This window comes from Centruroides vittatus, unplaced genomic scaffold (genome assembly GCF_030686945.1).
Source record: "Centruroides vittatus isolate TY-2023 unplaced genomic scaffold, ASM3068694v2 scaffold_2520, whole genome shotgun sequence".
NCBI classification, from domain to species: domain Eukaryota; kingdom Metazoa; phylum Arthropoda; class Arachnida; order Scorpiones; family Buthidae; genus Centruroides; species Centruroides vittatus.
Window position 1 is genome coordinate 364,024 of NW_027122689.1, and position 67,500 is coordinate 431,523.

The following is a 67,500-nucleotide window of genomic DNA, read 5'->3' on the forward strand; positions in this document are numbered from 1 at the left end:
TGATATTAATACTAAAGCAAAAATGTGCATTTCTACATTTAAACTGCTATAATCTGATAGTCACCATTGCCAGTTCTAAAAGAAAATTATTTTTGATATGCAATAATAATAATATATTGCCATTTCTAGCAATTAACCAGCCAATTTAAGAAATTTTTTGCCATATAAAATTGCTAACGAAGGAAATTCCTCATTTTGTGATAATTATGACGACACGGTAAAATGGAAACATCAATAAAGTGGGACATCAGTTACGCATTGATGACAAAGATAAATAATTATTAATTTAATAATGACGTAATGGGACGTCATTCGGTGGAAACAAACACCAGAGACCAAAGATACCGTTCTGGTCTTAACGTTTTCCATTTAAATTTTCTTAGCTATGCATAATTTGGGGGAGGAATCTAAAACGTTCATCCTGTAAAGACGTTCCTATTTTATATCACAGTAGAATCTCGATTAACCTAGGGTAAACGAAGGCAGTTTTTGTCTTAACTCTAAAGAAGTTCTTAAAGAAAGTTTAAAACAACATACTGTATATTACAAAATTATTTCTTTTGCTATGTTTTATCATTTGAACAACAATTTGACAAACCATTCATATTAAAATGTAACTACCAATCACATATAGGCCATACCAGTCCCGTAACTAGGCAGGTGCATCCGCACTGGGCCCACTCGAAAGGGGGGCCCAAAATGCCGTTCAAAAGAAATTACATTTTTAAATTTTTCCGCATTTCTACAGCGCGGTCTGGCGATCAGATTTTGCCTTACACCCTAGATGTCTGCTCACCAATACGAACATTCGAATGAATGGCAGAACCGACTGATCGACGTGCCTATGTTAACTTGGCTAACTTAGGTTACAGTGTGAATACAGCAACGTAATCACCATACGGGACTATGCGATAGATTTTCTCAATATGATGCAAGTCTTCGAAATGACGCCCCTTAAATGCTGCTTATGCCACACCCCCTTAAGGCGCCACCCGATGCATCCACCTCTCTGTATCATGGCACGGCCTGACGTCACCATACTTGTGTTTTTCCGTATATGTGTTTGTGAAAACAAGTAAGAATGCAAATAATAGGATTATTTGGCTGCAATATTTCGAGGATTTGTATTTATTTTATTATTTTCCCAAACCTAATTAATTAAGGGGCCTAAATGCAAGTTCTTGCACAGGGCACAGGAATGTCTAGTTACGGTACTGGGCCATACATACTGCATGTTTATTCCTAAAACTATTGTTCGTATTAGCCATATAATAAACGTCGTAAAAAAGTTAATGTTCTTACGATTAGTCACTAAGATATAAGCGGGGAGCCCTTACTGCCCACAGAGGCCCACTCGTTCCCAATATAATTTAATCATAAGCGTTTCAACGAATCGCAATATCTTCGTTCGTCTTATTTCGAGTGAGGATTCCGTAATGCAGGCCAAACTAAGTTCGGATCCTTTCGGAAATGCACCTGCACACACTAACCAGAAAAGCAGATCTTATTCAAATTACATTTTACAAACTTCTGGGTTTTCTGTAACGAAATCGAACGTAGAATGACGTTCAAATTCCAAAGCAAAAATCCTTTTCAGATAATTTTGAACTCCCACAGAAAAGCGTTCCAATTATTCCAGTGTTTTCCAATCTGTGGGGTGCGAGACTATTGCAAGGGCACGTGCAGCTTTTACCAAATTATCATTTTTTAATACAAACAAACAAAAAAAAAGTCAAACCGATGTCGAAAAAATGAATCGGCAAAACGGTTGTGTCTAATTCACAACCCTGGTCGGAACGACTCAAGTAGGAATGCTAAAAATCCATCCACACTATTGCCAAAACGTCTGGACCAGGCGAACAATATACTTTATTTAATAAGGTAAGTTTTGTAGGTCATTAAAAAAATTATAAAGGACAGTAGTTATGAAATTAGATTAGATAGAAAATTGAGGGGGCGCAGCAATTTTTTCTGAAAAAAGAGGGGACGAAGGTACAGAAAGTTTGGAAACCACCGAATTACACGATTAGGTGCTCGTTCTCAATATTCGTGACGATTCGACCAACTCGCACTTGCTTCGCTTTCCTGGTTTCGCTCCCACTTTGCCCCGACTCACGCCAGGTGAGTGACCCAACCCGCTCATTTTCTGGCTTCACCCCACCCCATCGTTCGGCTAACGCCTACTCCACTCAGAGGTGGATAGTTCCGGTGGGAATTACTAACGCGTTTTTCATTACGGTTTATTACGAAACGGTGAATTTTTTTGTCGATTTGAACTCGAACTAATAAAAATGTTCCACGGGTTTTCAGGAATAATCAAATTAGTTTAGAGTATTTGGATTTACAAAGATATTTAAAAAATAGGTAGAAGTTTACTTAGGTAGTCCCTATGGCGGAACTTCCGGAATCTCGACAACACGCGTGCTTTTGAAGTAATCTAGGTGTCCCTGTCTTTAGTTTACGAGATTTCTAACGTCATTTCAGTACTAGAATAAATTCCTTGACATTTTATAACTGTTAAGAGTAATTTAATTATTAAGATTCAAAAATGTATTGTGTGAATTATTTTTGTTCGAAGTTTATAATTCAGAGTTTGTCGTTTATTGTAATGACGCAGCTTGGAAAACATCAACAATTTATTGACAAAAGTGTACTTGGAGGAATTTTTCATTTTTCAGTATCGGAATGTCTGCCATAAAGTTTGGTACGCAACCTGCAGATGCAGATTGTTCGAAATGTGTGGTCGTGGTAAATTAAATTATCGAAATTCTGTTTCTTTTCGATGTCATAAACGCAAGACGAACAGTTCGTCGTTTAAAGTAATTTTTCAACGTAGATTTGGGAAAATTTCTTGAACTACTTTTTCGTTTACTTGGCATCTAATTTGCATAGAATGTACAGTACGTCGAGTTTGGCTGTGGTCGTGAGTAGTCGAACAGCTGTCGACTGGGCGAATTTCATACGATACTTTATGATTGTTTCGTAGTCTAATTTTTCCGCAACGAAAATTGGATGGACCTGGGAAGGTTGTCGAAATCGACGGAATTGTTGTGAGCAAAATGAAAAAACTAGGAGAACGGTTCGACCTGCTTGTTCGGCGTACGAGTAAGTTTTATCCAGGAGCGGGACGTGTTTTAGTTTGGAAAGAGCCAGATATAGTACAGTACCTCCAGTCCCGAAAGTAAGTGCCAAATAAATCCGAAAATCGTAAGAGGAAGAACGTAGACGTGTGTGTTAAGAATGCGGAAAAATTTTCTACCATGGAAAAGGATAGAATCGTCCGAATAAATCGGAGAAAAGGAATTAGAAATACGTCAACGGTAAGTGAAAAATTTTTTTCCTTTAAATGCCGGTGTTGTAAGTAGATGAGCCGGTCGCCATCCACAAACAAGGTGGCGGCCGGAAGTGTCGCCTTGGGACTACCTAAGTAAAACTTTTACCAAAAAATGTATATTTTATTAGCGTTCGTAATGGTTTGTGAGTTAATAAGGGGGGTGAAATCAGGGGAGAGATACAGTCCATGTTTCGTGATATATATTTTCCTCGGAGTTCCAGAGAATAAGTGTGAAAAATTTGGTGAGGATCGAAAAAAATGTTTAAAAGATAAAGTAAAGGGGTGTCCAGGTTTTGTGATAGTCTATATTTTCCTCAGATTCCGAGTTAAACAAGAATAATTTGGAGCAGATCAACCAAAAAACAATAGAGAGATATTTTGTGACCGCAGGGTCGGCACCTCTGATGACCACCACGTCAGGACCGACACCACTGTGCAGCAATGGACACAGAAATCGCTATGACTGTTTAGATCTTTTTTTTGCGAGCGGTTGTGTGTGGGAGTGCTCGGACTCAGGATGGAGAATGTTGACAGAGAGCAGGAGGAAGAAGTGCACTCAATTACGAATTTAACATAAAACAATACCCGTTTATTTACATTGCAATTTACTGTACATTTCTGGGGTGTACTATAGATTACCACCTATGGAATTTTAGGACTTTGAATATGTATTTGAACTCAGGGGACTGAGACGAGTTCAACGGTATCCTATTTTTGGACCGGAGACGAAAAATAAAAAAGTTATCATACTTTTTAAGTTACGATACTTTTTTAATGCTCTCGTGCAGACGGCACCGTAGTTGCTAGTACTGCCATCTTACGGTAAAGTCTGCAAACCACGACGTCGGACTACGGTCATCTCCAGTAGGGTTAAACACGCGATACGAGAGCGGAGAGAGCGACACGACTTCCGATCATCGCGCGATCGCCATTTCGGTTAATGTTACTTATGGCAGCGAACGTGGCAGCCGTTCCCACTGTTCGTGCTCCCGACTGACCTCCCGGAGGGGAGCCGCCGGCAGGCCGCCATGCGCTAAACGTCACTAGTTATTCATTCACGGTAGTTCTTGAACAAAGTAAAAAAAGGGGGGGGAAACGTCTACTAAAGGCAATTTTAACGGCAAGCGACGCGACTCCCGATCGCGATAGCGAGGCCGACTTAGCAGAGAGAGCGACGCGACTCCCTATCATCGCGCGATCGCTGGAAAAAAAGTATGATAACTTTATTCTTTTTCGTCTCCGGTCCAAAAGTAGGGTATCGTTGAACTCGTCTCGGTCTCCTGAGTTCAGATATATACCCAAAGACCCGAAATTCCATAGGTGGTAATCTATAGTATCCCTCATTTCTGTACATAAGTTATATAAGGATGCTAATTTTATAGGGATCTCTAGAAAGTAGCTATTATCATTAATATCACGGGTCCCTGACCGCAAGAGTGTATTCACAATAGACCGCGAGTCGCTAAATACCTTAGTTAAATCGATTTTGGTTCCTTTCGGAAACGGAGGATCGGCGAATCGGTGAACTTCTAGTTCGCCAGGTGGTTCATAGAATCGTCGACGAGTCGAAAAAGTAGCGAGTATTTTGATGTTTTGAGACAAGTAGATGGTGGGCGACGGCTTAAGCGGGATCCAAAAAGATCGGGCGGGAACACTAGTTCAAAGATGACGACGACGTGTGACTATCGATGAGATGACGAACGGTGATCGTCATCGCCTCTTCTTTTTATTAGGGGGTCCTTCCAGTTTCTTCTTTTGCCCTTATTAGGAATCGTTATAAATGGTTGAATTTCGAGCATAGGTTCCGGGTGACACGTTAGGGAGTTGTGTTACCTTTGAAAGAAAGTGAATCCGGAGAAAGATGCGATCATATCCTTCCAGTTTTTTATTGTGTTGGAAAAAAATAGAATTTTTTCACATTGTTTAAGCATTATTTTTTATAAAACGAATGTGAAAATGTTTTATAGCCAAATAAAGTTTACTAAATCCGGGCTCTCACAATTTATATCATAAAACGTACGAGGAATTATCAAGTCCAACGGTTCCGCACTGGGGTCAGTTTCAGCAGCGGAACTGGATCTCCCATTCTACCACTCGTTCAAAAATTTCGTGACGAATCGTTGATTCTCGGCGCCGCCGTTTCTATTCCCCCGTGACGGAAAAAGTGTCACAACAATTTTAATCTTATTTTATACAGAGTAGATTTGTAACTTTTAATCCGAAATTACCTCGGCCCAGTGGCGTAGCGTAGTGGGGGCGGCAGGGGCGGCCCGCCCCGGGCGGCACTTTTAGGAGGCGGCAAAATTTCACAATAAATAATAATAATATCTTGTAAAAATTTTTGTAATAAATACAGTAGAGAACCGAAAATCGGAATCAATTGGGGACTGGGGTTGTTCAGATTAGGGATTTGTTCCGATTACGGTCTATGTACGAAAAAATATATTAACCTGTCCGATGTTCAAATTTTTCTCCGTTGCGTGTCGCTTCGCGTTGAATTTTTCTCCTTTGCGTGTCGCTTCGTGTTGAATTTTCGTTGATTTTAAGCCTAACGAAAATTTTTATAATAATAATCGAGGCTATCGTATCGTTAAAAATTATTTCTTCATTTTGTACAAACAAAATAAATATATTGAAGAATATAAAAACATGAAAATTATACTTTAGAAGTAAATCTAGTATCAAAAACGTTCGATTCAGCACGATACAGTCCGACTGAAAATCGTGCCGAATACCGGCGATTCCGATTACCGGGGTGCCGATTTACGACTCTCTACTGTATGATTATTATATTGTAAAACATATATACATGACTTTTTTATTTGTAACCTGTACAATACACAATAATAATGATTGTTCTTGCCGAAAAGTCCTTTAGAATTACTGTATATTTTAGTCTTTTAAATTGAGATACTTAAATAAGGGGGCGGCGAAATTTTCCTCCGCCCCGGGCGGCTGACACCCACGCTACGCCACTGCCTCGGCCATCCGTAATATCCGAATTTTCGGTCATCAGAGGTACAGTGGATGCACACATGCACAACCAGACAAGAGGCAACCCGCTTAGATTTCGGCGCATGCGTACAGTATGACGAACGATACGGACACTGCTCTTACTCACGTGTTTACAACTTTTGTTTTGTACGGCTTGCTTCAATTAGCTAGATTTTGGATTAGAGATGTTTTCTTGGATTGAGAAAGAACGTGTATAAAAAACGCTTATTCCTCGGTAAAGAATACTATTTCGAGTAATATTCGTTTGTTTATTTCTTTTGAATTAAATTATATATGATTATTTGTATAGAATTTGTTAAATTTATTATCTTTTCCTCTTTGTTCTAATGTCAGTTATCTCGGCTGACAGCGTCAAACTTTTCTCCATTAAAGCTCCACGCGATTGTATTTTCCCACGTGACTACCAGACGAACTGTTATTGGCTGATAGAAACGCGTCTTGGCGGCGCACAGTGGGGCCAAATCCCAAAAAGCTGGCCAAAAGTCAAAAGCGTTATAAATTTGGCTGAAATTGTCAGTACTCGGGGGGTTTTCGAGGTCGCTGATTACGAATTCGAAGTCAAAATTTGAAAAAAAACAAAATGGCGGATTTAACACGAACCACTTTTATAGAAAAAGTACAAAATACATCTATATATTGTATAATAGGATAAAACATACAATCGGTTTATTAAAAGTTCATGCATCGTCATCCGAAGAATAATTTGATTCACAATCAGATGATTCAACTTTGAAATCGCTGAAACCCTTCTGTATATTCGTTTTTCGAATTCTTATTTGTTCCTTTTCTTTATCACTACGCGCTTGCCACTTTTTGATTTCAAGCTTTTTTTTTTTTTTTTTTTTAACTCTTTCCGCCCTGTGGGCACTAAGAGGGCCTCTTTTAGTAGGCCCATTATGGGTTCGGCCAGGCCCACAATGGGTGCGACCGGGTGGTGAGGGACGGGGCCCGACATATCCGAACGGACCACCCCCCCGAAAAATTCCTGGGGATTATTCGACCCGTTCGGATTCGATCCCGGGTCCCCCAGAGCGGTAGGCTGCCACCTTTACCGCTCGGCCATCCGGCCGTCTGATTTCAAGCTTATATGTTACATGCAAACAACATTCAAAACACCGTATCCATGCGTACAAAGTTGATAATCTAAACTGTAATTGATCTTCAGAGACTTCCTTTTCTAGAATTGCATCGATATTGTTAAAGTCTTTTGAAGTTGCTTTGCATAAATAGCATCGTTGAGTAGACATATTATGCGTGATAGCCAGTGGCGTAGCGTGGGTGTCAGCCGCCCGGGGCGGAGGAAAATTTCGCCCCCCTCTTAAGTAAAATACGGGGAATCCCTACAGGTCAGTACAGACGGTGTTGTCAGTCGCTACAATGAGCAAGATGTCATTATTATACATTCATTTAAAGAAAGGGGGTCCCCAGTTTCGTCACAGAATAAGGAATGAAAAATTCCGTGCTCATTTCAATCGGTATCGTAGGTGCAATAAAAATATGAAATGAAATGGTTCAAATTTTTACAAGATATTATTATTATTTATTGTGAAAAAATGTCGCTCCCTAAAAGTGCCGCCCTCACTATGCTACGCCACTGGTGATAGCGTAACAAACTTTACCGTCTATCATGGTGAAAGCAAATCGGAAAGAAACTCTTATTTCTTTTCTATCTATGATTTTTTCGAAAGGGACAAGATTGTTCTCTTGCTGTTTAATGTACTCCATTTCATCGCGAGTGGCTTCAGGACTCTCGTGAGAAAATTGGATCCTAATTTGTCTACAAAAACGAGATGACGGCCTTGGATTTCTCCATGCAACAAGTCTAGCGTTTGTTTTTTGGTCGTCTGACCGCAGACAAATTCAAGAAAAAGAGCAAAACATTCCGCCTCGTTAATGTACAAAATTCAGAAAGCTATGTTATACATTGCAATGACTCGCACCAATGACACAATTGCAGCTAGTTGCGGCTAGTTTTAATTTTTTTTCATTCAATAATAGTTCCATTCACAACATGCGATCTGTCCAGTCGCAGAACTATACAGAATTTATGAACTTTTCTCTACGTTTTTAAAATTTTCCGTTGTAATCTTCCGTTCATTTTCGTACAAATCATCCGTTTACTGTTATCACATAAACTATTATTATTAATTCTGTGTTACATAATGATATTCTACTTACTTGCAGCTGCCGATTCCATTTTTTAAATTTAAAATCGATTGATTTTAGAGATTTGGCGCCCTCTTGAATATAGCGTAGAAATCTTTGCTTACTGCACGACGCGTCTAGCTCGATTGAGGGTCCACTTTCAACTGAACTACAATAGTAGGTATAAGGGATAGAAGGCGATAAAGTTCGACCTTCGGACTCTTACCCAACCTAACCCACGACTAGAAATTACCGGAACTTAAACTCTTATTTTTCGATTTTTGGCCAGCTTTTTGAGAATCGGCCCCACTGTGCGGCGGTCGCCGCAAAAGATAGTATTCAACTTTTGCGGTACGAAATCGACTTCTGCGACGAGAAAAAATGACGTCATTCTGCTGCGCCGCATCCTTTAAGGCAGTGGTTCTCAATCCGTGTTCCGCGAAAAAACAAATATAGAATTAAAAATTGTTGCAAAAGAAAAATCAATACAATGTAAAATAATTTTTGTATGGGGATGTAATTAGCAAACATCAATGTCGTCGTCTACCAGACCGAGTGCGCTTGATTTCAGAAAGGTTTGCCACCCCTTCTTTAAAGCTGATGTATTGTAATTGTTCGGCGGAAAACAATGTGAAAGTTTAGTGCTCCCCGACTTCAAAAAGATTGAGAACCATTGCTTTAAGCTGCCGAAGGCAGAGCGAATGGAAAAAAATCAAAATCCGGAAAAGTGGCAGTGGAATGGATGAATTAATTGTTCGGAATGTTTTCCGAAACCGTTTAAATTTTAAGCAAATTCAATAGAGAAATAAATATGCTTACCCGTGTCAAAAATCGCAGCGTTAAGACGAGTTTTTCCGTCGGCTTTATAGAATTGGTCTGGCCTACGAGTATCTTTTTAATAAAATGGCCAATTTTTCCTAGCAAAATCTCGATATCCGACGCAATCGTGTACGAATGAAATGGAAAAACTGTCGAGAGTCTTCTATTTGCAGTTGTGTAACTGAATTGTCGAAACGACCGAATTCCGGTCTCTTCGAAATTCCCTGTTGGACCCAAATGGACTTTTTTATTTAACAATAATGTTCGTGTTGCATACTTGCCAACCTTTAGAATGGGGAATGGCTGGGACGTTGGTAGAAAACGTCGACAGATAAAAAGCGGAAAAATTCTTTATTGGGCAGCAATTTGACAAAATGGTAGACCTATAAATTCCCACTGTCTTTCCTTAATTAATCTCGAGAACGGAGTTAAATGAATGAAATCCGGGACCAGATATGGAAACCTTAGAGGCAAGAGGCCCCGCTTAACTATATACGAACTTCCGATGCACACCGGAAGCCACGTTATTTGAATTTAAAACTTCCCCGAAAAGTTAATAGATGATTGGTACGACTCTGTCGTTAAAGGAAAAGTATGACGTACGGGGGCAAGACACTACAATACTAATTTGATGCAGAGAGCATATATTTTAAATGAAATGAATTAAAAATATGATTAAAAATTGCAGCCCGGCATTCTGACCACGTCACAATAAATTATTGCTACTGCACCAGGCTTATATTAAATACCGTTAATAAACATAATTTATCTCTGCATATGATATTTTATAAAGCTATTGCATAAACTCCGTCGAGAGTATGCCGAAAGCTTTGTACTCTTTGACATTACAACTTTAAAAAGGTCAAGGTTGATATATTACGTGTCTCGATATATTCTTGCACGACGAGTGCTTCCTGCTACGTGCGTTTGTGCTATGGTTAGTGTTAGTGTACTCGTAACAATTGCTGTCGGCTGTTTATCGATTTTCGTTACAATTATTGCGGACAATGATTTTTCCGGTCGTAGTTTATTTTCTATCTCAGTCTTGCATTTTCTTATCGTGCATAATCTTTTTTTCGTTTGCCACGCTCCATTGGCCTGCAATGTCGAGTGGCAAATCCATTGCCGGCCTATGTTACTAATTTTATAAAGATTGCGAATGTTTGTAAAATATCACAAATGTGAAAGAACCATTTATTTTTTTTCTCGAGAAAGTTCGTGACGTACGGCCCATATATCAAACGTTTTTCTTTTTGGGCGAAGAAACCGAAGCGCTGCTCAATAATTTGGTGTAAATGTAAAAGTAACTGGTTTCCTTCCGATGACCAGTCGGCCATAATCGATTTAACCGCCGACGCGATTGTACTAACATTGCCAAACTCGAAGATACCATTTAAAATTCTCATACCTATGGCAACATACATATACAATAATATCAATCTTGGTTCTTTCCCAAGTTTTTGAATCCGAAAACGTCGTCTGGTTCACTTAAGTCGTTAGAATAAATGCATATAAGATCGTCAGCATATACTACGAGTATATATTAATGATAAAACGAATATTCGGTTACTATTCGCTATTCGGTCGAATACCTAAAAACAGGAGTAAGAAATAACAAAAACACGGTAAATTAATCATTTTGGTATTTAGATTTAATGTTATCGGGTTAGTGTTGTTTGTTTATATTTATTTACAACTTATAACCTGCACAAAATAAAATAATATTAGTCACATGTATTCACATTTTATAATTACAAAGATCAGCACACGTACACACCTATTCGTTCGAGAATCGTCGCACATCTGAGGGTCTGACCTTTCTTTCCTTTCATTCTTTCGTTAATATGGAGGTTCTGGCCGGATCGCCTTTTCTCCGATGCGCCTGAGGGTCTGACCCTGCCTATCTTTCTTTTTAAGCGCTCGTCTTTGCTCTTCCCCTTCTCTTTCCTCTATCGCTCTTGTTTAATATGCCTATGCACACATCATAATGTGCGCGCACGATACTTTCGATTCGTCACTTTTCCGTCGTAGATTTCCCATTTTACAATTACGTGACACATAGCCTGGTGAGAACGGAGAAAAGACAGATAGGACGTCGGTATAAGTCACAGTTATGATTTCACAGATTCGAGACAGCTTGGTAGCCTGAACGGCCCAGGCTTTCGCCCGTACACGCTAAGTGACTTTCATTACAAGCATTTAGCTTTCCGAAGTCTATGAGAACAATTATTTTGCATTGACCGCCGCGAATTTAGCGCCAATAAGCTGCCAATATTGTTCGATTATGCTATCAACTCAATTTCATATTTATTTTCACATTTTCACTTCGCGGTCCTTCTGTTCTTTTTCCGTTATTTACACACGTAGGTCCTTTCATTGTTATCCACATTTGATATCATCACTTATTACATACTGCCACGACTTTCTTGTCTGTCCGCGACAACTGTCAAGGATTAACGCGATTGGCGAAACGTAGTGACAGCGGGCCAATAGAGAACAAGGTCCTTGCCATTATGCGGTTTGCGCGCCAATTTTCGTGTGTGTGTTAAACAAGCCGAATAGTTTGGCCGAATATTCGGCTATTCGGTCACGTTCCTGGCCGAATATACTATTCGTTGCAACACTAGTATTTATTGGTATTACATTGGATGAATGAAGTGTTTATGATATCAAGTTCTTTAAAATCACCGACGATTGCAAAGTAGGCTATTGTAGCGTGTACTACGTGGCTTTAACGTATAAAAGGCGAAATTTTGCTGGTTCTCGCCGTCTCAAAGTATCCCGTGTAGAACATGCGACAGTTATCGCTATCGATGTTGCAACAATTTACTCGCCAGTGTAAACGGCACTGCAAGCAACTTTTGCAAAACTTCGAGTTTTCTCGCCTGGCATCATCCAACTCCACGCACGTTACGTTCTTTTTTATAATTGATTATGACGTCGGTATCTGTGGAGGTTTTTAAATTAATCGATTTTTCACCTTAACCGTGTCTTTAAATATTTTTACATAATTTTACAATGTTCGATCCACGTATTTCCAATCGAATTACTCCTTCCCGTTCTCTCTATCTATTGTGCTCCATCTATTGTACGCAATAAATCATTGTCATTGGGCTGGAGTTTTCAAATTGCAGACCTATATGTTTCAGCTGTCCTGCATTCGTTAATCTCGATGACTAAGTTGAGTAGATAGACGAAAATGCCTGTAGAGCGGGTGGAGACCCGGATTAACTATAGACGAACTTCCGTCTGAACCGAAAGTCACGTGATTTTTTAAATTTAAAAGATAAAAATTGCAGCTCGTGACGACTTTACAATAAATTGCTCGTTCGGTACAATTGAATCTATATACAACTCCCGTACATTCAAACACATTAAATGATTTTTACTTTCCTGTCTGTTATATCTAACAGGTAAATTATGGCCATCGGGTCAAAAAATTATTCCCGCCAAGATTTTTACATTTTTGGGCTTGGGACACCTCGAAGCGTCGAGAAATGTAAAAAAAAAAAAAAATCGATTTTTTGTGTTTGAATGTTAGTGTGGTGTGTGTAGGGCACGATTTGTTAAGACGTTTATATTTTTCGAAGACAATAGAAATGTACGAAAACGAATCTTTATTGTTTTACTATTAAATCTATTAAGAAGATAATCTCTATTTCATGTTTTTAATAACCATTTAACAGATTTATATTTTAACTTCTCTCGTTCTTACATCGAATTTATTTGTAGTTCTTCTCCAGATCGTAGAAAAATGCGTAATTTAATTATTTCTTATCGACAGCGGGCAAAGTCATCTGTAATTTATTCTTTTCCACACATTAGAGTACCGGGTTTTTCATTCTTTTATATCCTTACGGATCATTCGAGTCTGGTCGTTTTAACCAAGTAATTAATTTCTTTTTCGTAATCAAATTTGATATTCGAATCTAACATATCAGCAAATTGCAGTATTTTTATTTTTCCGACTATCATATAAACCTCGTGGAGGCATTTTCCCCACGAGACTTTTACATTTTAGGACTTGGGACCCGGAAGCGTCGAGAAACGCGAAGAATTTGGGGGAAGTTGTACACAGATTTAGGGAGCGGGGATGACGATTTCGTTCAACCATTTCGAAACTCGATAACTCCCGTGCCCTGGTCGAAAATTTACGAAATTTTGCGGAAAGATCTGGATATTAGCAGAGTCAATAGATATACTGGTTCTTGCGCTACTCTCTAAAGTACAGTTAATGTGTCAGGTTGCCCATAGCTGGCGTTTGAGTCGCACTAGGGCGAGAAGTTGGTTTACCTATTTGGTTAATAATTGTTTTATCGTTTTCAAGCATTTTTGTAACTTTTTTTTTTACTGTTGTCAAAAATCTCATTCGTAATTACATTTTCTTTTTTATATACATGATATAAAATTTAAAAAATTTAATAAGATGATAATTTAAAATTAGATGATGTGGATAAATCGAAAATAAAATTATTTTTGATTTAATTTATCCAGGTTTTAAATAGATATCTGTTTAAAACTGTTATATTGCTACTTATTTGTGAATGAAAGTTTTGTAGGTAACAGTGACATGAGATAACATTTAACGATAGGAGCCCTGGACAGAATCATTGGAAGCGTTATACGATATTTTAGCGCGTAGCATCCACCAGTTAAACCGCGAGGTTGGTGCTCTGTAAAGCGCATGCGCCAATGCATATAATCTGGCTGCTTTACACAATTCAAATATTTTTGCCGTGGAAGCTGTCCCGTATTCGACAATACGGCTCTTCCATTGGGAATATGCGTGTACGAATTTATATTCGAATATACAATAGCAATCTTATCATTGTTTTCACATGTACTTTAGAAATTGGTAATAAGATGCATAATGCAGTTATAATGCTGCTATAAAAAATACGATTATTAATTTTAACTAATTCAAAGTACGTTAAAATATAAAAATAATCGCGCAGTATCTATTTATATTTTAGAAAATACAAGGGAAGCAGCGCTTCCATAGCTTCCATGGACGGCATGCCATTGGTACTGTACGGTACTGTACATAATGTTGAGTATAAAATATCTGTTCAATATATAGGTAATGGTAAAATAAGTAAATAAATTTGCATTTTTGTTTTATTTTATTGCATATGTATGACAATACGAGTATAATTAGGAAAACCATAGCTTCTGATATATTTAAATAGTCATAGAAATTTAATCCAGATAAAGACTATTTTTAAAATAATTTATTAACTTTAACACTACATAAAGTGTGCTATACAACTTTACTTGATTCAGTATAGTGAGTACGGTATTTCATCCCAAATACTATTTTTTATTCGCAAATAAGACGACCTCGCATATAGGACGAGGCATGACTTACAGTTAAAGAAGCAGGCACAATAGTGGTCTTCTCTATATTAGCAATTGTGTTAATGTATTTTTGTATTTATTTACAATTCTTCAGAGTTTAAAATATTCCAAAACAAATGTTATAAAAATCGTTAAAGTGAATTAAAAGGCTGCACTTTAAAGGTTTTGGTGTCGAGGTGTATTAGTTGATTGCAGTTAGAGAAGAGTGTATTTAACATCGTTTGCGGAAGATGGCGAACAACCGGAGGTTGTATTCAGCCTTCATACGCCTAGTCATTAAGTTCTGCTTATGTACAGTGTGACTAAACTGCATTGTTTAAAAAAATGACTAGATTGAAATTTGTAGTCTATCTTGGACAGCATGACAACAACGTTAATTACCGAATATTTCATTAAACTTTTCAGATCATAAGTATAAACACATTCCCACTTTTATTTGCTGTAAAATAAAAGCTAACACACAGGTGTAAATCAAATAAAACTAGAATGGATTGTGCAAGTTCATATTTCGAATACTATTTACGCTAACCAGTAAAGGCAGTCGAAAGATTCCATCTCAAAATTATCCCAGAGGATAAAAGACAAAACTAAAATTGATGGCGTCGACCCCTTTCCCGCACATGGACAATTGGAATTAATGGAGTCAGTGCGGCTGTCGATCTTTGTTTGCAGAGTTTAGTCACAAAATTTACTTACGATAATCATTAACATTTTCTTTTCTTACACGACATGGATGGTTTTATATGTGACTTTTATTTCGGCAAATATTCTTTGCTACACTTCATCGTCGATAACACACCACAAATCTGCAAGGGATGCCATGTACCCGTTTAATATTGTAAATGATTTTAAATAGATACTTTCCCAAATTTATAAAAATTTTATTTTCAAATTGACAACAGCAATTCTTAAACACTTTAATTAATACTCAAATTGAAAATCAAAATATGGAGGATCGAACGTGTGAATCCTAACATAACCGTCTTCGCCACCGCTGCTGTAACTGAAATAAGAAAAATAACCACAAAATTATTGAAAGGTTAAATTTTTGAATTATTTAATAACTAGCAGATAAGCCCGGAGTTGCTCGGGCAAAAAGTAGCGATAGCGAATATTAAGATTATTACATTATAGCCAACCTTACCCATTTTCACAGAATGCAATAATTAAGTCCCAGACTAATTAGATATTTTTATACCCATCTAAAAATTATGTTTGATTCCCGCAAAAATGCAAAAACTGCATCTGCACAATCTTGCACGTCGCTTTCTCTTAACACTTCCCTTATCATCATCATCAACCCATCTCAATTATATATTATAGATGATGATAATATAAACTGTCTTTACACTCAGATTGTTTTATTATTTTATGCATAACGGTATAAAATTAACCCTTGACAGTTTGAACGAGTGCTTCTTTTCGGTCGATTCTGATCTAATACCGGCACAAGAGAGCATTAATTTAAAACTGGCATTAAATCAAATCTTAATTGATCCAATTTCCAAGTGTTTTTGGGGCTATAAACAGTGTTAAAAAATATTCTGAAGTTTGTTTCTGTATTTTTAATCAATAGAATTATTAAATTACAATTTAACATCTTTAGTTTTAAGCTGATATTATCCTCAAATCCTGATGAATATGTCATCGTCCTCTACTCACTCAAAGTTCATTATGAACATTCCAATAACTAGAGTCATTTTTGGCATCTACTGCTTCTTTTGAAATTCTCGCTTGCTGGTGATTACGGGGTAAGTTATAGAGAGTTTCAAGGTCGCATGTCATGTGATAAAACACACGTTTGCTCCGCCCATTCGCCATTTTTGTGGTAGTTTTCGCTCGCTTAGCTTGCACGTAGTCTGTTATTCGACGTCTTTTTTTTAGTTTAAACGTACAAAAATACTGCAGTTCTATTATCATGGATTAAGTTAAAAAAGATTCTTTTCTTGCAAGCTATTCTAGCAGTCTAACAGGACGAGATGCAGCTCTGTACGAAGAGAAAATTTCGTTATGTCAAGGCGATCCATACGAAGCCAGTTTATCAGACTTCGTCGTATATCAAGAGTTGTGGCCGAAAGTAGAATTTGGTGACATTATAAACTATTTGGTTTTTACAACAAATTTCTACACCCTGTCACAAATGAAAGCTTATAAATCTTTAGAGGCCCATAACTATTTAACAAGTGGCTGGGTTTCTCCTGATATAAAAGTAAAAGTAATGAATAACAGCGAAGTAATATTGCTTGGAAAGATATGTTTTCTTTTGTTTGTTTAAACTCGTGTTTTTACGTATTTCTTAAGTAAGAATTTTTGTCTGAAAGTAAAAGTCTAATTAAAAACAGCCGTGGAAATTTTTTAATTCAAATTGTTCAGTACCTTTATTTTCTAGTTGAAACTAGCATATAATAAGTCTACTTGCTTTTCGTTTTAACGTGTAATGTTTATAAGTTTGCACTAGCTAAAGCCTGAAATTACGTTAGTTATTCGTTTATAAATGCACTATACCTAACTAAATTAATATAAGCAAATCAGTAAACTCTTTTAGGTTTTAAAATATAACTTAGTGTTTATTAACGTAAATATTGAAATGAAATGTTTCTGACAAACTCTTGTATTGATATTCACTTTATTCGTAACGAAATTTTTCCGGTTAATTCTCGAGAGCCATGCAGTTTGCCTTCGTCGTGAAAGCTCCTCAGTTTGAGATCCTTGATGACAAATAATGCCGGGAATTTTAAAAAATGATGTTCCTTTGTTCTTGAGTGAACTAGCATTACACCCAATTACACAACAAATCACCATAGTGATATTCGCGACGAAAAAAACAACACAAGAACTCCAGTTAAAGCGCACGTGAACACACACAAAACGTAAACAAGTCACAAACAGTCACAAAGATGGCGCTGGACAATTGCGCATGCTCATGACGTCACTCGTGATGTCGACATGAAACCTCTCTATATAGATTACTCCCGGTGGAATTTCGGGACTTTGAGTACATATCTGAATTCAGGGACAGAGACGAGTTCAATGGTACCCTACTTTTGGACTGGAGACCAAAGATAAGAAAGTTAGCAGATTAACGATTTCTTGCCTTTCACAGTGCATTCTACACCTTAGGTTAGGTTGGGTTAAAATGTACTATAGAATAGAATGAAATACAACAAAATAGAATGCACTGAAAGGCATTCTATTCTAGTTATTGTTACATACTAGTTATTGATATGTGTGTTCAAGTACTACCGTGAATCAATAACTAGTGACGTTAAACAATCGGTGACCTGCCGGCGGCTCCCCTCTGGGAGGAATCTGTCGGGAGCACGGTCATATTAAAGTTTAAAATATCTTTATTAATTTTCTCCGGACTACATTTTCTGGCGTAATGCTCTCTGTACCTTTTAAAACCTTTATTGCCATCTTCTCGAGCCTCCCTTGTCCTGTCCTTTGGGCTGTAGTACAAAAAACACAATTATTTTATACCACAGACCTGAAATTATGTAATGTAGGTGGCACGCAATACCAAGGGTATTTTTCAACGAATTATCTCTAAATTTGTGAAATTTTGCAACAATCTAGTATCTAGACACCACTATCATTATAGTGTGTATTTTTTAAATCAAATCTGTCTACTTTTGTGACTTTGGCAGAAATTTCTGCATCCTGAAAAAAATCATTTGTGCTACCAAATCCAGATTTCAAACAATCAAACTACATCGTTCTCTAAATTTGTTCTGAATTCTAGTTTTATTTTCTGATATCTTTTATCACTGCCACGAACTTGCCATTTCTCGAGTGGCAATTTATAAGCCAATCACAGAAGACACTCAAACATGCAAATCCATCCACGTAAGACAGATAATCAGAATTTCAAGTTCTCAATATTTATATTTCTCAAAATCACATTGAAGTTGTTTCTGTAAGTGCATCACACACTTTGTCATCTACCGTGGCAAAGATTAAGTAATGACCAACTTCCGGTCTCCTTTCTCGTTTTGAATTTATTTCTTCATCTGTTCTATTTTTGCCCGAAATAGATGTGTCCATAAACCCGTGGGCCGCGGAACACTGGTGCTCCGTGAAAAAAATCAAATATACAATTAAAAATTGTTACACTGTTTGGGTTTTCCGTTTGCAAGACAATTTTTGTATGGGAATGTATTCAGCCAATGGAGTCATATACTAGATCGAGTGTGCTCTTGATTTCAAAAAATTTGCCATGCCTGCTTTAAAGTTGATGTATTTAAAGTGTTCCGCAGAAAAAAATATCAAAGTTTAGTATTCCTCGACTTCAAAAATATCAAGAACCAAGGCCATAGACTCTCTCATGAATTCTATTTTTAGAGGTCTACAATATCTTTGTAAGCACAGGGCGTGGGTTTTGCCATATAATTTTTTCTCTGCAAACGAGACAAAGCGGTACTAGGCACTTAATAAAAACAGTCAAATCACTTGTTTTAGAATGATAGAATGCTTGCTTGTATGAACTGTGGCGTGAGGATCCATCAAACATAGATTCCCTGTCAAAAGTAGTCTTTTCAGAATGAAGAACTATCATTGAAACACTGTACAGTGTGGTCCGGCAATTCTGTAATGCAACAAAAGCACAAGTTCCATTTACCTTAATATCTTTAGGATAACAGAGCTGCTTTGGAGCTTGAACTGCTTTATATGGCAGAAATCTTTCTGGAGCACTTCTTATAATGTCAGATGGGTGACAAGACAGTTTGCATCCACCAAAACAACTACAGCATCTTCACTTGACATTGGCTGTTATTGTTCCAGTGTTTCATGTATGCTTTCCTATATCTGCTCTCTCATTTTGAACTTGCTGTCATTATCTCTTTCAGAATATTTGAGGCTTGTGCTTGTCACACCCTGAAATGTCAAGTAAAAAATTTTGGGTTTTTTGTGTATGGATGTTCTATTGTACTTCACCATATATAACACACACCATACAAATGTGTTTTGTGTGGTATATGTGGTACAAAGATATAAGAGTAGAAATCTCTTAAAGCTTTTGTTTGTTATCGTTTTGTTCGCTCAGAACATAATTCAGAAGAAACATCTGGGCGACCACATTTATTCTCTTGAAGTCGAAAGAAGGAAATTGATGTATTCGGCCATTCCTTGTCATCTTTCTGAAAATTTTCATAGATTCTGCATACCTTCATCCGACAAGACTTATACTTTGAGACTTAAAATGCGATAGTTTTCACTTAAAATGTAATGTTGAAAGGCATTTTAGAGATTTAGTTTGTTTCTCAATCTCTGCGATCAAAAAATTCTTTTTCTATTCTATCACGTCCAGAAGTTCTCTACCCCTGATAAACATTGTTTTATTTTAGGGACAACTTCAAATGCAAACAACATAACCGTTCTTAAAATAAAGCAAGGCATTAAACCATTCTTGCCAACCTCGTGTCACTCCCCAAATTGTTTCATTCAATGTTTACCTTCTGTTTACATGTTATGGCTAGTCACAAAAATGTGTGTGTAGTGAAGAGAGTAGCAAAAAGTAGCAGAAAAAAATAAACTTTCTGAATAAATGTTTGTTATAGCAATATAGGAAAGTGAAGAATCTACTATTTGTACTAAATGCTCTTAAATACATACTCGAGTTACTAAAATATAACTGGTATATACCTGAACTGGAAGTTTCCATTGAAAAATGTTCCAACTATTGAAAAATTACTGGTCAAACACACCAACAGAACAAATTTGAAAGATCAGAAATGGCGCATATACTTTCCTTGGCTAATTTGCTTCGATTTAGTGCTCTCCACCAAAATTTCAATGCTGTTTTGTATATGTTCAGTTTCTTTTTACATCATTTCAATAGACCACAAATATATACTGTATTTAGCATTTCATTTTTTTTTTTTTGCCAGGATGTTTTAGCTCTCTTGCCCCCCACTGTGTGTTGATGGCAGTCCTGCAGCCAGGAGCAAATCACCAGGGGAGCTAAAGGGGGGAAAATTGACTAGTATCTTTTTCCTAGACAGCATTATGCCTATTTACAGTTTAAGTGTAAAAATTAGGTTAGTTACTTATGTGATGAAAGCGAAAGCTTTTAAGGGACATCCCATTACTATAAAGCTGCCACTTTTCTATGTATTTTTCACACTATATTGGTGCATCAATACTATTACATGAAACAGTACATTGAGACATTCCATGATGACGAAACAATTATAAGGTAGAGTGTCATAAACAAGTTTTCATACAGCTGAACTTGTATCTCAAACATGTCTATCTCAGAATTTATATTTTCCATCTTTAAGTCAAATAAACTGTAGACGTTTTGGGAGAAAATTATCTCAAATTATGGATTGAGATGTCAATTATAAATTCAAAGCCAGGCAAATACATTTTGATAGCATAAATTGTAGCCAAGAAACATCTCTTGAAATACAGTACACAGTTGGAATTAATGCTGCTTTTCTCCAACTGGCTACGAATTTGGTTTGCATCTTATCCATCTGATCAGTCGGGTGTCAGAAACTATGGACAAACTATTTCTGTCATGTCATGTCAAAAATGTTTTATTTATACCTAATACGGGTATGTACTGTACTGTACTGTACTTGCTATTGCAGTGTTTCCCAGCCTTTTTGAATTAGCAACACACTATAACTTTTAAAATAAAAATGCGTAAATTTTAAAATAAAAGTTTTTTAAAGCAACTATAATTTGATAATACAATAGTTAAACTTACCACAGCAAACACTCACAATTTTACAATATACCATAAAAATAAAAACACAATTTGAATCGATATGGAAAGAGCTAGTATTGATTTTTAAGCCAATAAGCCATTTATAGAAGCTCCAAAGAGTTGATATGCCTGCATATGCATAGAGGTGTATAACTTTTGTGAGGGGGTATATGCCAATGTTGCAGCAATTGACATTTTAGTGAATATCTCCTCCCTTTGGTCGGCTAGAGGTAATAAGATGAAAAATAAGTGAAATTTTGAGAGAGAGCATATTCAAAATTCTAAAAAACTTCTTATTTTTGCAATACACTCAAGCACTCTCCCCATACACGTTTGGAAACACCATGCTAGCATATTAATAAAATACCATACCTTCAATCAAACTTATTACTGTTTACTGTCTAGGAACTTCTAAATCTTGAAACCTATCTATCTCAATTTTTTCTTGTTCCCATGAGATTTGAGATAGACAAGTTCAACTGTATTTGCCTGTCCCATAAATATATACAAGTATTTTATAAAGCAAACATTTATCACAATTATTATTTATATACTAAATATAAAATCCATTAATGATTTGGAGCAAATAGAAAAAGTTTAATCTCAATGGGACCAATGGTTGAGCATACTGTTTGCAAAGCATCAACAAGAAAAGAAGGCAACAGTCTGATGATTTGAGCCACTTTCAGCTGGAATGGAAAACACCTTTATCATTTATTGAATGTTGAATGAATGCTGCTGTTTACTGAAAGTTGCTGGAAGAATATTTATTACCCTAGGCAGAAAGTATTGTTGGGTCAACCATTTTTTAAATGAGATAATGCGCTTGTGCACAAGGCTAAGAGCACGAGTGATTCTTGACTAATGGGGAACCAATAACTGATTAGTACTCTGATCTTAATCTGATAGAAAACATACAGGCAACAGTACAGATCGGTTGAGGAGTTGAGAAACGTGAGTAAATGAAAATGGGAAGAAATACCTCAAATTTATCTTAACATTTCATTTGTATATATTAATATTTTTGTTAGATACAAATTGGTTACTAATTTGTGTAAAAGCTTTGCTACTGTCATTGTTTAGATAATTGCTTTATATTTATGGGACATGCAAATATTGAAAATGTTAAATGCTTTAAAACCTACTTACCCTACAATACTTTATCTTAAATATATCATATTAACAAAATAATATAATACATAGGTTATATTATCATAGCACTATTATAATAATAAACAAGCTTCAACAAATTACATTCAGGTTATCATCTGCGATAAAAATCCATTTGCATAAAAACATTAAAATCATTCATAACTCTAACCTTTTTCCATCAGGATGAAATGCCACGCTGTTAATCGGACCAAAGTGATCTTTTACCCTTCCAAATTCTTCTTCAAAAACCAAGTGGAAAAATCGGGCATCAAACTTCCCTGCTCTCGTGGAAGTCGTCGTGACATCCATGGCTTCTTGTCCTCCGCCCATTACCACCTAAAACAAATTATATTTTACGTATGGATATTAATTACAAAATTAATTCAGAGTACTTTGTACTTCTATTTGCATTAATTATTTCAAACTATTACATTGTATTTAATTGAAAAAATGTCACTATAAAAAATTTGACTGCTTTTTGATACAATGACATCAATAATTTATTTTTTTCTGAGTGTTTTGTGTGTAATAATGATAATTGTTAATTTTTACAATTATTGTTTAATGTGGATATGTTATCTAAGTATTTTTAATAGTTAATTACTAGGATCAGTATAAAGTGCAATCCCCAATTAAATTTTTAATTTAGTCAGATATTGGTATTGGAATAATATTAATTTTAATACCATTTAAAAAATGGTATTAAAATTTCCTTCAATTAAATATTACACAAGAAAAAAATTTTAGTATTATAATGAACATAAAAAGTTCCTACATATATTCCACAAACATGTGAAAACTTTAATTGAAATCCTACTGATAAGTGGCCATTGGCACTAATAAGAGATGTATGATCTCAATCTCAGAAAATTTAAAAATTGCCAAAATAATTCCAGACGTTTGTCCAAGTGAAAGATGAGCGATTTCAGAGCTTGGCAATGAAATAAAATCATGTATTTGTCTAGACAGAACACATTACAATATCATTTGTAGTAGAGATACTTCATTTTATAAATTAAATAAAAATCATGTCTGCATTTGTCTCCCAATCCTTAATCCTACAACCATTGATGATGATGATAAACTATAAGGCAGTTTCAGCTGTATATGTTATTTATCCAATATGTATACATAATTAAAAATCAATTAGCTATCTTTGAATTAATAGCATCGTGCACAACACACAGTAGAGCATCGATTATCCGACTCAATTGGGGACTGGGGTTGGTCGGATAACCAAAAAGTATGAAAAAATACATTATTAGTATAGTATATTAGTATATCGCTATTAACCTACTTCGCATTCAATTTTCATCGATGTTAAGCCTAACAAACGTTTTTTTTTTAAATAATAATTGTCGCTATTGTATTGTTAAAAATTATTTCATTATTTTGCACAAAATAAATACAGTACTGTACTGTTTATTGAAAAATACAGTATAAAACAAAATTATATATATATATTACAGTGGTACCTCGTATAACGTACTTAATCCGTTCCAGGTGCACGTCCGTTAAGTGAAACGTCTGTTATACGAAACGCATTTTTCCACAGAAATACATGTTAAAACATCTAATTCGTTCCGCAGCATAAAATAACCATACTGTATCATTAAAAAAAAAATGAACATGGGGTGCGTTCTTTTATTCCTCCGTGTAACTCTGCGCAAGCGACATCCGTTAAAAAATTCCTGCGTAACGCGTTCCTAAATTCTGGTGGGAGTGCACGCCGTCGAACAGCAAAAACAGCTGCTTGTAGCAGTAGTTTACATTGGAAAACAACATGGCATCCTCCATGGCTAAGATAGTTTCATTTCCGGGTCCATTATGTGGTTTTATGAATGAGAATTTAGAAATTGTGAAAGCACAAGTTAGCGCACGCGGTGATGTAAGTGTCTTTACGAATTTTTTTTCGAGGCTATTTTGAATGCTCTTTCAACAAATAATCCATTTTATGGTTAAATTGGGACCCTTCTTTTGCCTTTTAAAGCTCATGGAGGAATCTATAATTCTAAACTATCATGATACTATTGATAGTGCAGGCGCCGCCATCTTTCTTTCTTTCACCGTCGTTCCTAAATGCCTATAAACAGCAGCGCACTCCTGTAGTAGCGGAGACACAGAGCGACCGCTATTAAAGAACGCACCCGTGGAGCAGTCACCAATTATTCCGGAAAGTCCGTTGTTCGCAGCCAATCCGTTGCTCGAGTCACGTAACGGCCAAACAGAAAGTCCGTTGTTTGCAGCGTCCGTTATTCGAGGCGTATGTTATACAAGGCACCACTGTATACATATTCTGGTTACATATTTTACATAAAGTAGGCCTATACATTAGAAAAAGAAGTCCAAAATTTTCTTTTGCTTCACAGCTGACCCTCATTTTTTTGCCACTAAATCTCGCACATGTTTTAAAAACAGCAATTGGATAGCGTCATTAAATAAAATTAAGCCTCATTTAAATACTGGCCCCCCTTTCATGGTCAAGCCATGTTGCCAGCTAAAACACGCAAAAATTTAAAAATATTATTAAAGTAGCCAAGACATAGCCAAATATTGTAGCGCCACATCACTAGCGGACATTTGAATTTGCCAACTAGAACGCGGTCGGTTAATCGATGCTCTACTGTAATTGGTAAAATTAATATATCTGACCCAGCTACAGAAATCAGAAAAATATGAAATAAAATCCTCACATCGACCCCCAAAAAGTTTGTGTTACAAGCAAAAGAAGCTCTTACTATTTTAATACAATTCTTTTAATTTTACATTTTTTACATTTATTGTATACAGTCAAACCTGTTTTTATGCGGTCGATAGGGACCGCATAAAAAAAGTCTCACATAGAAAATAACTCAAAACCGTACAAAATAGAATTTATTGACAACAGATGTCAGCACTTGACTGCATCGTCTCGTCTATCGTCTGTTTTACATATTTTTGTCCAGGTGGTGTTTTGTTGACTTAAAAAATAATTTATTTCATTTTTCGCATATTCGTGCAATAATATTACTATAATAAGTTTATTTAGCTATAATAAATCGACATGAGACATGACAAATCGCACAAGACTAGTTGCCAACTATACCGCACAAATAAAAATTCGCATTAAAAAAATCGCGCATAAAAACAGGTTTGACTGTATATGTTAATAACTTTTGTAACTCGGTGAGACAGATGAGCTTGATGATCCTTTGCTAGATTAGCAACACATGGTTGAAAATTTGTAAGTTTGAGTCTTAAATCACCTCGAAGTTCCACATTCAACTTATTTCTTTGTTTGGCTAAGATGGAATTATCATGGCTGAAACCAGCTTCAACCATATATGAACTTGTAAATGCCAGAGAAAAAGGATTTATCCTATCACAAAGTTGTGTATTTTTGTGTTATATTTATTTGTCCAGAAATTGCTCAAATTAATTTTTAAAAAGCATTTTTGCTTCAAGGTCAGCTAATAATTCAATAAGTTCATCTTGCAAGTTGATGTCGACATTTTCAAGAGAATTTGAGTGGAAAACGGCACCATAATCCATTCTGGAATATTGATATTTTCTAAATCTGCAAAATGCTGTACTATCAAATTCATTGAAACAATATTCAAAAACACAATAATATGTATAGTTATACAGTAGTGAACCAAAAATCGGAATCAATTGGGGACTGGGGTTGTTCAGATTAGGGATTTGTTCCGATTACGGATTATGTACAAAAAAATATATTAATCTGTCCGATGTTCAAATTTTTCTCCGTTGCGTGTTGCTTCGTGTTAAATTTTCGTCGATTTTAAGCCTAATGAAAATTTTTATAATAATAATCGAGGCTATCGTATCGTTAAAAATTATTTCTGCATTTTGTACAAACAAAATAATATATTGAAGAATATAAAAACATGAAAATTATACTTTAGAAGTAAATTTAGTATCAAAAACATTCAATTCAACATGACATGGTCCAACTGAAAATCGTGCCGATTACCGGGGTTCCGATTTACGAGTCTCTACTGTATTTGTAATTTTCAGTTTCAATTTTTTCATCAACCCCTTTGGCGACCCCTTCATTAATCAAATAATACCTTGGTACTCAACCGAACAATCATCACCTGCTAGAACAAATATTTATATTTTTATTTTGTCAACCGCAAAAAAGTTTTCTAGGATAAAAATGAGTAACTAATTTAAAAATAAAATGAAACCTTAGAGCTGCCTACCTTCTTCAGACAAAATTACACTCAATACAGTTTGTTTTTCTCACTTGATGTATGTGGAACACAATAATCATGTCAGTCATACAAGAGTTTTTCCAAATTCATGAGTTATTTGTCAATTTTTAACAATTTCTTCCTAAAATTTCTCTTCAACATCTTTTGGGCACCCTGTATGTTTTGTATCCTTTGGTACAAAACTTTCAAAACCACATTTAATTAGTCCTACATTTTGGAGCATCTTCCCCCATACACACTAAGTATTTTTTGCTGTTTGTACAGCATTATATCCTTTACAAAACTTAAACAGTTCGAACAATATGCCTGGTATGCATTTTATCTGCAGATATTTCAATTTGATTTTATGCAAACAAAATGTGAAGTGAAATTTTAAAATAAGCTTCTAAACAAAGAATACAATATTGCATTAGCAGCAATGTGTTATATTTCAGTTACAACTATGGCAATTATACTATATATCTTTATTGGAAATTACCCTTGGCATGAAAACAGCAAATTCACCAATGCCTTATTACTTAACATAGATATGTTTTTCTTCGCAAATGACGGCTGCTAAAGCTGCTTTAATTAAAACTTCTGTCATGTTTATAAAGGGACTGTCTTGATTAATTTTGTGCATTAATCAAATCCTGCATTAAGCAAGAGATAAATGTAAATGTAATGCTTGACTACAGAACATTAAGTTTCAAAATTATGTTGAATTCTACATGACTCCATTTTGTTTCAAAAGGATGGTCAAACATATTTACATACAGTAAGCATTCTCAATTTTAACATTATTAAATATAACTTTTGCAAATTTTAATAAACCAAAATTTTGTAAGCTTACAAATCATAAAAAGCATTATTTAAATTTTAAAAGTTATATAAAAGATTGAACAAGAATGAAATTTTACATAAATTGTAAAAAAAAGAAAAACTCACATGATCTCGAATGGGAGAAATTGCTGCAGAATTAACAGGACGTTCCGTTTTATAAACTTTCATTAATTCCATCGTGGCCGTATCAAATAACTATAAAAAGAATAGAGAAATTACATTTTTTGTTTCATGTTGTTGCCATTACATTAAGTAAATATTGCTTAATTATATTTAATATTTAAATTGCTATAAAATATAGTTTTAATTTTTTTCCTATAATGTTGTTTAATGCCAAATGACAAAGTTTATTTTAGTTTGAAACAGGTGTAACATTTTAAAGTATAATTAAGTAAATCTCAAAAAAACAAACTGAATTCTTTTTACTTGGAAAAATAAGGTGTAGAATTTTGTTAACAGTTTTTATTTTCATATGCAAAACTAAACAAACAACTTTCCTTTAACCCGTTGTCACGCGCCTAGTGCCGATTCGGCACCAATCGATTTTTAATTAGTTCATGTAAAAATTCTAATTGTCCGAAAAATCTGAAAAAATTATTACCTGTCTAATTTTTCTTCAATTTTACGATGTGCAATTCATTTTTTGCTTAAAGCATTCCATTATTTTTAATTAATTATTGATGTCAAATCGGCACTATGGCGCACGTTATCTCGGATTTCAAGTTTGAAATTTCCCGCCAGTCGTTGTTACTAAAAATAGCCGCAGCGGCGGCGCGCGCGCGCTTCTTTGTTTATAATCGCATTATTTCAAAGTGAATTACTTCTAATAAACTGAAATTTGACCGGAAATAATTTAATTTCTTACAATGGTATTTTTTAATTATTTTATAAAGTTTTATGACACCATCACAACATTTCCCTGAGTGGAAGAACACAATTAGAAAGTTAACACTATATGAACGTATTCATTTTTTATATTACCTATTTTTCTGTATTTTTTTTATTTTCTGGGTTAGGCATAAGGGGTTGCTTTCACGGACTTGCAAACAGGACCTTTTGGATAGAGTATCCAACAAATGAACAATTATTGATATATATATCAATAAAAGTTGTTCATTTGTTGGATATTGCATCCAAAAGGTCCTGTCTGCTAAATCAGTGAAAGCAACTCCTTATGCCTAACCTAGAAAATAAAAAAATTAACTTTTTTGCACACTCTAATTATAATTCTTGCAATACAAGATGTACATAAAGTTTTAGCATTGTATAATGTAAAATGTATAAATGAATAATATACATTTAAATATTATTCATTTCTAAATAAATAATATATAATATAATTTTTTTTGTATTACCAATTTATGCTGTTTATCTTAATTATTATTTATATAAATCTTGTATTAAAAGTAGAATAGATGTAAAAAACATTTTGGTATTGTATAAACATTTTTTTTTCTATTATATTTTTGTTTCGTTTTTTATTTTTTAAATACAGTCAGTAATTAATATATAGCCTATTATTCCTATATAGATTTATTAATTATAATAAACATACACTATTTAATATTATATTAAAATAACACACACTAACATCTGAAACGAAGAAGTAATTGAATCGAGTCCCACCGCCGTCTTAAGTAACGCACGACAGTAATTAATTGATTCTGAGCGCATCGCGTCGCATCAATTTAAATAATTTATAAAAATTAAAATTATAAATATGTTTACAAAATAATTGACGATATCTGTTCGCAATAGTATTGTAAAACACACCGTACTTACAGTTTAGCATTTCTGATAACTTTTAATAAATATTTGAATTTTCGTATATTTTATATATAAAAATCTAAGAAAAAAACATAAATGTGTAAAACTTAATAAAAAAAATATCTGCAACTTCATAACACATATAAGTATGAGAATCCATCAAAAAAAAGATAGATAGTAATAATTAAAATCGAGAAAAAAAATAAAACTTTCAAGGTAAGGTAATTTCTGTGATAAAATGTGAGGTAAGCGATCACGTGACGCCCGTCTCCCCATCTTCTGTAACCAAAACGGACGAGGTTGAAATAAAAGCCTAATCACCAGTAGAAGTAAAAACAAACATCGGCGCGTGTCTAGAGCAATAAACTTGAACGAGAGCAAAGATGAAACACGTAATTTATGCTAATTACCTTCTAATATTAAAAAATTAAAATCATCAATAAATTATGATGAAATTAAAACTTTTTTGACTGAATTCGATTACAAACATATTAATAAACTGAATTAAAGTAAAAATATTCGTTTTTCGACGCTAAATTTTTATTAATTAATTTTTTAAATTGGTGCCGAATTGACCGAGCGCGCGTGATTTCGATTTAACTGCGCACGCGCGCGACGACGGGTTAAAACGGGTCAGCAACCTGTGAAACACTTGATGATTTTCAGTGGCACTGATCAAATAGAAATGTAGAAAAAATTATATTTTAATTATTAGTTACACATTTAAATGGAAACCATAGTTCAGTGTAAACAGTGGTACCGGTACATTAAAAACCAATCTCTTGCTTTTATATTTATATTACAACACATGCATTTATGCTCCATATCACCATCCATGTACAAGAACAATCCAATTAACAAGTTAATTTCAAAATTCTGTATTTTTGAAGTCCCCTATAACTGATCTAATTTTGATAATATATATGTTACAGTCAAAACCCATTTTTAGTTAGAACGCGTTTTAACTAGTTGAAACTAGTTTATACTGGATGTCTTTGTTAAAACCTGTTTTGTCTAGTTAAAACTAGAATTTACTGTTAGTCAAAAATGAATTTGAGTTAAAACTAGTTTTAACTAGACAAAACGGGTTTTAACAAAGACATCCAGTATAAACTAGTTTCAACTAGTTAAAACGCGTTCTAACTAAAAACGGGTTTTGACTGTAACATATATATTATCAAAATTAGATCAGTTATAGGGGTTATAGTTTTAACTCAAATTCTAGTTTTAACTAGACAAAACAGGTTTTAACAAAGACATCCAGTATAAACTAGTTTCAACTAGTTAAAACACGTTCTAACTAAAAACTGGTTTTGACTGCAACATATAGAGTGATTCGATGTAAAATGGTAAGCGGGGGAAGATGCTTAATTTTTGATATTTTCAAACGGTGACGTCAGATATTGTCATGTGTTTGTATGATGAATCGTTGGGCCAATATTGAATGCGGAAAACTGTAGCTGGCTACCATTACCTCATTTTCTACATCTGAGAAGAATAAAAGCAAGATAAGAACGAAGTTTTTGTTGTAAAATGTTTCTAGAGTCATTTTAAAACTAAAAGTTAAAGTAGAATTTATTAAAAATTGCAAAAAACAATTAATGTGTGATGTAGTTAAGGTTCTAAAGTTTCCATTGTCAGCTACCGCCAATCCCGATCGGACACACTAGAACACGTGACTCCGCTAGGCATCTTACCCCGACAAATGGGAAAGGTGCCACATTTTTCTTGGAGTAACATGCCTATTTTTTGTTAATTGAATTCCAATATGCCTATTTTAAATAAATTTTTGTTTTCTTGTTTTATTGCAGGATATGCATAGAAATTATGTAAGGACTTCTCAAAAAGGTTTTTGGACTAAAAAGCGCTTTCAAGCTAGCTATAGAGCACATTAGAATGGATGGAAATTTAACAATACTTATACTGTGCTGTTATACTTACTATGAAGTACTGTACTTTGTACTACATATGCAATAAATTAAATTTGGTTAAGATATTCGAAAATTAATTTTATGCAATTATATTTGTTATCTTACCCTAATGGCATTTGGCATCTCACCCGGATACTTGGGGTGAGATGCCTAAAATGCCAAACAGTGAAGAAGTCGTCATTGCAAACACAGTATAAAATTATTTTTCATATACTCCAAAGTTTAATTTGAAAAACATACTCAAGAATATGATATTTTCATTAGAGGCCTCCAAAATCCAAATTATCGCTATAATTTCCTTCATAAGCAAAATGTTAGGCAACTTCCCTGAATCACTACACATAACTTTATTTATTTCCCCCAAACATATTTATGTAGCTAAAATTAGTTTTAACTAATGTTAAAAGAAGACCTGCATCTGTGTCAGATCTGAAGGACAGCATTCAGTGCCATGTTCTGGATATTCCAGCAAACTCACTGCATTAAGCTGTCTTAGTATGGTTTTGCAATTAGAGCACATTGTTCAAAATGAAGGAGGACATGTTGAACAGTTTCAGTGCTACATATTCAACATTTATATGTGCGCACACATTCAGTATTTCTGTGTGCTCCAGTACTACCTAACAATGGATTTTTGTACTATTTTTTTATTTAAGGAATGTCAAGTGCATCATTTGAATTATCTGTAGTCCAAATTTTGTCTCATTTTGAGCAGTAGAACACACTCCAGAGCTCTCTAAAGTAGGAAACTTATTTCTTGCTAACCCTGTATTTTTTTTTGCTAAATTGAATATAACCCCAATAAAAGATTAAATTATTGATTTAAATATTCTAACATGTCATTAAAGATTATAGATAAATTTAATAAAGCATTGTTTTGAAAACAAAATCAATGAAAATTAAAAGGGTCATTACTAATTTAGTTTCCTTTTTAACCCTTTTGCAATCATTTGTCAATATATCGTCAAGCGAGTAATTAATGACAACAATCACTTCACGATTTATTGTCAATTTGAGAATTTACGATTTTTATAAAACATTCCATTCATAAAGGGCACTACACTACTGTACGTTATTCTGCACACGTTTTTCACATATTTACTACCAAATGGCATTTTATTTTTAAGTATTTGTAATTTTTCGAGGCAGGAAATGTTTTTGTGTCAAAAAACTGTTTGTTTTGATCAAAATGTACAGAACAAAATGGCTGTTTGTGTAGGTTTACTCACAGAAATGAATTATATAATCGAAAAATTCTATCTATAATTTTTTTTAATTAATAAAAAATTATTAATAATATTCAAACTGTCATTTTTTACATATTTTTTTTGAGAGAGATTTTTTTATGCTAGCAAAATGAAACTTTACTATTGTAAACAACGAAAAGTAACATATATACATAAATTTTTTCGTATGTGTACGATGATAGCTGGATTGTTTGCTAATTATTAAATGATATAAATGGAATGACCTTGAGTTATTAATTTTGCAATGACAGTTGTCAAACAATGAATAATGAAACATCATGAGTTTAAAAGGGTTAACACATTGCCATTTGTGTAAGCAGTTTTGTTTTCAAAAACAACTGCTTACATAAATGACATCAAGTTATCTGCTTTATAAAATGTTTTAACAAACATTACAGAAAATGCTATTATTTCATATGCTACATAAAAATGATTCCATAGAGAAAAATAAGAAAAATTTTAAAAAATATAACTAACAATTTACACAATTCACAAAAGAAAATGAAAATAAAAGTGTCTGCGGTTGTTTGCTATTTTAGAACCCAATAAAAGAATCTTTTCTATTAGAACAACTCTTAAAATAAGTTATGAATGCATTTACTCTTATAATAAAAATTAACAATTCAAAATGAGAATGTTTTATTTCTTAAAACAAGTAATAACTATATTTACTTTTAAGAATTTTAAATTTAAAACCTTACTACAATAGTAAATTTTAAAAATCTTAATTATTTACTAATTTTTTCTACATACATACAAATGAAAATTTGATAGCAACTATTTTTCAAGTATAGATAAATACAATATTTCAAAACTACAAAATAATAATTACACACGAACAGTTTATGCAACTGAAATAAAAATGATTCATTCTTCAATTTGTATTTTTATTATTTTCATTTTAAATGTCAAACAATTTTTTTATAATGTATATAAATAAGTAAACCTGTTATGTTGAGACAAATATTGCAAAATAAACAAAACAAATTCTTAAAGAAAAAATATATTTTAAAAAATCTTACAGCTACATATTCGTATAAGTAGATTCAAAATGGGAATAGATACTTGCTTGAAATACACTGCAGCCATGAATAAAATTTTCTTCCGGCTACTCCAACCAGGCACATATATTCTTTCAATTCATTTACATTTTATAATAAAATTAAATAAAAAATGAACAAACCTTTGCTGTATGATCTTTAGAAGCGGTTATGAACATTGTCTGATCTTTATTATACTGAATGTCGTTAATCGTTCCCCTGTGTTCGTACACAGATTTTATTTTACTCCGAGTCTGGAATTATTACAAACGTAAATTATAAATGTCTGTAATAAATGGAAATAATTACGCATTTAGTCATAAAAAAATCTTAGCACAGAGCATACTTTAATGTCCCACAGTGCCAGCTCTCCGTCGTCGTGACCTGTTATTAAAGTCTGGTCCAGAGGTCCCCAAAGAGCACTCGTTACTTTAGGCCCAAGAATGTTAAAACTGGTAACACAATTATTTTCTAAAACAAAAAAACCAGTTCATAATATAATCATCAGCATTTATTATTATTGTAATTTTTAAGATATGAAATAAAACATCTTCAAGAAGTTCTTAAATTAAAACTACAAGTTTTTGAGTAGTTAATTATTAAATTTTAAATAGTTATAAAATTAATATTTATAGAATAGTATAGTAATAATACATATTTCTGATTTTAGAAAATGGATCAACTTGATAAAAATAACATTAAGATCCTGGCTTAACCAAATAAATCCTTATATTCTCAGGTGGAATATAAGGATTTATTTGGTTAAGCCAGGATCTCAATGTTAATGTTAACCTGAATTGTTTTCAATTCATTTTCAAATTTATACAAGAAAACTAATTCTTAACATCAAGTTCAATGCTTTTGAAAATATGAATTTTTATAACTCCTAAATTCATTATTATTTATTTAATCTCTAATATTTTTAGAATGCCACTAAATCATTTGAGAAATATATCAGTTAGTTATTTAAATAAATTAAATAGACACCCACAATTGCCGTAAGTAACCGGTGTATATTTTGGAAATAATAATTATGAATTACAAATAAATTTGGCACCAGAAGGAAGTGTTAGAGGCCATCTCGTATTAAATTTAATAATTATCATATTTATGTATTTAATTTAGAATAAACTGAAAGAAAAGAATCGGCCAGAAGCAGGACTCGAACACGCAACTCCCGCTTACCGTGCAGACACGTTGCCAGTTACACTACCCAGACCTTCGGTCCAATCTCCTCTTCCAGTATATATAAGCCTAATGTATAACCATTGACAGTTAATACGTTGCTGACTGGAGACACACCTGCGCCCTCACAGCCAGTAACATCCACTCGTGGCACTCGGTCGGCCATTGCATACCCAGCAAGGCATAGATATACAAATACAGTAGAGCGTCGATAAGTGGAACGTCGGTAAGTGGAATGGCCGGAAAGTGGAACGATTTTCAGTCGGACTGTGTCGTGCTGAATCGAATGTTTTTGATACTAAATTTACTTCTAAAGTATAATTTTCATGTTTTTTATATTCTTTAATATATTTATTTTGTTTGTACAAAATGAAGAAATAATTTTTAACGATACGATAGCTTCGATGATTATTATAAAAATTTTCGTTAGGCTTAAAATCGACGAAAATTCAACACGAAGCGACACGCAACGGAGAAAAATTCAACAGGAAGCAATACGCAACGGAGAAAAATTTGAACATCGGACAGGTTAATGTATTTTTTTTGTACAAAGTCGGAAACTGGAACAAATCATTAACTGGAAGGACCCCAGTCCCCAATTGGTTCCACTTATCGACGCTCTACTGTACAAACATCTACCGAAACCCGATGATAATAATTATCATATTTAATTAATTAATTTAGAATAAACTGGAAGAAAAGAATCGATGGTTAATATTAACTGTTGATTCTTTATTAGGCTTATATATACTGGAAGAGGAGATTGGGCCAAAGGTCTGGGTAGTGTAACTGGCAACGTGTCTGCACGGTAAGCGGGAGTTGCAGGTTGAGTCCAGCTTCGGGCCGATTCTTTTCTTCCAGTTTATTCTAAATTAAATACATAAATATGATATTTATTAAATTTAATACGAGATGGCCCCTAACGCTTCCCTCTGGTGCCAAATTTATTTGTAATTCATAATTATTATTTCCAAAATATAGCCCAATTATTTACAGCAATTGTACGTGTCTATTTGCTAAGCGTCAGGTTTTGGTAGATGTTTGTATTTGTATATTTAAATAAATTATTGAAATTAAAATATGGACTATTGACAATTTTCTTTATCATTTAAAATTTCTAAACTTTTGAATTATTTATTTTGAAATTTAATTTAATAAGTTAAAAAAAACCAAAAACATGAATAATATCCAAAATACAGTAGAACCTCTATTATCTGGACTAATTGGGGATGAAGGTAGTCCGGATAAGGAAAAATCCGGATAATCAAAAATAATAATAATTGACAGTGCATATATTATGAATAATTTTTATTTGTCTAGATTTACATATAGCTTCAATATTAAATTATTTTTTATTAAGAAATTCAATTAACGATTTTTGTTTACCAGTAAAGCTAGCTGTTCTTTTTGAAGCTGCTAAATCGCGAATACTTTTAACACATATAAGTTGTCCCGAGTTACACTCTTCTTAGCTCTCAAACCACTTCATGGCAACATCTAAGGACCAATATCTCTTACTTTGCAAATCTCTTTGTCTTCTCGATCTCGTTCATCTGAGGCAGATATTTCTTTAATTATTTCCTGATCATTCAAAATTTGGAATCCAGGATCGTTCGCATCGCAATTTAACCACTCGGTTACATCTTCTTCGTCACATTCAGCACATATTGAAATTTGTGCTATTGTTTCCGCAATGTCTCCTATACCACTTTCTACTGTTACTGGAATTTACTAATGGTCTTTTCAAAATTTTGTTCCATGCATTCCATCACGTACAGTACGTACATAAACAGTGTCGCAATTCACCAAGGGCAAATCAGCAAATTCGTACAATTTTTGTTTATTTTTAACAATCCGGATAATCGAGGTTCTACTGTATTGTGTATCTTGCTTAGCAAATTTGTATACAAGATCTAACAGTTGGTGATTTACTCAGAATCATAGTTTATGATCATTCTGACATAAGTATTTTTAACATTATCATGCTAATTCTGTTTGTAAAAATCATCACTGTCTAAAGATCTTATACATTCTAATTCCAATGATAATATAATCTTATAATCGTTTTATTACATCATTTTAAATTTCATATGACTTACCTGAAATGTCGCTTTCATCAAAAATATCAACAATTTTAATTTCACATGGCTTTCCCATAGATTTATCTGTAGTGTACATCAATAATTTGCCACTGTAGGAAAATCCACAAGTTCTAACAGCTGTTTTTGTCACTATTTGAGCCATCTCGATTCCTGAAATGAAGAATGGGGCTCAAAAATGTTTTTAATTTTACTATTAAAACTTATTCTGGTCCAACACAGATATTGATTACATTTCTATAACTTACTTTAATCACCAAAAACATACAAAAAATTGGGGACAAAGTAGACATTAATTAAATATAAAACCATTAAAATTTTCATGCAGAATTATTCTATTACCATATTTTCACAGAATGACCGGCATGCTGCATATAAACAGGGCAGATTAGCATGCCAGAGACCTCAGGATTACTGGCATGCCAGTTAAACTGCAACTAAAATATAAAATTAATCAGATCTAACAAAACTAGTTGTTAATTGTAATTTGACTGACTTAAAATCAGGAAGCGCTTTTTTGTTTATAAAATAATAAAACAATTAATGACTTACTGGTAGTGATGATAGTGGTGGTAGTGGATAGTAGTAGTCAGTCAGTGTGGGCTATACTGACCATCTACTCTTCACTATCAAATTTCACACAAAGCTGATGTTAATTGGTGTATGCTGAGATAATTTACAGCGAGTTTCTTAAATTTAATGTGTTTATTTTTGCATTTTTGAATCAAATAACAATAATATACACACACACAAAAAAGCACTTAAGGAATTCCACAAGTATTATATGTCATTAGAAGGAAGACAAAATGAAGAAATTAAACATATAATCATAGTTTTGATTTAATGCTGACAATTTCACAGTTTTAGAATAAAAATTTGTACATTTTTTTAACATGCCCTCTAGGGAAAGATCTATAACCTCACTTAAACCAGCATGCTGGCATTCTCCGGGATAAACCGGCATGCCAGTTTTTACCATACAGAAATATCTGATTTTGCGGTCTCCTGCAGATAGACCAGCATGCCAGTCATTCCACAAAAATACAGTATGTAATTTTGGATAACACATTTCTCATTTCATTATTTTTATATAATAAAAGATCAAATGAAAAATATCAATTCACAGAGAGGAACTCAAGCACAAGAGAGATTTTTAAATTTGTCAGAAGTTAAATATAAGAAAGAAAATATATCATGTAAAACAATATACACAAAGTGTCCATAAAATACTTGTGTAGTTTAATACTGCAATATGATTATTTTTAGCTGTTGTAAAAACTAAGGATGCACCAATAAGGAAAATGGCTGATTACCGATTAATCAGCCGATTAGTGTTAATAATTTATTGTTAAAGTTAAATAATACTATGATTATTATCGTATAAAATCATTTATATTTTTATTGAGAATACAATTTCATACGATAAAAATAATTTTATAACAGTTTGTTAAAAAGCTAAATTTTAATATGAAGCTATTTTTTTTCTTTTTAAGATTCATGTATTAAATTAAAATAATAGATTATAATAAATTATTATTTTGGAAAAACTTTTTAATAGCCAAATTCAAACCCCTCTTGGCTTCCAGTATTGCTTGAAAAATTTTTTTAATAAAGATAAAAACAAGAAGTTTTCCAAATGCAATTTGTGCCAGGCTTTTATATTGAGGTGGAAAAATTGCGAAAACTTTTACCACCACAAACCTGATAAATCATCTCAATAAATATCATCATGAAAACTTTTTAAAAGAAACTGGAAAAATGAAAAAGATAAAGTTCTGAACCAAAGAAGCTAGATGTTTATCAGTAACAATGGAAACTCATATCCAAAGACAAGCTACTGGGTTGTTCGGAAAGTAATTTCGCTTTTTTATTACTAGAGGAATTAGACGTATTTTTACCAGCCAATTTTATTTTAAACCACATTTTCATTATATACTTCGACAGCTGACATTTTAAGGCTTATTTGTAAGAAATTTTGTTTGATTCCGTATAATTTTTTTTTTCAGCGACCCATCAAATATGGAAAATCGAAAGCATCATTTTCGGCATATTTTGCTTTTTTATAACTAAAAAATCAAAATGCTGTGCAAACAAGAAAAAAATTGTGGTACATGTTTGGAGAAGATGTGTTGAGAGAAAGACAGTGCCAAAACTGGTTTACAAAATTGCATTCTGGCAATTTTAATATCGAAGATACACCACATTCTGGATGGCCGTTTGAAGCCAACGACAACAAAATAAAGGTACCGATTGAAGCAATCTGCCATATAACACGTGAAATCACTACGAGATGAAATCTGTTAAATTGAACCGTTTATTATTACTTAAAACGAATTGGTTTCGTTTCAAAGCTCAATATGTTATTAAAGAGAGATGCTCTCTATGGCGGGATTTTAAAGCAATTTTTTTAGCTTTTACCAGACAATTTAACAATTGATTCAAAACGTGTACTGCCATCGAGTAAACAAATTGAGTAATATCATCAAACAAAAAAGGCCAGAATTGATCAACAAACAAAGTGTAGCATTTTACCACGATAATGCCAAATTTCACACAAGTTTGGTAACTCGTCAGAAACCATTACAGCTTAGATGGGATGTGTTATCGCACCAACCATATTCGCCAGATCAAGAGCACTCGGATTATTACTTGTTCCGGTCTATACAAATGTTTTTTTAACTGTAAGACATTTACTTGAAATGACAATGTCAAAAATCACTTGGATCAGTTTTTTGTAAACAACGATCAAAATTTTTATGAATGTGAAATCATGCTACTACCAGAAACAATGACAACAGGTATTTGACCAAAATGGTCAATACATATAATTCAATAAAATATTTATTTATTATAAGAATATTGTGTTTATTTTTCTATGGAAAAAACAAAATTACTTTCCGAACAACCCAATACTTTAACTCAATTAATAGAGAAGAAAAAATTGTGGGATATAAATGATAAATGATCCAAAGAAGTTCATTATTTAATTGGAGAAATGATAAGTGTAAATATACAGCCATACTCTGTTGTGTTGGATTTAGGATTTCAATGGTTGGTCGGTCAGTTGCTGTTTTTGGCACAAGGGCCACACAGGCCAGGCTGCACCACGACATATGGTGAATTCATATATATAAATTAAGCTAGACATATATATATCTATATTATAAAATAACAACAAAAAATATACAGCAATAAAAATGAACAAACAACAATATATATAAAACAAACATAAATAAATAGTTAAATCTCTTTGTACATATTAATGACTTTTAGAAAGTCCAGTAAGTTTTCAAGATTTGGCCTTTGGTACCAATCTTCTTTCAAAGACTAACATTAGGTAGTCAAATGCCAACACATCCATGAGATCCAAATTTAAATCAAATTTCACTACTACATGAACTGTAACAAACAAAACTCTATTATACATGATTAGAGCAACCATATTGTACATCCACTCTCTCAGGCCACACATGGACAAGACAAAGAATTTTTGTGCGCTGTAAACAAACAAAGTGTTGCCAACCAACTCCAGTTAAAAATAGTGTTGCCAATCAGTCTTCTGAATCTCTGGTGGCAGCCACACTAGGAACAATTGTGTTGAAATCAATTTACAACAAGGGCAGTGTTTTTGGATCCTTTCAACTATTGTCCAATAGCTCTATTAAATACAATTAGAAAGTTATTTTCAATGATTTTGACAAAATAGTTTAATTTGTGAATGCAAAAAAAAAAAAGGAAATTAATTTCAGATTTCAAGGTGCTTTTGTTTCTGGCAGAGGAATAAGATATATATTTTGGATTGTACTGTAGAATTAATTCTCAGTAGGAAGTGACAGAAGTTATGTGCAGCTCTGATCGATCCAACAAAAGCAGATAGATCTCGACTTACTTTGAAGGAAACTTACGTATTATGGAATACCCCCTTGTTTTATTACAGTTCTTACCTTATTATTCTCCCATAATATGTTTTATATTGAAGATTCTTTTAATAATGGTCATTTTATCAGAGTTGAGAAAGGTTTACTGTGAGATCTCGAGTCCTTATTTGTTTAGTTGTTATATTAATGATTCAGGTGATTGCTTTTCTGACACTTATCCCAGTATTTGTATAAAAGATATTTCTTCTCATAGTTTGATACATGCGAATGATGATATAATTTTTGCTGACTCTAAGTCAGCTTTACAATCTAAGTTTAATGACTTTTTGGATTATTGTAAACAAAATTATTTGTTTATCAACACTACTAAGACTAAAATCATGAGTTTTCATCATGGTAATCATTTGAAGTCTTTCAATATATTCTTTATTCAAAACCAGGAGTTACTGATATCTTCTACTGCTAAATATTTAGGCATTACATTTTCTTTTGACAAAAAATTTAGTTACCATTGTAAACATTATTATACAAGATCTACTCAGAATATCAAATAAATTAAAAAACTTTTAATCCAAGTTTATTTTATTAAATGTATTTTTAAATTAGAATGATCTGTATCTTGAGTTATACTTTACAAATTTGGAAGACCTTTATGTTGCCGTTATGTCAAATCATTATTTAATTTTTGGCTTTTCTTATTGCAACTACCCGAGAATAACTTACAATGAAAAGTTTACAATTTTCAACTTGCAAAAGTATCTAAAGCTGCAGTGCCCAATCCATAGCTCATGAGCAACGTGTTGCTCGTGTACCGTTTTAATGTGGTTCGCAGCTTGCATATTCAGATTCATCACTTTTATTACAAATAAAATAGTTTTAAAAATTATATATATATATATAACAGCAGTTTAAGAAAATCTCAAATGAAAGAATTGAAACCACATTAGTTGCCCAACAGTCTATATTTACTAAGTCCATGACTAAATCGAGAGCTGCTACAATTGCTTCATTTAAGATTGCGCATATACTTGTAATGAACGAAAAACCTTTTGACAATGACAACATAATTAAAGAAGCAATGCTTGCTGCATCAGAAACACTGTTTCAAGAATTTAAAAATAAGAAGGAAACTATATCAGCTATCGAAGATGTTCAATTATCAAGAAATTCAGTCACTCGTAGAATAGAAGCAATGTCTGAAAGTATCAAATTACGAAAAAAGATAAGATTTAGAAAAATGCATTTTTTGAAGTTTATAATGTGATGAATCAACAGACATCTGCATTACTCAAATAAATATTTTTATAAGAATGGTCTCAGTAAAATAAGATATACTCTCAGTTTTGCCACTACAAGGAAATACACGTGGAAAGGACATATACCAAGTTTATTAAAAACTACATTAAAAAAATTAATCTGACCCTTCAAAAACTTGTGTCCATAACAACCGACAGAGCATCTGCCATGATTGGTTTTAGTGTTGGCTTCATCACATTATATAAGAATGATGCCAAGTTTCCAAATTTTTTTCGTTATCACTGCATCATTCATCAACAGGCATTATGTACAATACAAAACTGTTGCATTATAAACATGTCATGAAAGTTGTTCTAAAATTTCTAAATTCTTTTTGAGCCAGACCACTTCAGAGCAGATTATTCAGAATACTAACTGATGAATTTGATGAGTATAGAACTTTAATGTTATATTCTGAAGTTAGATGGCTTAGTAAGGGAAAAGTCCTACAATAATTTGCCAAGCTTCTTCCAGAGATAAAACTGTTTGAAGAATCCAGAAATGAAACTTATGAAGAACTTAATAATCATGACTGTTATATCAGTAAGAAAGGATAAATCTGACAACCAATCAAAATGAATAAACTCAGTCTTAAACTTCAGAGAAACAAAGAACTCTTTCTGAATAAACTGCTTTTGCATCAACTTACCTTTGTGGAAGTGGCTATCTGGCAAGGAAATTTTTAAAATCATAGCTCAGATTCAGAATAACAAATGAGCATCTGAATGATATGACTCTTGCTGTAACACCTTATGTACTGTACCAGAGTACAATAAACTGGCTGAAAACATGTAATGTTAGTCTTCACATTTATTATTAGTAAGTTTTGTTTGTCCATAAAAAGAACTTTTGTTGTTCACTGTGATGGTTTAGAAGAAAATATTTTCTGATTGATCAAGAAAAATTTCAGCTTCTCATAATGATTGCCACTTTTGTGCAGTTCCTTCAGAAGGAAGCTATTCTTTACAGATTTTGGTAACAGACACAGGTAAGTGAATCTAACTTTTTTAAATAAATCCTTTAGTTAGTTTTTTAAATTTTATATCTAAAAGATTCTAAATTATATTTAATTTAATTCTTGCATGTCTGCATTTGATAGTTTTTCAGTTTCTTTGACAACCATAAGGTGGCCAAAAGTGGTACATTAAATTGACAAGTTTTCTAGTTGCAGCCAGTAAGTTGGCCAAAAATGCACCATTTCTGAACAAGAGCATTTTAGTTCCTTTACAGTGCTTTATAAATATAAATATTTATTAAGATTGACAATGCTAAAGCACTTTTAGGCCTAGTTATTTTATGTAAAATCAAAAGTACTAAAGACAGTCTGTGTCTCTCTTCTTTTAGATAACCAATGCTGTCATGGCACATGTAAAACAAGTTCAGCAGACAAACATCAGAGAATCGAAAGTGAAAAATCTGCTTTTTCAGTATTCCCCAAGTAAAGTACAAAGTACAATAAAAGCTGGGAAAGATGGAATGTCTATGAATAAAGCAAGTATCACCTACAAAGTACCAAGGACTACTCTTTGCCATAAACTCAGTGGACATGCACCTGTAACATCTGGTCATACAAAACCTCAATCATTTTTGGATGTTATAGAAAAAGCATTTTCTGATTGGATTGTTGAATCAGCAAGACTTGGTTATCCAGTTACCAAAGAAATCCTACCTAGTGCTGTGGAACATTATGTCGAAAAGAATAACTTGGAAACACCATTTATTGACAACAAACCAGGAAGAAGTGGCTTGATGCATTTTTAAGAAAAAATCCTACTGTCAGTCAAAAACGCAGTGAGTATTTGAGTAAATCAAGAGGATCCATAACAGAGCAAAACATTTGAAATTGGTTTAAAGAAGTTGAAGAGCACTTAAATGATGATATATCCATTTTGAGTGATCCATGGTGTGTTTTTAACTTGGATGAGACTAGTTTCTTTTTATGTCCCAAAGACACTTTAGTTCTTGCTGAAAAAGGAAAACCCGTTTATGACATTGCTAAGAGTTTAGAGAAAGTAAATGTGACTACATTAATTACTGTAAATGCCAGTGGGGAATGCGCTCCTCCCCTTACTGTGTTTAAGTATGAAAGGGTCCCAAACATTATTGTTAAAAAGGCTCCTCTTATTGGGGCATAGGTAACTGAGAAAGGCTGGATGACTGCTGAAAGTTTTTATGAGTATTTTGCAAATGTCTTTTTCCCATTCTTAACAGAAAGCAATGTTCCCTACCTGTTATTGTATTTCTAGATGAGCATTCTTCCCATATGTCTTTAGATTTAAGTCGATTCTGCTGTGGAAAAAAAGATCATTGTAGTGTGCTTGTACCCAAACACCACCCATGTGCTTCAGCCCCTTGGCGTCACTGTTTTCAAATCAATAAAGAAGACTGGAAATGATATGTAAGAACCTGGCATTATAAACATAACAATGCAGAAATAACAAAGTTCAACATCATGCCAGCACTTGCTGAACTTATTGAAAATAAAGCCTTTCCTGATAATGTGAAGACAGGATTCCAAGTTTGTGGCCTTTACCCATTCTCTCCTGATGCAGTTGACTATTCAAAGCTACCTTCAAAGTACACATCAGTTCAATCAACAGCAGCAACAATGAAAATAAACTCTGAGAAACAGCTTAGCCATTTGGAATACCTTGAAACTAAAATAGATCCAGAATTATTGGAACAATTCAAAATTTGTAGAGAATGAGGAGGTGACTGGTGTTATGAACAATCTGTGTGTATGTTATATGATGTTTGGGAAAAGTTCTTGGAAGATGGTGAAGCAGGGAAGACTCCAATTTCACAAGTAGGCCTAGAAGTTTCAAACTCTTCTACTCCGACCAATATTTCCACTTCCAGTACTAGCAAAGTTTCTACTACACCTATTGCTGTTAATACAAGTACACCTCTCAGCTCTGGTCCTGACTCAACTCCCACTCCCAGTACTAGCAAGCTTTCAGTTATCATCAGTCCTACACAGTCCCTAAGCAGTTCACAAACAAGACAGCAATCTCCTCAAACTTCAGCAGAAGTTTTGAGAGATGTAGTTAGATGGACAAATACAAAACATTCAACATCATGTGTCATAACTGCTGATAAGTGGGTCTGGCTTATAGAGGCACAAGAAACTGAGAAGAAAACAAAGAAGTTCAAGCCTAAAATTAGTAGAAAACAACAGAGAAAAAGACAAATAACCAGTGAAGCAAAAACAAATTCTAGCATTGATATGGACTTAGATTCTGAGAATGGAGACACTGACACAACTCCAACTCACTCTAGTAGGCCTACAAGCTTCATTTTCTCAGTAAGAATGATTTTGTCATTGTATGGTATGAAGGTGAATACTTTCCTGGAAATATTGTCCGTCTCAGTGAATCAAGGGCAAAAGTGTCCATGATGGAAACAAGTGGACCTACCAACTGAAAGTAGCCTGAAAAAATTGATTATATATGGTACAGTACTATGAACATGACCATTGTAGAAAATATACAACCACCCGTCTCTAAGAACTCCAGAGGTGCCTGTTTTGTACCATGAAATACAGAGTGAAATAACTTGTAATAGATATGGCCAAAACTGATATTATGTAGGCCAGAACCTGTACATTTTGACTTTTATATTTGAGATTGATAATTACATTTTGTGAAAGTTCATAAATAAATCCTGATTTATCATAAAGAAAAACTGAAATTTATGGTTTTATTTACTTTCAACTTTAACAAAAAAGTCCAAAGCAATATTATTTGGCACATAATTTTCTGGAAAACTTCACTTGCTTTGGCCACAACTGGTATATCTACCCTAGTATAATATTATTGTGTTTTCTTATACTTATTGTTGCTGATTTTTTCAAAAATAAGGACACTGTCTTATGTGTGGCTCACCTAAAATTTTTAAATTCTATTACTGTAAATCTAAAGGATAAGACTACACTTGGCATGCTCTGAATTGATTAAGAGTTGTTCAGCAGATATTGTAGACTTATATTAATATACCATTACTACAGGAAAGGTTAATGCTTGGTATTTCGTTAAGCTGTGACTTGTCCCTACCCTGGTCTCCATCATTGCATCTTTTAAATGAAACAAATTACCATGCTAAATCATTCATTTTACATCTAAAATATAACAAATACCATCTATTATTTCTTCATAAATATACTAATTTAGATATTAATAAATCAAACACCTTTTGTGGTATTATTCCTAATTGTATTAGAATGGTAATACATTTTTTTTGTATCTTGTAGAGTTCTGGAAGTTCAGATATCAGTCATATGGAAGTTTGTAAACATTTTTATTTCTTTGCTAAAGTATGTAAACAGCTAAACTAACTTGTATATCTTAAGTTCCCCTTTTACAAAATAAATACAATAAAGTTTATTATTATTATTATATCTTCATGTGAAAATACCTTAAAAAATGGAGAATGAGTATATGAGGAAAGATGTGTAAGCTCAAAAAAGTAATAGATAGGTTAAATAAAGTGGAAGAAACTGGATAAGACTGCACAAAATGTATTGAATAAACTTGTATTTCAGAGAACTGAATGCACCACACTTATTTCAAGCAACAAGACATAAAAATTCTGATTATCAGAGTATATGTACATGATATTGTAGAACTTAATTAATTGTGATATTGTTAGATGATAGCATAAAAAAAAAAAATGAAAAAATAGATCCAACTGATATTTGGAAAAAGTAAGAAAACAGGGTAAATGCAACCAGATATTATATCAAACTGAGTACAATGAAGAGTTACTCTAACCTTATAATATGGAAAATTATTATTCATGGATCCAACTACAGTTGATTCCACTTAATTGGGACATGTTGGAACTACCCAATTAAGCAGCTGCACCAATTAAACAAACTAATAATAAATTCTAAAATAAAATATGTAATACATAGGTAAATAAATAAGTAGGTAAAAAAATAATAATTATGTACCTATTTTAATGCTTTATTAAACCAAAATACAGATAATACTTGTACTATAAATTTGCTGGACTCACGACGATAGATAACTGATTCATAACACGCTAGTGTTGCCAAATATTAGTAGTGATATATGCAGGAATTGACTGTTCGATCCATTCCTGATCAAATGATCTTTCTTTTCTCTCTTTAGTTAGAACGTGTCTGGGTTCATCCAAAAGTCACCTTATAGCCTTTCTTTGACCACAGTTTCCTTTACTTGGAGAGAGGCCATGTTGGCAGGAGCATCCATAGAATCTGCCAGCTCAGATGCTGGTTCCAATGATCAGATGGCTGCTGTCCAAGTCTAGACATAATCATGCACACAACACCTTCCAAGAAACTCTAGCTGTCTTCCAACTTGGTTGAGAGACCTCAAAAAATTGTCTGGGGGTCTTTGTCCCTTCACTTTTAAGGGAATCGTCTAGTCCAGGGATGGGCAACCTGCGGCCCGCATTCATATATTTTGCAGCCCGCGACACATAAAATGTGAATGAATATATCAATTTCCCAGCTTAAGGAAGTATGCAGCAAAAATTCAAATGTTATTTTTACAACTTGTGTGTGTGAATAGTTTTTTCCGCAATGAATTTAGTAAAAATTAAAACAAGAAACTGGCTAACAGACACATGGAAACTAATTTAAAACTAGCAGAGACGAATATTTAACCAAATATTTCCAATATATTACGTTTACATCAGTTCCAGAAGCTAAATTAAGTATACCTATGCTAATTTATAATTATATATGAATAAATAATTCTGATTTACCAACATTTTTTTTTCTCTTTCTCTTGTATGCGGCTCGCATCAGTTGAAAAGTCTTAAAATGCGACCCTTACATAGAAAAAGGTTGCCCATCCCTGGTCTAGTCCAATCTGGAGCAGGGTCAGTAGCTCACATTCAGGTCTGCCTTAGACAGGATCCCAGTGTGATATGTCTCACTATGCTGACCCCCTCTGGAAAAACTGAACCACCCAAGAGAAAGGCAAAATTGCTTTGTTTCCCCCAACCATTAAGCCTACAGGACATTAGTGTACATAGTGTTGACATATTTTCAGAAGATCCTTAAATTATATCAAAAATTGCTAAATTCCTTTTCTGCTACTGTCCCAATTAAGCATTTAAATTATGTATTAATTTATTAGTTTGGTTTCAATTCTTTGAGATTTGGCCCAATAAAGCAGCTGCCCCAATTAAACAGAATCAACTGTATAAAATTGGAAAGTAAAATGGATGGAAATGCTGTATGGAAGTTTAAATGGTGCGCTGATGTATTTAGCTCAGGGAATTCATCCCAATATAGAATTCAGCATACATTATATCAGTCAGTTCAACAAATCTCATGATTTAATGCATTGGACAGTGGCAAAGTGCATATTGCAATATTTGAAAGGTGCAAAAGAGTTGTCTCCATTACAAAATCTGTGAAGACAAGTTACATGGGTTTGCTGATACAAGTTGGAATTCTAGGGCATGTAATAGAAAATTTATAACATGTTACAATTTAGATTAATAGGAGAAGCAATAAGGTGGAAGTCAATGAAGTAACATAACATAAGTCTTTCAACTTGTAAATCAGAACTCATTGCTACCTGCAAGGTTGCAATGAGGAAGCAAAGTGGTTATGTAAATTATTAGAAGTGATGCAATTTGAATGACATTTAGAAAAAGCTACACCAATGTACTATGATAACCTCTCATCGGTATCATTGATGAATAATCCTAGTATCACCAAAGAACCAAACATAATGAATTAAAATACTAGTTTATCCAAAAAAAGATAGAAGAAAAAATTTACAATACAGCATATATTTACTGAGGAGATGGTGACCAATTATTTGACAAAACTAATATCCATCAAAAAGAACAGTTATTGTACTTGAATCAGGATTGAAAAATTATTCATTAATACAAGGTAAATATGTAATATGGAAACACATTCCTTGAAATAGTGTTAATTGAGTATTATATTGTTAATAGAATTTTATTTTCATTTATACATTATCAATAAGTTATTGATAATGATTTATTAATGGTATAATTTTTGTTTGTTCACATGGGCAGGAGAGTGTTTATGACATGAAACAAACAAAAGAACAAAATTAATAGTGATAATTCTGTGTATCTCTTATTTTCTTTGTTGATTTGTTTTTGTTACAAAACCTCCACTTCCATTTTTGGGTGCAGAGCAGTCTTATGGAGGAAGCATGCCTGACTGGGCATTTCCTTGGCAAGCTCACAGCTACATGAGGAATTATCAAGATATTTTCTTTATCAGACAGGCTAGATCAAAGAAAGCCTGACAAGTCAAGAGTAATGTTAAATCTACGCTTATCTTTTTTCATCCCTCCTCATCAGAAAGTGAAGGTAGAATTCTATTGTAAAATCTTAGGGTAGCTGAAGGAAAACATAAGAAGAAAATATCCAAAAAATAGTGCAATAAAAACTAGGTTCTCCATAAACACAACACTAAACCACACACACCTTTAACTGTGCAAATGTTTTTGGCTAAAAACAATTTCATCATACTTGTCCAATTTAACTCCTCGCTTTCTGTTTCTAAAAGGAAAATAAAGTTAACCTGTCCTGCGCTGTTCCCAAAAATTTTCGTGTTGACCCCATTGACCTGTTTAGGCGACCCAATATTTCTTTGTCTGCATTGGAATGTTTTTAATACTAGATGTCACTATGATTTTTATATTAAATACTTTTTTATATTAAATTTTTATATTAAAACAAACTTTTGAAATATAATTTTTTATATTTTTCAATATATTTATTTTGTTTGTGCAACATAAAAAAATAATTTTTAACGACACAGTAAACACAATTGTTATTTAAAAAAAAATTTCGTTAGGCTTAAAATCTACGAAAATTCAACATGGCGTTACAAGCAACAGAGAAGAATTTCAACATCGGATAGGTTAAAGGGATAAAATTTGACATAACAGAGGCGAGTGAAGTTGAATCACAGACAGTATTAAACACAGTCATCAAAAAAGGACTTCCAGTATGCATTCCATTTGTGCAGAAGCAATGGAATCATTGTGCACACTCCCAAGGAGACTAGTGTGAAGGTGACAGTGGTGAATAAAATCCATGTGTAATGTAATTTTATTTATAAATCAATTTTGAAAACTTTTGGATAGTATCTCAAATTATTTAAAATTATAAAACACAATTTTATTAATTTAAGAATAAAAAGATAAAATTCTAACCTCTTTCGCAATCCCATATTCTACAGGTATTATCTGCAGCTCCAGTAGCAACTCTAGTTGTATCCCCTTGTTAAAGTTTAGGTATTAATGATATAAATTTTCTTATAAATGAAAAAATTAACCTTACAAATTATTAAATTAATTTAATTTGAAATAAAGAATCAATAAATAATAAGTGTCACTTCAGAAATTTCTAAAATAATTTAAAATACATATTATATAAAAGTTAGAGTTAAACATCATTAAAAATTTCTACAGAAAATCCTTGAAAATCTAAACTAATAGGGGTCCAAACCTGTGCCAAAGTAGCAATGTTTCGGATTATCCAAAATTCTTTTTCCTGGTGTATATTTTATGTTTGTGTGGAATTTCTGAATAAACTGGAGTTGAATGAACCCATTTAATTATGTCAGCATGACTGACACCACTCAGTTTTTTGAGAGCCGACAAACTCTGTTCACACATTTGAAGGTTTCAACCTCTTTCTGTATGTAAGAATATGACTGTATGGAAAGGAAGTGTATTACCATTTTTAAGTTCTGATAACAAATTTTTTATTTATTTTGAGGGTTTGTAAATACCATATCCTGGTTGGTGCAAAGTAAGTGCAGCAGCCACACACTTTGTTCAGAGATTCAATTTGTTTTTTAATAATGGCTTGCATTTTCTGTAATCCACCCTGTAATTTGATCAGTGTTTCAAATTACAGTCAAATTATAGTGTGTTACAAAATCATAGTTGATTTTGTAACACACAATAAATTTAATTACTATGCTGCTGTGCAATTTTTTCATTATCAAATTTTATAAAATGTAAAATTGTTTTGCTGATACAATCATTTAATAGGGTTATATACACAGGAACTCTTCTACTTAAGAATACTCAACTTACAAACTTTCAGATTTACAAACAATTTGACCATACATCTAATCTTTTAATTTTGCATTGATTCTGAAGTTCTCTTACTGCTCATGGGGCTGGCATTGAAGTTACTCTTTGGCCAGAAATAATAAATTTTTAATAAATAATTGATGTTGCTTATTTCTATTGTGTATCATCCATTGTAACTCATATAGTAGAACTCAAATCAATGACATTGGAGTAACTGCATTCTTTGCTATTGTTTACAATTTTTATAAACTTTTATGATTAGTGCTTCAAAAATGCACCAAAACATAATAGTAATCTAGTGAAGATAAATGCAAGAAGTGTTGCTCTTTCACCATGAGAACTAAACTGGACTTTATAAAACTAAGTGCATTAGGAGAAAACTACTGTGTTTGAAATACCCACTAGTAAGCAGTAGCAAGTGTGTAAATAAACATAATGTATTCTAAGTACATTAAAGGATCAAACACTAACAATAAATGGTTGTTCTGTGTACAAATGAACTTTTCGGCTTAGTTTTCGACTTATGACAAAAGCTCGGGAACCTAACCTATTCATATCTAGGAGAGCATCTGTGTAAAGACAAAAAGAGCATCGTCTATTTGAATATGTGTTTTCATCTTACACTGCCGAGTCTTAAGATGTTTCCTAATTTGGGAAATTCCTTGCATTACAGTTATCCTACAATAGATAGATCAGTCAACAATTTTTGACAGTTTGCATAATGTAAACTGTTTTAAATAATAAGTAATTTTTAATTCAATATTTCTTAAGTACATAAATAGTGTTAATAAAAGTTCATTTGTACACAGGACAACCATTTATTACTAGTGTTTGATCCTGGCTGCAACAACTCGATTGAGAGTTGTTTTACTTTTTAAACCATACAATTTGATAAATTTAAGACTTATTATACAAGGTGACAAAAGAGTGCTGCAAAATAATATTAAATGGTTTAAAAATTTTTTGAAATCTTTCAAGCAAGCTATATATATATATATATATGTTACTGCTAAAGCTCGAAAGCCATTAATGTGTACATTACCTAGCTAATCTCCAGATTAACTAGGTTGATCCATTAACGTGCAGAATCAACAGTTTTCCGCATTTTACCTAGGTAACTGCACATTAACGACTTCCGTATCGCAAATCAAGTGAGTAACTCGTACCTACCACCAGAGGGCTAGAAGCAGTTATTAATTGGATAAGGGACAGTATGGTGAGAAGAATTCTTTGTGTTTTTAATGTAAAAGTGTCAGAACCTCTAATGAAAGGCTGGCACTTGATCGTTTTTAACTTTGTGAATTTTTTACCTATTTTTTACCTTTTTGTGAAAGAAGTTTTTATTCTTCTAATAACACCATTGTAACTGTTACTTCTATGGTAGTGTGAAAAGGATTAAAGATAGACTCAAAAAATATTATATTTTTTTGTAAATAGTCTAAACTTCAAAATTGAAAACTCCTTTTAATCTTAATTTGTATTTTTTAAATGGTTTTAGAGTATGTTTTAATAGATTTACATTTTAATTTTAGTATCACACCACATACGATCTGTATGTGGTGTGATATTATATCATTTAGATTTTATTTTTTAAATCTTACATTTAATACTCAGCATATGACATTCTACATTACTTTTTCATGTGTTAATATTATAATAAAATTATTTTCCTTGTGACTTTACTTGAAACAAGTGTTTTAAAAGATTGTCGGCAGCCAAAGAGGGATCTTGAGCCAAAATGCATTCTGCAATGACAACTCTATGTGATTAATTTTGCGACACTCTTATGGCTACATTCCTGTATGATAAGTCCTAAATTTATCAAATTATGTGATTTAAGTTCAATAGTCATTAGGACAAGAAGCTTCAATTACATCATGGGAACTGTTTGATCACTCTCTGTACAGCCAGGATTTGGTGCCTAACAATTACAGACTTTTCAAGTACAGAAAGACATGTCTTGCATTGCAATGCTTTTACAATGACAGAGAGTTGCAGTCCAGCATTAATGTGGCTTTAATCACGGGTGTCAGAATTCTACAAAGACGGAATACAGAAGCCTGTTAATTGCTACAGGCATCTCAATTTAGCTGGAGATTATGTTGAAAAATAATCAAAACTAAAGTAAATATATAAGCATCTCTAAGTCTGATAGTCATATTAAAGCCAAATGCATAATAAAATTTTTCTAATTATTAAAACAACATTGAAATAGCTCTCACATTAAATTTATAAACAAGTAAAATAAAAGGATACAATTGACATCAATGCACCAAATAGCTCCAGTGTGTCCATTAAACGATCCAAGTCTTTCACCATTAATTGAATACCATGCATTTGGAATTATATCTTTGGAACATGAAAATAATAAGTCTCCTTCTCGATTATACTTGATCTGTGTTATTGCTCTTTCGTGACCATGTAACATCAAAGGCTTCTAAAATTTTAAAACATCAATTTATTATATACCATATATATTTTTTATTTAATACAGCTATATCTAAAATAAAAATTAAAATAATAATTTTACTATGCTGCTGCATAAGAATCAATGCCTGTTAATTCACAATTACAAGAAAATATCATCTAAACATTATTATATACAATTGAATTATATTGATAAATTGTAAATAGAAATTAGAGATTAAACTATGTCAGTATACAAATTATATTTTATAAATATGCAAAGATTCTAATCTTTGAAATGAATAAAACTGTTGAGGTACATTTTTTATTTTTTTCTACAAATTTTTCTGAAAGTAATGATTTACAGAAATCTACTTTTAAAAATTTAAATTATAAATAAGCTCCATAAAAATGAAATTTTCTGTATTTCATTAGTTATTTTAAATATAAATAAAATTAAAGCAAATGCAAGTGCAGCACTCCAAACTCTCTCTAGATCTTCCCAAGTTTAATAATCAATATACAGTTTTGAAAAAATTTCCATTACATCAGCAAATTTAAGAAAATTTTGAGAAAAAGTACAGGTATACCTCGAATTACGTCGTTTGTCAAAAAAGTATATGGAAAAATAAAAATCAAGTTTAAGTCATTTTATTCGACTTTACATCCGTCCGCCACAAATATTGAAGTCGTAATATCACTAGAAAAGCATTAAAAGCACATAAATCATATTAAAATATATGCATTTACAGTAAATGTTAATATAATCATCATAAATCCTAGAGAACGAAACACAAAAACATTTGTGTTTCTATGTTGTCGTCTTATTTAGCGGTCTTTAAGTGCTCATTATTGGCGTTTTCCATGGTAGTTCCAATATCTACCGTTTGGCATCGTTGTCGGCACCACTCGATATTGGTAAATTTAACATAAATTAGTTTATTTTCTACTATCGCAAAATAATTTTAATAACTGTATTTGTGATTTAACCTTAAAAAATCATCTTATTTTATAATGTCTTAGAGAAACCACATTCACAAATAAAGAGTTTGCAATGTACTGTAAACATCACCAAATTGTAAACATGTACTGTAAATTTTCAAGTATGTACTGTACGTACATGTATTTGTAAATTTAGATTACTTTTTTTCTGTACTATATTAAAAACTAAAATTTATTTGTTTGTAAGTTTAAAATAGATTCTTATTAACCATATATTATTAAAAATGCATTTATAAATAAAATACAGAACTGGGAATGGTAATTTGTGGTTTAGCCTAGTGACATGTAAATTCGGAGACAAGTAAATTTGACGAATGTTGCCTCTCCTGGAACCAATTACCGACGTAAGGTGAGGTATACCTGTATATTTATTTACAATTGTCATTTATAATTTCATAATTATTACTACTGTAATTTCATTCAGATAATCTACAGTTGACCTTTAAAGACAAATTCAATTCAATTATTTTATTGAGGTACTATGGTACAGTACATATCCAGTACCGCTAGGCACAACTGGATGAGTGTTAGAGTATACAAGGTATGACACATAAGGATTAACATGGAAACACGTAGGGAAGGAGTGAGAGTGTTAACTGGATACTATGACGTAAAATTACATATGAATGGTATGATTACAAAGAACATGGTGACAAATAATTACAGATGATAGACAACATGACAAGTGATTACTTAAAATAATAACAAAGTAACCGCAAACAATAAGTGCAACAAAGAGTGTAAAGAGCAAACAATAAGGGATAAATGGTAAGATAGAGTACGTAATATGCATTTACAAATAGAGATTAGGGCTATTACAAAAAAAAAAAAAAAATACAATATATACAAAAGCACAGAACAGAAGGTGCCGAGCTGAGCAGAAGAAACTATCTGGATGCTTGGGTGCCGTAAGGGGATGTTGGTCCTTTTGTTATATTGTTTGATGAGCACAATGAGTTGATTAAAGGTGTCCCTGTCATTGACCAGGTCGTTAAGTTGGTCATGTTCACTGTTAGGCCAGTGCCTTGCTTAAGATCAATAATAGTACGTAAATAAAGCCTCTCATGCTCCAGCATGGGACAGTCCAGGATATAATGTAGACAGCTGTCTTGAGAGTCACAGGTGGCACAGGTCCACTGTTGTGTGGGTTAACAAAGCATTTCAGATATGAATGAAAACGCCCGTGATTGGTGAGGAATTGGGTGAGTTGAAAGTTTGGAGTGATCCACTTGTACTTATACCTATTAGAGATGTTAGGAAGAAACCAATGGGTGATGTTGTTGCTGGAGTCCCAGTCGTGCTGCCAGTCAACAAGAAGATCATTCCAAAAGATTTTCTTGATGGTTTTCAGGTTAAGTTTATCATAGTCAATGTGCAAGGTTTGGTCAGTGGTAGCAGATTTGGCGAGGGAGTCGGCACACTCATTGCTGACATTGTTCTGGTGGGCATGTACCCAGTTGATGCTATAGGAGTTGTTTGAACTACTTTGGATCGTGTGGATGTCGTAGGCAATGGGATGAAGGTTACGGCGATTGAGGATAGAATGGCAGAACTGCTGTCATAATGGGGAGCGATGTTGGTGTTCTGGAAGGTTTCAGTGCTCCAATTGAGTGCATGTCTGATGGCGAGCAGCTCGGCCTGAAAAACTGAACAGTTACTGTGGAGGCGGGTCCTGTAATTGAAGATCTCGTTGCCCTTTTGAAATACCACAAAGCTACAGCCCACCATGTTACCAATCTTGGAGCCGTCAGTGTATAAGTCGATAGGAGTGTGATGAAAGGTAAGAGTAAAGTTAGGGAGCTCAGTGGGATAAGGCGAGTTGGCATAGATATATCTCTTGTAGTATCTACAAGCGATACATAGACGATATACTCGTACTTTGGAAATGTAAACCAGATATGTTGACATTCATGGCCCAGTTTAATAATAACTCCTATGGCTTAACTCTGGGTCTAGAACAGGAGAGCTACACCCAGGCCCATTTTCTCGACGTGAACATCACAGTTAAAGGATCAGACATCTGCACAGAAGTATATAGAAAACCACAAGTAGATCAATTGTATATCCCGGCACAGTCATGTGATCCAATGAGGTATAAGATAGCCGCATTTAATAGCTTGGTCAAAAGGGCGTACATCCACTCATCTACACCGCAGGCACTTACAAACAAGATCAACATGATTAACAATATTGCTGAACGACATGGGTATAATAATCTGGTGGTGGCACTATACAAGAAAACCCTTCAGCCCCAAAGAGCGGAACAAACAGAAGTACAAAGGCAAGAAGATAGCTTGAATAAGGACAGGATAATGGTTACATACAATCCATACTTAGAAAATCTATATAAAGAGATCGCCAAAAGAAAACAAGTCACCATTATATATAGATGTCCCACTATTTTTAACATGTTGAGTAACGGGAAAGATGCTCCACAGCAGGGCAAATTGGCTGGAGTGCAATCCCTATGAAAGATCATAGATGGGATAAAGAGTTAATATATGTAGGAGCCACAAAAAGAGCATTGGAGGTGAGGGTTAAGGAGCACAAAGCAGACATCGCGCATAACAGATATACAACCGCACTAGCACAGTATGCTACAGACCCAGAGATAGAACCATTTTTTAATGAGGCGAAAATAATACAAACAACGCAGCGGCTGCACCATTTAAGATGGATGGAAGCGATACGCATACATAAAGTAGCAAGGGAAGAAAAATGTATTAATAATAAAGAAGAATTATCATTATCGGTGGCCTGGCTGACCAAATTAATACACTATAATAGACCAAATTAAACGCTGGTCTATGATACGGGATAACATAAAGCTATACTTCCATCAACTGTGCACGCGCAGAATGACGAAGATGGCGTGTGTTTACGTAGAACTTTCAGAATTTTTTTTTTTTGAAAAGATTCTTGTCATCGAATAACTTGTCCATTGTCTGTTCACCTGAAGAAGAACCAGAGGTTTGAAAACGTTAGTGAGGAAAGAAGTATTCCTCACTAACGGATTGGTGTCATCACCACAGTTAAATCTCCACAGACCCAGGTTCGGTCACCCTTGGTTTCATTTCTCCCCATGGACCTCACCAGTATGGGTGCAGTTCATGCAAGTTAGACCATTTTCACAACATGGCAACCGACAAGAGAGTCATCATTATTTTATTACTATTAACAGTACTAGCAAAAAAAAGGCGAGATGATCAATAAAAAGTCAAGGAAACGAAGGACTCAACAGTCAAAAAGATTTGGGAACCCTCAATCAAATGTAACAAAGTTGTAAATTAATACATATTGAAAAATTCTTTGATCTCAAAACAGTTAAACATTGCAAAAACGTTCAAAAGAAAATGCTGGTTCCATGCTACGATGCATTAATCACAATCTTTTCACTTATTTCAGTCATTTAATTTGTCAAAACATCACGAGCAATTTTCAAATTTTTTGACCATCAAACAATTCCCCTCCGGTCATAGATCGGAAATACAGAAATACACATCACAAAATCGTATCGCAAAGTCCACGTCCAACCGCCAACATCCAGAGAAAGGGGGAAGGGTACCTGTCAGTCGTAGAAATTAGAGGTGAAACGGACCCCACGGAACGGTTTTCTCACTCAAACGGTGGCATCACACGAATCCAATCCAAGGAACAGACAAAGAAAGAGCGCCCGGCGAGATTCGCATCTGCCGCGAATCTCCCTCCAAAGAGGCGGCCAAGAAAGAGCAGGAAGGAGACCGCTCCCAGCCAGGAGAAAAACCAGACGTACGTTTCAAAATGATTTTGAAAACAAAAGCAAGAGTGGTCCACGTCTAATCAGGCTCTAAAGAAATGCAGAAGATCCTTGGACAAAAAAACTACAAACTCAAATTCTCAAGCAGAATTACCATTTTTCCATTTTTTTCATTTCCACTTACTTACGCGTAATGCCAAAATAAATCTTTACACCGATAATGTATTTAACTAAGAGTTATTTAATTATTTTCACTAAAACTTTTAATTATACAACTTTATTCAGTTTAATAATCCTTTCCAAACGAAATGACGAAAAATCGATTGCTTTTGATGCAGCGTAGGGTGGTCGGGAAGTTTAACACCTACCGACGAGTAAAACGATTTATTTCGGAAAGTTTCAGGTTTTACAAAAGACGCCATTAGTAAATCAAATCACTTCTTTTTGGTAAAAATTAATTAAATGACAACTGCTGAACGAAATTGGTGTTTTGTGGGATTTTCTTTGGATAAAAATGACCTGTCTCGACACGTGAAAAGTATTCTTAAATTCGATTTTTCCTTCTACGTACCGTTAACGCGACATATTTTAAAATAAAATTTTTCTCGACAATCATTCGTAGCTATTTTGTACTTATTGAAAAAACATTCATTTCTCTTACCATATTGAAATATTTATGAAAGGTGTCGCATATGGCTCATCCACACTTTCGTTCGAGATTCTAGTTAGGAAAACGACCACCAGAGGAGCTAAAGCCGTTGCCAATTTCTAATAAAATAAAATACTGTACATCGATTTACAAACTTCAATATTTTTTAAAATTAAAATTTAACTTTATCAATGTTACAACGTAATTATTTAAGTGTATATTATATAAAACTTATCAATAAAATAATGGAATCGGTGTTACTTTGCTAATCGTCACCACTGTGTTAAACTGTGTCATTTCCAGTCATCTTTTTCTTTTAACTCTGTTTGTCCTATGAATACTAAGAGACTCTTTTTTTGTCCTAATATGTGTTCGGGCAGATCCGCAGCTGGGTCGGAGCTCACATCGGAAATACAAGTTCCCGATTCAAATTCGAATCCAGGTTCGCCGGAGCGGCATTTGACGCCTTCGCCGTCCCGGCTTCCCACCCGTCTTTAGAAATACAAGATATTAAATCCACGGATAATAAAAAATAATTTGAAAGAAACTTTTGTGGAATGAGTCATTTAGTTTTTGGGTTTAGGTATTTTGATAAAATTATATTTTATTTTTCTTTATTATGATAAATGAATGCTCCTTAAAAAGATCGTATTATATAGTACATTACGATTGGCTGAAAAAAACCTTATCTTCCTAATCATAATAAATCTGACAAGAGAGTATATTAAGTTGGTTTGATTGGATGTGGCAACATAATATCTACCAAGGGATCATCCTTCCCGGGAGGTTTTTCACGAGAATCTGGCAGTTATTTAAGTGTTACATAATCGAAGAAAACGCGGAAAACTGCGACTCGGCCCGTTGGTCGAGCGCGAACCCACGACCAACTATCGAGTTCGATAACTCTATCCATTCGATTACTGGTGGTCGCGCAGAGTATTAAGACGTTGTCTAGTTCATAAGATCGCCAGTCGAATCTGCTTCGATCACTCGTCGGTTTTTATAATAATAGGAAACGTTGGTCCAAGTAGCGCACTAACTAGAATTTATGTCGTCCAGCTTATTTAAAAATTTTAAAGATTGTGGGTGCATACAAAACACAAACTTCACTTTTCAAAAATTACATTAAACAAAGTTTGAGACTTCTCGAGAAGGATTGAAAACTTATATCCGAATATTTACCATAATATTTTTTTCTCAAACGGAGACAATTTTGAGAAAATACTCGCAACAGAAAATAAAGCCTACTAGGATAAGTACACCTACGATTGAAAAGGCTATATAAAAAGTTGTTAATAAAAAATAACGAGTTAAAAGCAATTTTTAATAACTCAACTGAACATACCTTATTATTAAGAGCTTATTAAATATTAATATTTATCACAAGTGTGAAGTTTCTTTAAAAATTCTTTGTCACTTGAATCGGTACCTTTAAAATATGACAATATATTTGAGGAAGTTCCTATTGCTACTAGGTTTGCATTATGTTTCGCACATTTCAAGTGATTTTTAATGTCCGAACGCCCACCACGAGTTACTGAAAATTGTAAAAAGCGCAATTCATATTTCACTTCCTCAATACGATCGCAGACTTTTTTCAAAAACGGATAATCCTTTTTCAATCATCAGTAAACACACGGTGTTTTGGAATCTTGGAGAGTAAATTAATGTACTACAATACAAAATAATCGCAAATGCCAACTAGCAATTTAAACTGGACTAAGACAGAACATGCGCAAAAATAACGTGGCCAGTGTAAGTGTCGTCAACTCTAATTGAAACAAAATATCTAAAAAATGAAATAAAAGTATCTGGATCTCATAGGCTACGTGCTATTATAAATTCTGTGAAAAAATATCTGGACGAAAAAATAAAACGTCTAAATTCATTAAGCCATATGCTATAAATTATGGAGGAAAACATCTAGACAACGTACTTTAAAAGTACAGTCGGTGCTTACGAGATAAAAGAGGCTATCGCATTTCGAGAATGCGCAGGGGACAAAACAGTTTCTCGTGGTGGCCGGCAGGGGCGCTGTTACACCCCTAAAGCCCGAGCGTTGCAACGGGTAGAAAAAGCTTCTTAGTCCCTCGTATATGTTGTTGCTTACGAATAACTCTCGCATATGTTTATTCTGATTTACGCGAGAGAAAATGTGCAACGGGATTACGTACTAAATGCATTTGCAACCCACTCGTTTATGGATAACATAAGTGAAAGGAAATATTACTCCCTTGAGAAAGTTACTTTACAAACAATATTGTACCTGTCATCTGGTGCTCCCGTTTTTTATACTTAATCTCTGTAAAGCGAAATGTCTTGTCTACAAGGACTATATTAATTATGTAGTATATAGTCCTCGGTTGCTGGGAGCGTGTTCCGAATCACGTGACGGAACGCAATGGGTGTAAATATACCACGGTTGGAAAGTGAATAGGGGCGTGGTACTTTGTCTTCTTTTTGTTTTATTATTGCCGAATTAAAAAAAATATAAGTGAAACAGAAGATACAGAGTTAATTTATTACAAACAAATGAATGATATTGACTTATCCTTGACATTCTTTCTTTAATAAGTTCAGGATATAAATTTTAAAGATTATTCCTTCATTCCTTCCCACATAAATCAGCTTATTTAAGTCATTTTGTTAAAGAAGCGATTTCTCATACTCAGAATAACTTAAAAGGATATGGATAAGCGGAATATATCCTCCTTTCGCCCGGTTTATTTGTTCTGTATAATATTTATTTAATTTTTAAAATATTATTCTAAGAATCATATGATATATTATCATAATATTGTGACACGATTAAATTGAAAAAGCAGAAGACATAGCACCAATTAGTTTTAAATCACAAATGCTTTCTTATAAATGATTGATTGATAAAATCATATTTCGTTTTTTTTCTTTTTTAAATATTGCTGACATAAAGATAGAAAAGAGGAGTATTTTAAACATGTTTTTGTGTATTGATTTGAAAGACGCATTGCCTACGATCCTATCATCTAATCTTTCTAAAAACAAAATTTATAAATTTCTTTAACAGTCATATTTTTGTTTTATAAAAATTTTCAACTGTCTTACATTTGATTTTAAATAGAAAAAAAATCTTATTACATGATGTAATATTTGGTTTCAGTTACGTGTCGTATCACATAAAAGCTTATGATTTGTAGAAAAATAAGAGTAACTATGAATTTCTTCAGTAGTGAAATAATGTAAAAAAATTTATCTCAATTAAAAATTAATAATTAAGAAATCATATCTCAGGATTTAGAATGCATGAAAAAAGAATAGCTACTAATAAACAATAATTTTATAAATATTTATGGAAAGAGATTTTCACACAAATTATTTTTTTAATAGACTTTTACTAAATTCTCATAACATACCATGTAAGTGCATAAAAGATAAACATATAGACTATATCATATATATATATTCATTAGATTCAGTCTAGATTAATAAATATAATGTGATTAAAAAGTTTACATTAAGTTTTAAAGCCAATAAAACAACTAGGTATGCGTTCGTCTCTCTGAATAGGGGTGTAAAGACACCATCTAGCGACAAAATTTAGCAACACTAAACGACCCTCTTTTCGAAGCGAAAAGTTTGGAATGCGACAGCCTTTCTTATCTCGTAAGCAACGGTACAATCAAAATATTTAGATTGGCAACAGTGAGTGTAACAGACGAAATTATTTAGTTGCCAAATCGCCATTTTACCCAAGGCTACACTATTTTTACTTCTTGTATATTCGGCACTTTTAAAATTTAACCCAATAACCGGGACAATCCCGGTGAAAACGAGACGTCCGGTAAGCCTACAAATACGGTGTTGCTATTTCCTTGTCGAAGTATATGTAGTGTCAGACTTACATAAAAGTTTGATAAGCATCACCTCGTTTTTTTTTTGGAGATTGGCAATCATTTTTCATTTTCGTAGTTATTTTCTTCGTGCTTCAGCTCGAACGAACAGTAGAATACACTTAAATCCAGCGTCGTGTGTATGTGTTATCATATACCGTACAATGCTATACGTGTAATTTATAAGGCCAATATAAAAATTTCTTGTATCGCTTTTAATTTTACGACGTTAAAAACCGAGACGAAAGCCGAAATTCGGGAATTATTAAGTGTCTGGGATAGAAAGATTATATGTGTCAATTAGAGTGTTTATTTTTACTTTTTTTTTGCGGAAAAAAAAAACAAAATAAAGAGTACATTACAAATTAAATGCATAGAAGTATCACAAAATGTCTTCATTTAAATCTTAACGTCCTTTTCAACACTGGGGGAATTAACTGTCCTTACGGTGGAGTCGCCCTTCCTTTTTCGGCTACTCTTCTTTCCCAAGACTACAGATATTCGAGTACAAAGTAATCGGTTTCGACTTATTTCTACTTAAGAAGTAGTTAAATAATTAAGCGATTAGGGAATTAGAAACATGAATAAAACCCCGATGAAAGAGCCACAACATGTAAAATACGGTTAAAAATATTCCCAAGTCTTCGGCACAATCGTTATAATTTAGTTTACAAATTAAAAAATGTAATCTTAACATGCCAGGACGAAATTGATACATTACAAATTAAAGCGCGATGTGATGAATGATCAAAAAGGATTTTACAATTTTATCTTACAAATTTATTTAAGTAAATTTTCGTTCAGGTTCATGTTATCTTTCTTCCAATGATAGCATATTATAGGTACGATGATAGTATCAAATGGTTATATACTAGAAGAATTGAACAACATATGGAGAAAATCCCAGAAGACAAAGATATAGAAAATGAATGGGAAAATATCAAAACAATAATAAAAGCAGCAGCCGACGAGTCTCTGGGCACAGTAAAAGTCAATTCCTGCAGAAGAAAGAAATTGAAAATATGGGACAATGAAATCAAAAAACTAATATTACAGAAAAACACAGCATACAAAAAATTTTTAAGTAAAAAAAGCTGAAGATGCAATGGAATACAAACGCTGCAGAGCAATTGCAAAAAGAGAAGGAAAAGACAACGAAAATCATGGACAAAATTTATTTCACAACTAGAATCAGATCTTTACAAATAAGACCAAATGCCTTCAAAATATTAAAATTTATGAATCAAGAAATTAAAGAACCTATAAAGAATAATTGTGGTGTGACAAACGACCAATTTCTTAATTATTATCAAACACTGAACAGATCCTACATGTACTAACAAGATTTTCGAAAGCAACAATCAAAATAGAACTGAATTATCAAAGGAAGAACTGCTTGAAAGTTTAACGAAAACAAAAAATGGAAAAGCAACAGGAGATGATGGCATAAATGGAGTTATACAAATATGCTGGTGATAAATTCCACAAGAGATTATTAACGTTCTTCAATAACGTATATGAACAAGCCTGTATACCACTCGAATGGAAGAAGAGTATTATACTGCCTATTCACAAAAAAGGAGATAAACGAAAATTAGATAACTACAGAGGCATTAGCCTGTTATAAAATCTATGCTAGAATTCTAAATGAACGATTAAAACAAGAAGGTGAAAAATTTCTTTTGGAATATCAAAACGGATTCGGAGAAGGCAGATCTTGTATAGACTCAGCTTTCTCCATTAAATTATTACTAGAGAAACGAAGAGAATTTAATCTGAATACACATTTAGCTTTCATAGATTATACCAAAGCTTTTGACACGATAAAAAGACCCAAACTTTTTGACATCCTACAAAACAGAAACATACCGAATATTTTACTTCAAAATATATGCAATATTTTTGAAAATAATACCATACAACTTAAGTTCAACAATGCCACTTCAGAATATAGAAGAATAAATCAAGAAGTAAGACAAGGATGTCCATTGTCACCAACATTTTTTAACATCTATATAGATGACATAATACATCAATGGCAGGAAGAATATACATTAGGAATTCAGCTTCCAAACAACATAAAATTCAATACCACGCTATTTGCTGATGATCAGGTGGTTATTACTAACTCTGAAGATAATTTTAAAGAGGTTTATTTACCTTAAATAAAATTTCAAAAGAATACGGCATGAAAATTTTAACTGCTAAAAACAAAGTAATGGCATTTAGAGGCACAGAGCCAATACGCAGCAAAATCGTAATTGATGATACAACTTTAGAGCGAGTTAATAATTTCCTTTATCTAGGATGCAATATTTCTTATGAAAATGAGAATGACATAAATAATAAGCTCTCAAAATTTCTACAAATATTAGGAATAATAAAACCACACCTTGTACAAAAACACTTCTGAGTGAAATTATATAAAACTCTGGCTGTTCCGACTCTCCCGTACGGTAGTGAAATCTGGGTTCTAAAGAAGAAAGATATCGAAAGATTACAAGCAGCTGAAATGAGGTTTATGCGCCGAACTGCTGGATATTCGCTCCTGGATCGTCGTCGAAACGAGGATATTTTGGAGGAACTCCACATGGGACCTTTAATTGAAAAACTCTCCACATAGAGAAAAATGGCTTCGACATGTATCTCGAATGTCGCCGGGTAGGATACCTCATGCACAGGACCGGATTTACATGAGGACATTTGGGGCCGGTGCCCAGGGCCCCCACAAAACTATGTTTAAACATAATTTTTTTTTTCCTATTACTGCGACAGCCTAGTGTGGTCTATCACGAGGGCCACAGGCAAAAAAAAAAAAAACAAACCCGAGAAAAAACCTATGAAACATTGCAAAATTAAAATTAGTTTTACCAGATAAAATATAGGCCTATGCATGTTTACAATAACCTTATTTTTAAATGAAATTTACAACTTTCTAGTTGAAATCTAGTTGAAAGTACAGTATTTTGTGTAAATTTTCTAAATCATCAAATTTGCCTACTCTTAAAGGGGGCCCCACCGAATTTGTGCCCAGGGCCCCCGATTGGTGAATCCGGCCCCGTTCATGCAGTTTTACAGTATCAACCACGAGGACAAGGACAACCCGGATGTCCACAAAAACGACTCCTAGATCCTGTCTAGCCGAAACCGAAACGGGTCAACATGGTCTAAATTCGTGAATAGTGTATGATGATGATGATGATTTATTTAATTTGTAAAATAAAGAGTATCTAGAAAATTTCGTTGATGGAACAATAGTTTCGGTCAACGCCGCATTAAAAATTGTATATAGGCCTACTGTATAAATGTTAAAATATATATTTTAATTTTCAAACAAGAGCATTTCTACGTTAGCGCCAATTCTTCTCCCGTCGTCAATTAGAAAAACTAAAAACTGCCGATTTTTGAATATTTAACAATATCGAAAAAGAATTTCGTTTTTGATCATTCATCGCACGGCGCTTTATTTTTTCTTTATATTATTTTTGAAAATAAACTCGTAAATCGTAGAAAACTTGATTATAATTTCGTCGGCGGATAATATCCGAATATATTAAAAATAATGTAGATTTTAATACAGTCAAAACATTTTAAGCTTTATTTAAAGAAATAAATAAATCTAAAAAAATTTTTTAATGATATATCACAAAAAGAATTTATAAGAAGTAAATTTAGAATAAGTATATTACAATTACGACGGCGGTTACGTCAGACGAAAGCGACCTTGATGTCTATGGCCAACGGCATTTCGTCACTAACTATACGCGTGACGTCAGAAGCGATGCGACGTCGGCGGAATGGACGGCGCATGCTCGACTAATAAAAAAAAAAAAAAAATTGAAAGTCAACAAGTTGTTTCTAAGGCGCGTTACGAAGCACGAATCGGATGGGGTGAGTACTTTTTGTTAGCAATTACAATTTTGAAAAAACTTTATTTCATTTTTAAATTTCGCCAAGGTAAAATAAATATTTAAAATTCTTTTTATATAAACTAAATTTAAGAATTTTGTAGGAATTAAGGTCATTTCTTCCAGGGCGATATGTTTCTATTTTCTTCTGCGACGAAATCTGGTGTTTTACGGCTTGGTATTCGAGCAAAGCAGCAAAATATAGTTACAATATGTACTTTTTAGTGACGGTTAAATGAAAAATGATGTTTTTTAGCCGAAATCTCTATTAACTTTATTAACGACGTTCGTTTTCCATCGCCTTGAGGTTTCGCACTTGTAATTGCCAAACAGAAACCGACGCAATCGAGAATAAATTGTTACTTTCTACAAAGCGGAGAATCTAGATGATTGTAAAAAGAGCTTAATTCCGTCTTTGGCACGTAAATAGCCCGCTTTGGCCGATAGTTTTTGAAGTAAAACTTAATTATTAGATTTTCTTTCTCGAAATCAAAATGGTGATACCACAAACGGCGAAGTGACACGGTGTTAAAATCTCTCAAATTGAAATAATATCCCACCAAATCCGTAAAATCTTTCCAAAATATTACGACGGAGCGACCTAAAAAAGAACACGCCTGGGGATTTTTGCAAATTGAGGCGTCAAACGTTCTGGCAAAAATACGCCCGCCTCTAAAAGAATGTAGAATTTTCGTTGGCTAAATCGTTCGCTCGATCGAACAATTATTAATTTCGTAAGACCGAGTTAGAATCTAGTTTATGGCTTCATAGAAACATTATAAAGTCGCCCGAATGACCTTGAGTGACAGACTGTTGCGGAT

At 33.4% G+C, this 67,500-nt stretch overlaps 2 protein-coding genes across 2 annotated transcripts in view; one reads left to right on the forward strand and one right to left on the reverse strand.

The window, feature by feature from the left end:
- Positions 1–15,531: 15,531 nt before the first annotated feature.
- eIF3i (eukaryotic translation initiation factor 3 subunit i) lies at positions 15,532–59,013 on the reverse strand. Its single transcript, XM_067285363.1, has 9 exons — positions 58,915–59,013; positions 53,366–53,546; positions 50,219–50,284; positions 36,847–36,999; positions 33,909–34,033; positions 33,706–33,816; positions 27,683–27,772; positions 22,708–22,874; positions 15,532–15,674 (listed from the first exon to the last, which is right to left on the reverse strand). Exons 1-9 carry the CDS (start codon positions 58,915–58,917, stop codon positions 15,593–15,595), a joined length of 978 nt encoding a protein of 325 aa, XP_067141464.1. The 5' UTR covers positions 58,918–59,013; the 3' UTR covers positions 15,532–15,592.
- A 7,583-nt stretch (positions 59,014–66,596) lies between these two features.
- LOC136987612 (uncharacterized) overlaps positions 66,597–67,500 on the forward strand; it is a 3,641-nt gene continuing 2,737 nt past the window's right edge. The window contains exon 1 of the mRNA XM_067285375.1: positions 66,597–66,662. The gene's annotated coding sequence lies outside the window, so the exon portion shown is untranslated. The remainder of the gene's footprint in view (positions 66,663–67,500) is intronic.

Bases quoted from the DNA above. Each gene is read 5' to 3' on its own strand.
- eIF3i (XM_067285363.1), bottom strand. The intron at 33,817-33,908 runs GTATGCTCTGTG...TAATAATTCCAG, and splicing joins TGGCACTGTGGGACATTAAA to ACTCGGAGTAAAATAAAATC. The intron at 27,773-33,705 runs GTTTGTTCATTT...TTCTTTTTATAG, and splicing joins CTAAAGATCATACAGCAAAG to TTATTTGATACGGCCACGAT.